This window comes from Gymnodraco acuticeps, unplaced genomic scaffold (assembly GCF_902827175.1).
Source record: "Gymnodraco acuticeps unplaced genomic scaffold, fGymAcu1.1, whole genome shotgun sequence".
Classification (NCBI taxonomy): Eukaryota; Metazoa; Chordata; class Actinopteri; order Perciformes; family Bathydraconidae; genus Gymnodraco; species Gymnodraco acuticeps.
This window is the reverse complement of record NW_022990023.1, coordinates 2479395-2531066: the sequence shown is the minus strand read 5'-3', so window position 1 is coordinate 2531066 and position 51672 is coordinate 2479395. Positions and strand designations below refer to the sequence as shown.

The following is a 51672-nucleotide window of genomic DNA, read 5'->3' as shown; positions in this document are numbered from 1 at the left end:
AAACATTAAAATAGTTACATTTCAGTTTTTTATGCAGCTTTTAACGAACAGCATTTCCCAGAAGCCCTTAATCGTCAGGGCTTGATAAAGGAAGCTAGTCCAGGGGTCTAAATAGTGTCTCTACTTTAAAGAGTCCTCTCCTGCTGATGTTCAGGTGTATATCAGTATGTAGTGTCTCTACTTTAAAGAGTCCTCTCCTGCTTATGTTCAGGTGTATATCAGTATGTATTGTCTCTACTTTAAAGAGTCCTCTCCTGCTGATGTTCAGGTGTAGATCAGTATGTAGTGTCTCTACAATAAAGAGTCCTCTCCTGCTGATGTTCAGGTGTATATCAGTATGTAGTGTCTCTACAATAAAGAGTCCTCTCCTGCTGATGTTCAGGTGTATATCAGTATGTACAAAGTGAGTAAAGAAAAGTGCTTAAAAATGTTATTTTGTTTGCCAGGTTAACCGTTTACCTATCTTTTCAGTATTTATGCTAAGCTATGCTAACTGTCCCTGCGGTTGTAACATCACATTATTAACAGACAGATATTTTATCACTCCTCTAACTCTCAAAAATAAACAAAATGAGTGTAATTCCCAAAATGCCGGCCAACCGTGAAATCAATCTGCAACCCAAGCAGCAGTGAAATTGAAAATGTCCAAAGTTTTACAAACACGGACACTTTGAGTCAAAGTTTACAGTATACTGTCTGGAAGTTGCAGGAGAAACAGAGCACTTGTGACACATCCGCACACACTCACGTCAGCAATTACAGATTCCCATATGCACACACACACACACACACACACACACACACACACACACACACACACACACACACACACACACCACACACACACACACACACACACACACACCACACACACACACACACACACACACACACACACACACACACACACACACACACACACGTACAAGTGACTCACTCAGACACTTGTTCCCTCTGCTCCCATACACGCACAATTGCATACACGCACAACACAGCACTAAACACGCATTGACACCCCCATAAACAGCGTTAAATCTCCACCACATACAGCCCCGATTGTAATCCAGCCAGTTGCTAGGCAACGCTGTAACTTGTAATAGCACTCATGGCCCGCCGCATGTAGGGTGGGGGTAAGGGTAAGGATGGGGGAGCCGGGTGAGGAGGTTGTGAGGTTTTTTTTTTTAATTCAGAGGTATCTACTCGTGGGAGAATGGTGACGGTCGCTGCCACTGATGGAGACTTGATAGCTCCTCCGACCACCAAACCATCTCAGCAGCCATCTTGGGACCCAGGACTCAACACTGAGGCTATTTCTGACATTTCTACAGGAAGGGTTGCCTTGTGAGATGAGGGGCAGAACAGCAGGGACACATGAGCAGACATATCTTGCATTTATTCTTGGAGTATGTTCTGACAGGGGTAGGAGATGGGATGGGTGAATCTGAAAAATATGACATATTTAAACCAATTAGGTCTGCAGACAATAAGCAACTTTTTCATGTGTTTTTTAAAACAATGCACATAAATTCTAACCTGGGCCCAACAAATTATAATAACAATTGATAGCGGCACAGTGCCAACCTCTGTTATTGCTTATTAATTGTTCTTGTCATCTTTAAAAGCTCCATCACCCGGTCTTAAAAATATATCTATCTTTTATTATCTATTCCAATCTTTTTTATTTTCTTAATTATTATTAAATTCCAGAAAACAAGACAAATACCAAATATAATCACTCAGATTCTAAGACAATGTCTTCAAATTTTCATTTTCTTATACGACCAATAGTCCAAAGCCCCAAAATGTTAACCTAAGTTCAGTTTCAGTTTAATATTACAGGTGACAAATAAAACCTCACATTGGAAGTTGGATTTTCATGTAAACAATTGCTTAAACAGCTAAGCATGATCATTGTAGCTGAATTAAAGAGTTTGATAATCATTTTAGCTCTCCTGAAATAAAAAACGTATACTAATTTATAAATCCCATCCTGAGCACTCTGCTACACCTTTGTGAGAAAGGCTGGATGTTTCTAATCAAACACTTTCACACTGATAAATGTATCATGTTGGAGGAATTTGTAAATGTGTGTGGACAGGTATTGTCTAATCCACTGGGGAGTGGATTTGGTTGCAAAGCTGCATCGATCATCCTCTTTTGGGGCAGAAATTGCTGCCAACACATCACACAAATGTGATATACTCTTCTGCTCCATCCCTCATCCCTAAGAGGCAACCTGGGAGCAAGTTTGTCTGGCTTAGTCAGGCTTACTGCACCTTCTGCCTGTCGCCAAGCAGCCCTGACCCAACCACCCAAGTGGAGAAGCTGCGCTGCTCACTGGAGCTCAACTGTGCCAAAGGGGGCAATTTAAAAAACATTATAATCACATGAGAAGAAATGTCCCTGGCTTGATAATTAGTATAGAGGCGAGTGGAAGATATCTTTGATGCTGTTTGGTTTGTCTGCAGTGCATAATGAGCTTCTTCATTATCCCCTTTTTCCAGCTGTCTTCGAAGCACTTTCTGGAAGGTCTTAAGAGTAAAAGTCTTTTATCAAAATTAATCCATAACCACTCATAATAGCACTGCTGTTCTCAAGTGCAGCAAAAACGAATCCGATTCGTGTTTGAATGACACACCAGTTGAAAGAATATGTTTTGTAAAATCTGGTCTTAATGCTAAGATAACTATTTGACAGAAACAAGAGGTTATTAATCTTCTTATGTAGCCTAACTCTTGATTATACAATAAATGTTGTTTAAATGTGTGTTGTGTGCAGCTTATCAATTTGGCTTTTTTGAGATTTTCAGTCAGCATCCAACCATCATTACTAACGCACTCATATGTTTTATTATCCTGTTTTGTTCTCAAACACACATGCTTAAAAGGCAGCAGGTCCCTCAGCTGCAACAATAGTGACAAAGTCTGAACCTGTAGGCTCCACCAGAGTCCTCACATGGACCATTTATTCTTATTTCTCATTGTTTCCTGTGCCTTTCTCCATCCCTGCTTTATGGCCCCTGACAACTCATGTGACAAATAGCCTCCAGACGGCCTCTCTGCTGAAACCTCGGCTCTCCCCAACAATCTTTACGTCCTCTTTTATGATAATCGTCTGATAGCGAAGACTGACCGTGTGCATCAGCCATGGGGAATCACTGTCTGGCATCGGGATCCACCAGCTGCCTGTGTCAATCACCAAGTGTGTTTTCCAGGCCGCTGTAAGTGTGTTGTCGTGAAACCATGCCACCCTGTGGAGGGAAAGGCTCCAATAATGCTTTATTGGAAGTGATTTATCTTTATTTTTCTCCTTTCAGCACTTAGTCAAAGACAGATGCTGTGTTTTATTCAAGGACGTGTTTGCAGGATGGATGCTTTCTGACAGAGACTGCAGCTTGGAGACAATCCTCTGGTGGATCGAGGGACTCTTTATTCTGCCACCGCCACCCTGCTGCACAAACATCAACCCAGAAGTGATAGCTTAAGTGTGTTAAACATGCTAAGATCACTTCTGGTTGTCAAGGGAATAAAAAGCAGATGCCGTCTTTCTGTGTAATCGGAACATCCTGTTCAGCACCTGAGGCTGAGATGTAGTTTTTGGATGTGATCAGTGACTCTCGATTTATAAAACCAATGAATGTCTTTGGTTGTGTCTCTTAGGGTGAGACACTATAGGCAAACCACTCTTTTTAATGCACTGAAAACATCAAAAGTACACATAAACAGTGGTGGAATTTCAAGTAACTAAGTACATTTACTCAAGTACTGTACCTGATATAATTGTACTTTACATCAAATGGAGTATTTCCATTTGATGCTACTTTATACTTCTACTCGGCTGCATTCCAAAGGCATATCATGTACTTATTAGTCCTTTCAAATTTACTTTGTCCCCAAAAAACACATGATATGCTGCTGTGGTATAATGCAGTGCTGCACTACTAATCTACAAAGTATTTCAAGTATCTAAATGTGGTCCACATTGAACAACTACAATACTAAAACGCTCTTAGATTAATAAAAACAGGACCACATTTTAACCATAATGATATAATGCAATGAAAAGATCCATCCTGCATAACGAGTACTTTTACTTTTCATAGTACATTTGGCTGATAATACTAACTTCAGTACTTTATATTATGCACTAATACTTTTTTACTTTCACTTAAGTACACATTTGAAATCAGGGCTTTTAAGACCATATTATGTCATTTTAAGGGATCTGACTACTTCTTCCAACCCAGCACATTGAGGGGAGTAGGACACATCTATTCTTATTGCATTTAGTTTTCATTCTATGACATTTTGTGACAGAAATCCACAGTTTTTAATTGTTAATTGTCATTATTTCAGCATTCATAAAAACATCAAAATCCTATAAAAAAAGAGATGTGTCCTTATTATTCAGTTTAGTGATTTGGAGTCATTTAGTCACATGATATTAAAGCTACTGAAAACAAATATATATATGGCACTAATGTGCAAAATCTGTAATTGTAAGACAAAGTGAACATTAAATGTGTATTTGGTCAATACTCAAATATATTTCGACATGCATGAGAATTGGTTTATAAAAAGTTACTTCTATACATGTGTTCAATCATTATTTTTTTCAGACCCAAAACAATGACAAAGGCGTGTTTCTCGGGGAAATCGTTACATTTGCAGCTTGCTACATAGATTAAAATGAATGAAAATCTATGAGGTGCAGCTGTGTAAACCAGTCAATGTTACTCTGCTGTTACAGAGACGATTGCCATTTGTTTTATGTGTCCATCTTGCCAGCTGGAAAGCAGCCCTTTAAAATAGCTTTGCAGCTGCGCCTTTTTTTAGCCTCGACGTTTTCTGCGGATTCAACCTTTCGACCAGGGTTTGGAAACTAACATACAATAACTCTAGTGAATAAAGCGGTTGTTTGCTACAGGCCTTTCCGAGCTGAGACTGAGTAATATTGCCCACTCACAAGGAGAGGGTGAGCAGTGTGCAGAGCTCCAGGCTGAGCCCCGGTGTCAGGTGCTCTGTGTGACCGCTAGTGATGCCTGATACTGCGGATCGACGCGCTGCAATGGACCGGTGAGACTTCCACTGCTCGGGGGAGGGGTTTCCTGCAGCAGCATGTGAAATATATTAATGAATGACTCTCATATCAAGCCACAGTATTCTTAACGTTCAAGATGAGATGTTTAGGCCTGCCTATATGTTTGAATCTACGGTTATAATATGGCTAGGCCAACGATTTTACGTGATATGCCTGGCATAAGTGTATATCTTTACAAAAAAGGCGTTTATTGCATGCTTCGCTTATAGACAACGCTGCTGCATATCAAGTAAAGACACCGCCAGTTAGAGATGTTAGACGTCACTTTATATGATCATCCCGGCTTTACGACTCGTTATTGTGGGTTGGCTTGGATGAGGTGGCTCTCTGTATTGTAAAAATAATCAAAAAAGTCATAGTAGGCTGTAGCCCATGTAGAACATTGTGAAAAAAAGCAATAGTTTATGTCAAAAGATAGGAAGAGAAGATTATAGTATCAACAACATATCTTGAATATTTCGTTTAAATTTGAGAAAAAACATCATGTATATGAAAAAATGTATAGTATGTCGAAAATAAATCTTATTGAAAATATTAACAAAGTTATAGTAAAGTATGGCAAGAAATATCAGAACAACATACTATACTATTTCCATAAAATAAACTAAATAAAAACATCGTAAAACAAAAAACAGCATAGTATTGTATTTTTCAGAAAAAAATATATAGTATAAAACAAAAAAAGCTCAAATATCCCCTTGAGTTGCTTCGTCATCTTATGTTGTCCTTCGGCTCAGGTTTACATAATGGCAGTCAGTTGTTAACAGAGCGTTAATTGAGTCTCTTGCCCCCTCAGATCTGCTACAGTAGAGCACTATAAGGCAGCCATGCTGCTGAGTGGAGCTGGTGATGCTCTGGGATACAGGAACCAGCTGTGGGAGTACAATGAGTCGGGACCGGCCATTCATCAGGTGGTTGCAGAAAGAACATAGAAAGAAGTGCTGAAGAGAAACTGCCTAACCACTGCTAAAGGTATAATAACTCTCTGTTGTGTTCCTTTCTTACAGGAGCTGAAGGAGCTCGGTGGTCTGAAGAACATCAAGGCCGAGCTCCCTGATTGGCCGGTGAGCGACGACACAGTCCTTCATCTAGCGACGGCCGAAGGACTGGCAACTGGTGAGGCGCAATAACATTATCCCCCCTGTCTGTCCTTTGCTTGTTTTGTTTCCAATGAGAAGTTAAATTGATCGATCTGATAGTCGAAAGTGTTCTGTTGAGGCCTCATTGGAAATCACACCACACCCCCCCCCCCCCCCCCCCCATCATGACTAAAGGCTAAATCTAATTTCCAGTCTCTACTTGATTTGCTGCTCTATTACGACTCTGTGGAAGTGGAAGGAAATGGTAGAAATGTCTACTTGACCTTTTTCTGCAATAGGGCAGCCATGTTAACATCTTTGAAAAGTTTCTGAGGAAAGCATCTGCAGAAGTTAATGCTCGTCTCCCTCTCAGGCAAGGTTGGGGAGGACCTGTTGCATGATGTGGCGACACGATATGTGGAGGGGATGAAGGACATGGAGGGGAGGAAGCCAGGGCCTTCAAGCATCCTGGGTGAGACAATGTCTTCATTTTTAAATCAGATCACATTAGAAGTGGTTGCAGAGATCTGACTTCTTCTCTGCTCTTTCAGGAGTCTCCCAGCTGAAGCCCGGAGAGGAGGGGGGCTTCAGAGTGAACTATAACCCAGAGGGGACGGGCTGTGGAGCCGCCATGAGGTCCATGTGCATCGGCCTCAGGTAAGACACTCATCCTCACAATAAAAACATAATAACTCAGTCTGATTCGTATGCATGGCTGGGTTATTATTGTCTAAATGTCAATTATTCTGCAGTGTTGTTTTCCCGAGCAGAGGGAAAAGTAGAGGAAATCAAATCCATGTTTCAAATTGATTTCCATTTAAGTGCCACTTCATTATTAATTTGGATTTCTTAATGGCATCTGTTCCTGCAAATAAAGGCCCCTGTTTTAGGACTGGGTTTAATTTGTTGTCTGAAATTCATAAATGTTGATTTTGTTATCTCAACTGACCATTTATTTACAAGTAAAATCAATGTGCTTTTCATTCAAATTAATTTGTAAAATCGATTTTCTTCATCTTAATTTCCATTCCAATGTATCTATTTCCTTTGTCCAATAATTGTATGTTAAATAGCTATATATTTTATGTAGCTTTAATGTTTTGTGGTTCATGTAACATGACTATACTTGTGGCTATGATTTTCTAAACCCCCAAATAAAATATGAATGATAAAATGGATGAAACACTTATCCACCCAAAGACATTAAAGAATCCAGACTCACCGCTCAGACGGAGGCCGTTTCTCAATGTCGAGTACACATGCTGCAGAGCACTATTTCAAGTATACTACGTCATAGAGTGGCGCAGAATGCTGGGCATTTAACCAGCATTTAACTTGTTAAGCCCCGAGCCTGTTTTTCAGGTCTCAGGCTCGAAAATGACATTCCCAGAACTAATGACCATATCTTCCCTTCTAAAAGGGTTAAATTAATAATATTTTTTCTAAAAGCAAGGTTACACCTGTGAGTTGGATGTAGAAGTGTCAGAATCAATATAGATGTTTTTATTTTAAAGTAAATTCAGATTGAACACAGTAAAAACATTGAAATGATTGTGTCTGTCCAAATTTTTTTTTACTTATATTGAAAACCACCCTTAAATGATGGGATGGTAGACTAAAAGCTTTAGGAATCCAAACTACAACATATAATAAGTACCCTGTATCAAGATTGATGCAAAACAAGTGAGATTTGAGATTTAGCAGAAAAAAAACACTTCTGGGGTCATTTGGGTGGATTTGACCTATCTCTGGCCCCCCTTGCTCGATTTTGCTGATTGACATCTCTTTCTAACCGTCAGAGCCAATGGAATCGAGGGGAACTCCCACATAGCCTACTCCTTATTTGGTAATGTGTGTGTGTGAGACTGCCGCATAGCCAAGACCGGAAGCTGCGATAACTCTGGTGGCTACCATTAGCAGCTAACTTTTACTCTCCGATTTTTACATAGAAATGGAATTATGGATTATAAATAAAAAAAATATTACACAGAAACATTATCAACCAATGGATTAACCGATTCAGCCGCGTTTTTTCTCGTTTTAATGCCATTGAACAAGTCTTTTGATCAGATTGACAGCTACACCATTTATCTAAATGGTCCACATTACCAATATCACTGCTAGGAAGAATCAATGTCATAAAAATGAATATTCTACCAAGATGTATTTTTCTTTTTCAAATGTTACCATGCTATTTATCCACTGACTATTTTAAATCTCTCAATAGACACATCTCAAAATGTATCTGGTGTAATAAAAAAAGAAGAATCAAGTTAATTACTCTTATGAAACCAGAAACTGGGTGGTCTTGGTCTTCCCAACTTTCAACACTACTTCTGGTCAGCTCAATTAAGAAATGTACTATCTTGGTCTCTGGGAAGAAAGGATTCACTATGGGTTCAGATAGAAGCCAATATCTTTGACCCGTTGCCAGTGCAAACTCTTATATTTGTTAAAGACTTCAATAAGGTGAAAAATATGGCCAAATGTTTTACAGTGGTCAATACACTTTTAGCCTGGAGAGACTGTACAAAAAAAGTTCATGTTAACTCAGGTATTTCAATCTTTTCTCCTATTTTGAACAATCCTGATCTTAGCAAATATTTGTTGTCAATTAATATAAACAAATGGACGAAATCAGGTATAAAGCAATTGAAACATTTGTTCCACAAAGATATAACATTGAAATCATTTAATGATTTAAGAGCAGAATATGACATTTCAAATAAGGATTTCTTCAGATACCTGCAAATTAGGAACGTGATCCCCTCAATTATTAAAAGCAATAAATTGAGATCGGGATTGTTGGAAGAGGAGGAGATATTGATGTCATCGAGCACGATCAAAGGTAAAATTAGAGAATTTAATGCAGTTTTTTCTAAAAGAGCTCAGTCATCCTTTCCAACTTTAAAAAAGATCTGCGGAAAGGACTTAGGGATACAGATAGATGAAACTACTTGGCTGAATATCTGTGAAAGAACACATTTTCCATTCACAAGCAATAAAATCAAAGAAGCAAACTTTAAATTTCTCAACAAATGTTACCTCACACCCATAAAGATGCATACAATTTCCAAAGAAAACTCTTAAAAATGTCCGAGATGTAAAGTAAAAGAAGGAACATTTATGCATCTGTTTTGGGACTGTGATCTCTTGAAACATTTCTGGGATTCGATTCATGTGCTCACAAAAGCCGTTTTAGGCATCGAAATGAGCCAAAATCCATGTTTTTTCCTGTTAAATGACATGCCAAACTTTAAACTGAACCCCAAACATTACAGAATACTAATCACAATAACATATTTTGCCAAGAAATGTATACTTTTACTCTGGAAGAATGAACGTCCGCCAACATTTAAACTTTTCATTGATCAGATAACACATTTTTTACCTCTGGAGAAAATGACATTGGAAAAATATAATCGTGGACATATCTTTCAAGCTCTGTGGTTGCCATTGTTTTCTTATTTGGAAAATATATCTGAGATATGACCAGTGATGGAATGGTGCACTATGTGGCTATTTTCCTGACGGCCGGAAATACTAGTTGTGTTGTCATTGTCTATATTGTCGCTGTATTGTATAATTAATTGTATAATTAATTAGGGATGCACGATATTGGTTTTTTGAAACCGATACCGATACCGATAACTTCCTGCTTCTCAAGACCGATACCGATAACCAAAAAAAATGTACGCCACTAATTATTTTAACGCGATTAACGCATGTGTATTTTTTTTCCTTGGCCGCCCCGTAGTTTCAGAGCGCATCGAGTTTAAAATACCATCTACAAGCTGATGCTGACAGCCCCGCTCCTGCCGCCCGCTTGTGGCAGACCACACTTCCACGCTCACCGGCAGGCACCGACTGGCCATCTGGAGGACCGGGAGGGTGTGTGTATGTGTGGCCCGAGGGAGCGAGAGAGAGACCTTACGTGCATTGTTGTTGTTAGCATCTGGTGCTAGCTAGCTGCGCTAACGGATATAAGGAGCTGTTTAAATGAAAACAGAGGAGCGACATTTCGCCACAACTGCGCCGAGCACTTGACTTTATGCAGGAAGCCAGACAGTGGGACATTGTACGAAAACTCACCACACTCAGCAGGGATAGTGCGCAACATGATTGCAGCGTCCAGGCAGCTCCGGTTCGAGCATATGCCTTGAGTTGCACATAGCTCCAACGCCCATACCACCGACGACAGTTTGTTTACTGTCCTGGCTTCACGAGTTAGGGAGCGCTGGATTTTTGAAGAACTCCCCTCTTCCTAAACCACTAATACCACAGTACTGGCAAAACGGGAGGAGCCGAGTGAAAAACAAGCGCCCCTCATCCCAATCCACCCACACCGCAGTATTTTTTTTCTTTTTTTTTACCCAAAAAATATATTGTATATTATCGGGGCTATTAATACTGGTATCGGGTTTATCGGGATGACGTCATAATTCCTAATATCGGACCGATAATTATCGGACCGATAATTATCGTGCATCCCTAATAATTATTTGTTTGTTTTACTTTGATGTGGGTTTATTTTATTTATTTTTTCGTTTTATGTTTATTTTCATGGCTCTGTTGTTTTTTGCGGGTGGAGGGAGGGTGGAGTGTAGTGAGTGTACTGTGATACTGTGATATTACAATATAAATTAAATGGCATCGATTACTGTACACTATAATGAAATAAAAAGACTTGTAAAAAAAAAAGGAAGAAAAAGATTGACAGCTACAGTGAGACGATCTCCCGTAAAAGCTCCGTAAAGGTACGTCGTGTTGTGATGTCTGTGTTTGCTTCCCCTGTCGCGAGTTCGGATCACTCAGTGATGATATACCTAAATAATCTGTAGAACCTCAGCTTTAATCGGATATATTGTATGTGCAGCTACGATAAGTAATAAGGGTATCTTTTATCTTGAGTTCTGTGCCAAATGCATTAGCATTTTTCGCTCAGGGGTCATTTAGATGCTTCTTATGAGACTTGTGTTTTGTTTTGGTAAAAATGGTTTGTATCGTCAGTTAGCTGAGATTATTCCCGTTAATCTGGTAAAACACATTAATAGGTTCTTAAATATTAAGATCCCCTGAGAGACACAGCGTCGTGAAAAAAAAAGGACCCGCCGAGGGGGACCTTGGGGCTCATGCATTTAAACAGTCCTTTGGCGCCACTCGATGACGTAGTATACTTGAAATAGTTGCTCTGCAGCAGTTTTACTCGCGATTGAGAAACGGCCACAGACAGACAGAAACGACTGTTTTCTGCCAAATGTGGCACAATAATGGTGATTTATTATCAGCTGCAAGAGGGAGGAGAGCATTACCATAGTCCTAGCTGATGACATGAGGGACTTAAAAGACTCAGCTTGATAAAGACTCTTAATATGTGTTTGAAGTGAGAAAGAGTTGCCCTACTGAGGTTACGGCCATGACTTTCAAAGTTAAGGTCAGAGTCCAAAATAACTGAGGTATGTGTGAGTACATGTCCTCACTCTTGATTGTAAAATCTACAACATCCAATAGTATCTCAGGATATAATGAGGAAACTAATGATAAGCTAATAAAAAATCCCCTGTATTAATCTACTGTTGCTAAATCTGTAAACTGTAGAGAAATATATCCATAGATTTTTCATATCCATAGGTTTCCAAGATCCCAGAAAAAGCTAAAATCTTGAGGTTGGGGAAGAGAGAATCAGAGGTTTTGACATTTTCTTCTCAAAAAATCATTAAAGTAAAACAACCAAACAGTTCTGATTCATTGTGTTTCTCAATGAATCTACTTAGCTCTAATCTCATCACGGTTGTAGATACATCTTCATTAGGAATCCATTGGATGTTTTTACAAAACAAGAAAACGAAGAGTTAGTGTTTCTCTGTCTTTGCTTCGGATGAGGCACAATAATAGGAACACATTTAAGTGATGTAGAATTATTGACCGTCACAGCGCCAGTTGGTCTGGTCACCCAAGGACACGAGATAACATGACATTTCACTTTCAAATTGACATTTAAGGCACTCTGCTCTTTTCCTGAAAATAATTTATGATAAATGCAACAGTGGAATAAGTATACATTCTTTGATCACTGAGCAGAAAATGAATAATTTACAGATTTCCAGGTTAAAAAAAACAAGACGTGGAGTCCATTAAAGCATGCAGAGAAGTAATTACTATAAACAGTGTCCACACAGAATATAAATGCAGAAAACACTCTGCTGTGTGATGGACCTCATTAAGTAGAACCCTGCAGCTGCATATCCTGCCTAATAAATGCTGATAATGGCTTAAATACTTTTTCCCCCCGAGGTATCCAAAGCCAGACCAGCTGTTGTCGTTGGTGGCGGTTGCTGTGGAGACGGGCAGGATGACCCACCCTCACCCGACAGGTTTCCTGGGGGCCGTAGCATCGGCTCTTTTTACAGCGTACGCCGTGCAGCGCAGACCAATCACGACCTGGGGTCTGGGCCTGCTCAACGAGGCCTGTCCAATAGCAAAGTGCTTTGTTCAGGGTCGGGGCTTCGCTGTGGAGGAGACGGAGAGGGACTGGGACTTCTTCTGTGACAAGTGGCAGTGGTATGAGCTGCTGAGATTAAGCTGTCATGCTGTATTCAACATCATCAACTCTCCATTAACCTTTTAAAGCCTTAAGGTTAATAGATGATGGCGTGATATTTGTACTGAAATGTTATTGGTCAAGTTCAGATCAGCAGCACTGAGCTCTTTTTATTGTAATGTAGTGCTCCTGAGGACAATATAAAGTACATATATTTATTTTCATCATTTAAAGGGCCCTATCATTCTCATTTGCAGGTCCATTTTGCGCTTTATGCCTCTTTTGATATGCTTTAATGTTCAAAAAGCTCTTTATTTGTCTCATACTGCGGCACCTCTTTTCACCCTCTGTCTGAAACCAGAGCCCAGTCTGCTCTGATTGGTTAGCTGGCCGGCTCTGTTGTGATTGGTCAACCACATAGAGATGTTGGAGCACTAGTCAGTAGAAGCTCAAGTGTTATATAGTGATGTCATTATGGTACAGAGATAAACATAGGCGTCAAATGGAGGCGTTTCAGGCAGGTGTGTGGAAGAGAAGCTCCCTCTGGAGGGAACTTTGATTTTAGGCTAGACCATTTACATGCACAAAAATCTATATAATACACTACTACGGTAAAGGGAAACCCCAAAAAACATAATAGGGCCACTTCAGAAAATCATATGAGCATGTCAGGACTATCTCTTACCTCCGTCCTCAGGTACCTGGACACTAGGGGCATCTCCTGTGGGGTGGGGCCTGTGATCTGGCCCTCCTCCTACGGCCCAGCGGAGAGAGACGAGGACTACAAGAGTTTCAGCCTGTCGGGCCGGGCGGGGCGCAGCGGACACGACGCCCCGATGATCGCGCTGGACGCCCTGCTGGGGGCGGGGGGCGACTGGGAGGAGCTGATGAGCAGAGCCGGCTTCCATGGGGGTCAGAGATATTTTAAATGTGGCCTTTATGATGTTGGAGGCTGAGAGGAGTATTGCAATCACTTCTAATAATCTCACCAAAGCTTTAAACATCTCATTTAAACCCTTAACCTCGACATTTTCAACTTTAAACCTATACTTATTTTTCACCTAAACATAGACTTCTAGCTCAGCCTGATAATCACAGCACCACTTCTCTTTACTTAATAATTTGACATTTTAAAATGTGTCCATACTCTTCTCTTGCATGAAGTGTCAGTATATGGCTGAAAAGATTTAATTGAAATGCAACATTTAGTTTTTATAAGATTGACAAAAGTTATAGCAGTGTGTGTATATATAGTGTATAACAATTTCCAAAAGTCTTGGCATGAATAAATTAGTCATATTATAGTATATCATTTAAAATGTCATATCTGTCATTAAAAGTCATATAGCATGACTAAAAAGAAAATTCAGAGTATCATAAGCCATTAAAAAAAATACCTCATAGTATAAATATTTTTGCCATTGAGTATGAAAGTTAAGATTGTTTTTCGAAAGTATAGTGTAAAGGTAAAAAGTGTATATATGCCATGTCAGTCATAACATTGGCATGTTAAAAATTATTTAGCATAAATTAGAACTTCCTATTATGCTAAATTAAGTAACATTGTCTCTATGGTTTCCTTCCGGCCCAGGCGACAGTGACAGCACTGCAGTGATCGCCGGCTGCTGCTGGGGTCTCCTGTACGGCACCCAGGGGGTCCCCGAGGGCAACTACTGCAACCTGGAGTACCGGGACCGGCTGGAGCGCAGCGGGGAGCAGCTCTACGCCCTGTCCCACTGAGGAGCAGACCCTGCTGCACTGACTGTGTCCTGACGTTCTGCACTGAGGGGAAACAAGGCCACACACACACACTGACACATCGACGGACAGCTGGGTGGCGCTCGGCCGTTCATCGAACCAGAGCGCTGACACCGAGCCACACTGGGGGGGGGGGGGGTGTCATTCTGCCTGAAGGGGAGTGCCTTACCCACCCAAAGAAGAGTCTCATCTGCCCGAACAAGTGTGCCTCATGATGTATAAAGAGGAGTCCCCCTAGTGACCATTTTAAATTAACATGCAGAATTACACCACTGAATGGAACAAATCCCAGCTAAGGAGAAAGTGAAGAGAAGACAAAGAATCCCCTAAGAGGCAATTATGTCATTTTGTCAGCCTGACATAATGGCAGTGAATTATCGAGCTTCAAATTAAATGTGCAATGAAAAATAAATGTCCATCTCATTAGAGTGGCTTCCTGCAGTGCAGAGCAGTAACTGTAACTGCCAAACACAATTCATGTTTCAATAAATTAAACAAACAAGGCTTTGAAGTTGAGTTGAAAACTTTATTTTTTGGTCATTGTTGTTTTAATATTTTTTTTGTCTTGTCCATTTTTAATAATTATATTGTCCTACAGGAGAGGAGAGGCATAGGGGTGGGTTTTAACTACTGGATCGAGTTAAAAAAGGAAAATGATTTGCTAAAAATCCCCTCTTCACATCCGTCCTTTCATGCTGTATTCACAAGAGCTCCGCGACAGTCTGTTTCCCGTGTCATGGTACAAAATCCCACACTGCTGGAAGAGAGAGAGCGTCTGCTGCTGGTCTCCATCCGTGTTCCTTCCTCTCCGACTAGTCCGCCCCAAAAGGTGCCTCATGTCTCTGAAATGGGAGGAAGTTGGGGAGAAGAGCAGGATTGCAGCAGGGGCCTGACGCACCTTCATCATTCAAAATAAAAAGGTCCTCCTCATCTGGGGCTGATGCTGAGGTTTGAACTGATGAAGAACGCTACAGCGGGAGAATAAGGTGCTGTGAGGCTTTGTATCCTCCTCTCTCCTCTGCACTTCCTGTCAGTTTGTCATGTATAAGTCAGTCTGGGCTTCACATCCAGCAGGCAGTGGGGATGTTGGGGCTCATTCCTAAGAAGATTTAAGGAGGTGGGGAGGGGGCAGATGGGGTTTAGTTTCCAGGCTGATGGAAGGGGGCAGGGTGCGTTTGAACCTGCATTGCTGTGGGAGGTAAACAGAAAGCAGCAAAAAAAAAAAAAAACACATAAATGCTACTTCAAGGCACAGATGGAGAATGAATGAATGAATGAATGAATGTATGAATGTATGAATGGATGAATGGATGAATGAATGGATGGATGAATGAATGGATGAATGAATGGATGGATGAATGGATGAATGAATGAATGAATGGATGGATGGATGAATGAATGAATGAATGGATGGATGGATGGACGGATGTAGCTCTGCACTCGTACCTTGTGGATGTCCGATGTAAAAGTGTTGGTGTGCTCCCTGCTGGGGGCCGTGCTGCGGGTGCTGTTGCACGGAGCCGGGGCCCTGCTGAGGGGGGGGCTGCAGCATCACTAACTGGGGCTGGCCGTGGTTCCCCTGGTGGTGGCCCGCCATGGCTCCCTGTACGTGGGCCTGGGGGACAGGAGAGTCATGTTTAGATCAGAATACGTCATTTTACCCGACAAATACTCATTATCAGCAGAGGTTAATTTGTTAAGGAAACTTATTACTGAAAACGCTCGTCAACAACCTTTTTACCCATTATGAACTAAAGGAGGAAAAGACGTTGTCTAAATACTGCATAATGATCTAGTCTCAATAAATGTTTAACAAGACTCAAGTGTAGTTCAAAAATAAGATCAATACTAAAATAACAATTGTTGACAAGAGAAGACGACAAAGATGTTCCTTAATGCAGCATTTTAGAGAGAGGGCATTGTTGAGGAAGACCATGAGTAACTTCCTTTAGCTAAAGTTAACATTAAAAACGATGGAGTTCGAGAAAGAAATCAGTTTTGTGGCTAAAGTAGTCAAATGAACAATATAATCTGATAACCGTTTATCGGCTAGACTAAAATTGTTATGGTTTTCTTTGCTTAAGGTAAGACTAAAACTGCCACACGGGACACTTGGGACAGGGTGAAGTTGACTAAAAAGTATAAAAACGTGGACATTTGAAACAGGATTTACTTAAGAATATCTAACTAAATGAACACTAACTTGCAGTAAAACATGAAAAGGAACAGAGAAAGTCTCAGCACTGAGGATCCTTACCTGTGTTAACTGGCCCAGAGGATAGGACTGTGGGATGCCCTGGTGGCTGTGGATGCTGTAGCCCTGGATGGGGTACGAGCCCTGTGGAGACGTGTGTCCCGGCGGCATGTTGGGGGGGGTCTGTGCTGACAGAGGACCTGAGTGGTACAAGGACTGGGGCTGGGGGCCGGGCTGGGCATTCTGAAAGGAGACCACAACGTCAGAAGAGATGATGAATGAAAATAGCATGTCCCTAAGGCTGAATTCTCTGAAGGGTGAAACCCCTCCCCACATCTCTTAACCTTATCAAGCCTACATTTATGTAAATTGTTGTAGTATTATGATGGAGCCTTTTTTAAATGGGCCTGGTTTGTTCCTGAGTTATTCTGTCATTCATAGAGAAATCCAGACTTGGTGGATGCTCCCTCAGAGTTGGGACACATCAAATGTGTTTCGGTATATTTTGTGTCCTGTACCTGTCCGGGGCTCTGTGCAGCGTGCTGGGGGGGGGGCTGGTTTCCTGTCGGGGTGCTGGAGGGCTGGGGCTGATGAACGGCACCCGCGTGGTGGGCAAAGGACTGTTGAGCTACAGAGGGAAATAACAAAGATGATTAATGTCAGAGAAATACTTTATATTGTCGTTTACTCCCATTAGGCGCTTTCACACCGGAGTACTTTTCCCACAAAGGTTCATGAGAACTTAGTTCATGAGAACTCTTTAGTTCTCATGAACTAAGTTCAGATCGCGTTCACACCGGAATAAGTCCCTGGGGGAGGATTAGGCAAATGAAGCCGCTGACGTCACTTCTTCTTCTTCTGCTGCTTTGGGTTTACTGGCAGGCCGCAAACCACTTCACGGCGTATACTGCCGCCCAAAGCCCCCGGCCCGAAGTCCCCGGAGTTAGGGACTGGTTTCAGTAGAAGCTGCTGGGAGTCCCAGCAGCTTCTACTGAAGCCTTCCGAGTAAATCGCCAGAACGCCGACACCTCCTCATCTCCACCGCTCCCATGTTTTCTTTGTGTTGCCATAAGTTAGTCTCTCTGCGTTTCTGCGCTGGGCTAATGCTAATAATGCTAATGCGAGGATAATAAAATGGCGGCTTCACAAAACGTTTTGGGAGTTTTACGGAGCGTGGTTTGCAATCCGCCCAGCCAATCAAAAATAGGAACCTTTTTCTCCCACGAAAGACCCTGCTCTCTAGCAGGGACGGAAAAAGGGGGTGAAAAGGTTCTCATGAACTAATTTTAGTTCCGGCTCTTTTTGGTGTGAACGCAAGATTTCGGAACTATATCGGAACTAAAGTGGGAAAAGTACTGCGGTGTCCGGAGTACTTTTCCCAGTATAGTTCCGAAAATGTGCGTTCACATGAGAACCTTTCCACCCCCTTTTCAGTCCCTGCTAGAGAGCAGGAAAAGGTTCCCAGGTTTTTTGAGGCTCTTAATGAAAGTATGAAGATTACAAACATATGATAAGCTGTAAGTGTGTTTTGAAAATCTCTAAACTAAAAATGTCCTCATCAGATTGAAAAAAAACAAAGTATAGGAGCAGTACGACTTCAAATAAAAATAAATGAATACTATTGGCTCATTCAGCGTTGGAGCACAGGCCTCTTGCAGAGATATTTAGGAGGTTTGAGCTCTACTCACCGTAAATGCCCTGCTGTTGCCCCTGAGGCCCTTCTCCCTGTGGAGAGAACTGGGGGCCTCCTGGGGGGCCCATGGCTTGTGGGTGTGGACCACCGCCTTGCCCTATCATCCTGGCTCCTCCTTGCAGCATAGAGTACATCGGCTGAAGAGAGGGGGGAACAAATCCACATATTTAAATACTAATCCCATACTGCCAGTCTTTTCCGTTTTTAATACAGTGAGGAAGATGCTACATGTTTTGGTTCAAAGGCTTCATTTTCTGGGTACCAAACTGTGAGGCTTCTTATAACGATGTATTTGTCGCCAGAGAGGGATTGTTGCGTAATATTGCATCCAGTTAACATTTAGTTTGTACAACCTGTGCAGCAGATTAAACTGCATCAGACATAAATATAAGTTTGTAAACACATTGAATGGTTTACTGAATGTCAGAGCAAAGTGGAAATGTGCTAACATATTCAGAGTAGCATAACAAGCTCTCAGAACAAACATTCAGCTGACCATTTAAACATGAATTTAAAAAAAAGGTGTGAGAGGTCAGACTTACAACCTGTCCGGGGTAAGGGGACATGGCCTGGAGGACCTGCTGCTGGCTGTACTGCTGAGGGTTGTACTGCAGGTAGGGCTGAGGGTAGGGGGACGCCACCAGAGGGGCCCCGGCTGCTGAGGATGCAGCCTGCAGCATGGGCGGAGCCGAGTTACCATGGTCCGAGCGCTGAGCCACTGCACAGCGGGGCGGGGGGGAAAGAGTTATTAAGACCACAGAAACATTCAAGGGAAAAAAGTACAGCTTTATTTGTCAAATGTTTAAATGGAGACTATACATTGAAACTACAGATCTGGAGAGAGAAACATGTGCTTACCTTTGGTCCTGGGGTATTTCCCCTGGCTGACTGCAGACATGGTGTACTGGTACATGGGTGGGGGCTGCAAGACAGACATAATCAAGAGGGCAATTGAGAAAAATTCAGTCAAAACTAAATAATTATCATTTTGATACTCAATGAATTGTTTTAAAATGTTTAAAGCAAAATGCCACAATATTTCTAATGTCAGCCTCTGAAACAATTATATTTTCTGGGTATTCTATAATAGCAAAACGTATATTTAAAATGTCCAATATTGTACAGTCGAAACATGCTGTTTAAATATGTGACAATCTGGTAAACTAAATTGCATTTTATTTGTACTTTTATAGACAAAAATGAGAAAGTGACAGAAATAACCGTTAGCTGTAGACCTAAACAAATTTGAAAACAAATAAAGAATATTAATTTATAATTTGCTGAAGTACCTGCACAGGGTGGATCTGTGACACATAGGAGAGGTAGGGGGTGTTGTACAGGGGTCCCTGCCCCCCGGGGTGCTGCAGGAGCACGGGGCTGGGGGGAGTGGGACGAGGCGGGGTGGGCGCTGTGTTGGGCTTCACCTGTAATAACACAACCACAGGGAGATTAAATAAGCATGTCACTTAGCTAATCACAGGCATTTCAATAAATCTTATCATTCAACATTAGAACAATACGTATTTGTACCTAAGAATAGTACTATTTTAATGCCTAGCTTATGACTTCGACTTTATAAAATCCACTCAGTACTCAAGTGCTCTATATCTTACTCTTGTTTTAGTATAGTTCTTATTTTTCTAACATTTCAAGCATTCAGCAGGAACACATTGGCTTACCATGGGCATTGGACTTTTGATAGGGTTGAACTCCTTAGCGTTGGGGTTTAAGGTTGATTTCTTGACTTGTCTGGAAGATATAAAGAAAGAAATGTGTTAACAATTATTAATCACAATAATATAAGCCATTAAAACCAAACTGTTTAACAGTGAAGAGTCGCTCAGAACTCACTCTGGCATGCCCTCCGGACGCTCCGCAGACTCAGGCCTGGAGTCCTCGCTGCCCGGGGTCCTGGCTGGCTGTGGGGTGGCCGGTGAATGCCGGTCTGAAACAGTGCCAGATGTGGAGTCTTTCGCGTCTGCAGCAGGGGAGGGTGAAGGCTGAGGCTGGGAAGGACCCGAAGCTTTGGGCTCTGATGAAGCGTCTGAGGGCTTGGCTCCGCCGGGCTGGGTGACCTCGCCAAGGGAGGGTGGGTTCGCTGTCGCTGGGGAGCTGGGCGAGCTCGAGCTGCCTCCACTCGGCTGGAGCTGAAGACAAGAGCAGGAGATAGGGATTGAGTTTAGATGTTAAGAAGAATCGAGGTGTGGCAAAAAGGGAAACTAAGTGATGAAGATTTAAGAAGCAGATACATGTAATCTTATACTTAAATATTGTTTTCCATAACTTTTCCAGGGCCTGGAATTAGCATTTTGAATTTCCATGACTTTTCCAGGTTTTTAATGACCGTAAGAACCCTGAAAGCTGCCAGATCTATTTAGCACATTTCCATGAAAACAGATTCCTAAAGAAACTTTGTCAAAAATTCAAGGCACAACAAACTTGTCTGAATGTCTTGTGAGACTCACTAACGGTCACAACCAAGTGAATAAGAGAGATTTGAAAAGGAAATCATTGTTCATCAGGGATGTCTCAGGTTGCAGCTTCTTGATTCGTCACAGATGTTCTAATTTCACACTTCACAGAGGCAACTGAACTCTTACCCTGAATTCCTTGCCAAATTTCCGCAGCTCCTCAATCTGAGACCTCTGCTGAACCGAGGGAACTGGTGGAAGAGAGAGAAAAACAAACATGAATGAAAATGGAAAGATTTAGAGAAAGGCAAACTTGGGGCATGTTTTCAAAAACACAAAGAGCACACAACTATGAACATGTGGATTGAATATCCTCAGATGTATGTGTGCATTTCATGTAAAAGACTGATTTCCAGCCTTATACACACACCTTTACTACTCTTGCTGTCCTCTGTGCCGCTCTGGCTCTCAGCGGCACGTTCCTTTGCAGCGTTGCCAAGGATCTCGTTCACTGTAAAGACGAGACAAACGGTAAACTAATTAGTTGGTGCTTCATTAGATTCCACCTTCAATACCAGTCGCTTACTGCCACAAAGTGACGGTCTTATTGATGAAGCTCACGTCATTATGGACAAATGGTTTTGACTTTGATATTTAACTCTTTAACAAAAGCAGGAGGCCAGTAATCAGACCGTACCATCGACAGGGAAGAGAGGGGCGGGGCCAGACATCTTCTGTGGGGGCATGGAGACAGACGATGTGTCCAAATAAGGCGTGTCCTGGGAAGAACCTGATTTAGGAGAGCGAGAAGCTGCAAGGACAGGAGAGGGAATAATACAAGTTAGATCTCAGACAAAATGAATCAATAATATAATAGTGGTTTGGTAAGAGCAGCCGACAGAACGTACTTGAGGACTGAGAGTGTGAAGAACGGACTGTTCTGCTCGACTGCGGAGGTCTTTGGGCTTTTGGAGATGTTCTGCTAGACACTGAAAGGCAGAAAATAAAATATTTTCAATCTGTTTGAAATTCACACTGCCTTTATAAAAATGCTAAGATGCCGTTCAAACACTCACCTCCATTAACAGGCCTGCCAGCGTCAGACAGTGAGTGTGGGAGTGAGTGGGAATGAGGGACTGTGTGTCCGTGTGGTGCGGGGGGGCTGGAGGGGGATGGAGCAGCGGATGCTGGTCCTCCGGCAGAGGCTGGCGTGGGGCCAGGGCTCGGAGCATAGGCCCCGCCACGGCCCGACAGAGGGCTGTTCCTCTCAGAGGGGGAGACGCCAGACTGGGGCCCGGCGGCAGAGGGCAGCGGGGGTCTGGGGGAGGATGAGGATGGAGGGTTGGAGCGGTATCCTCCGCTCAGACGGGCGTGAGGTGGCGGCCCCCCGGGACCTCGCTCAGATCGGTCCCGCTCTCGGTTCATCTCTCTCTGACGCTGAGGTAATGGAATGTACTTGCCATCCCTGTGAGAGGAAGAGAATATGTGTCACAGACGGACAAAACATGTGGTACAACAAATATCACACTGTAAAAACTGACTGGTGCAACGAAACATGATAGGATAGATGGACTTTTATTAATCCCTCGTGGGGAAATTGTCTCTCTGCATTTGACCCATCCTAGTGTTAGGAGCAGTGTGCTGCCATTTTGAACGGCGCACGGGGAGCAGTGTGGGGAACGGTGCCTTGCTCAGGGTCACCTCGGTAGCACTTGGTCTTGCCGGGACTTGAACTGGTGACCTTCCAGTTGCCAAGCCCTAGGTGGTGGCGAGGAGTTCCGGCTCAATCAGCTGTTTGATAGAGTGGATTGTATGCAGGGTATATCAAAGTCAAGTCAAAGTCAGCTTTATTGTCAAGAATTCTACATGTTGTACATCCAGAAATCTCGAAATATCGTTTCTCGAGGTCTTACGGAGCGTCCACACAGCAGCGTGCGTTGACGCTTGGCGTATCTGAAGCTTGGGGATTTTTTGCAACCAACAACCAATCACATGAATCTCCCGCCCCTGACATACAAAGCAATAGCAATTTTAAAACGAAGTAAACTGGATATAAACTCCCCAAACAGGCGAAAACCTACCAGTTTCACCCACTGCCTCTGCCACCTCCCTCCATGCCTCGCTCCTCCGGTTTGTATCCCGGTAGATGAACAGAGACTGATCATACAGCACCGGGTGATTCACTACCGCTAGAATGAATTTTCCCTCCATTTTTTGGAATATGAGGAAATGACCTGCGTAGTCTCTCCCAGCATACACGCGGTTTGATTGGCTAGCACTTGTACTGGCAGATTTGCATAAACGGGATTTCATTGGCTGACGCCTCCATCGAGGCGTCAAAAGTTGAACATTGCTCAACTTTTGAAGCCAGCAACGCTCCACGTCGCTTCCCAAAATGCAGTTCGGCTAAAAGTGACGTCACCCCATTCAAAGTGAATGGGCAGAAGCGTTGGAAGCTTCAACGCACGCCGCTGTGTGGACGGGCCGTTACAGTGTGACGTAGATACATCAAACAACAACAAAAAAACTAAAAGGGCCTATATGCAGGACTCCTGAAGTCAAATTGAATACCTTTTAAAACCTTTTTTAAGACCCTTTCCATACATTTTAAGACCTCATTGCCACTCATCGTAGTTTAAAATTATTCACCACAGCCTTGTTGGAATATAATTTATAATCTAGGATATGACACTATAACTCTACAGGCCCCACAGACCAGCGGCCCCCCTCACCTGGTGCTAGCTCCAGGGCTGTCTCGGCCTCGCTCTCGGGGGCTCTCGCGGCCCCTCTCACGATCGTTGCCGTCTCGCACCACAGCGCTGTATTTGTCCTCCTCGCTTTTGCCTTCATCATTTTCCAGGCCGACGCGATGCCGATACTGCGGGCTCGACTCGATCTCACAGGCCAGGCGAGCAGCGCGGGCCTCCCTCTGCCGAAAGTTGTCTGAGTTTCCCTTCTCCAGCGGCACACTGGAGCAGGAGAAGGAGAAAGGAGCGACAAAGAACAAACAATGAGGGATACAGAAAGCCTTAAAACTGTTCAGTCAGACAACTCACATGTTTCTTAATATGTTTATTAGAAGCAGCATATAGTTTGAGTTTGGCGTCTATGCTCGGGCCTCATCACTCCACAGATTTACAAAGAACATGAGTGATGATTAGATAACTATCCCCCGAGCCTACAAGTGGAAGCTGGGGTGGTGGGGGGGCAGGCGAGCAGCAGGAACATGAACGCAGCAGTAGCAAGTGATCACAGCAGCAGCGAGGCAGAGGCAGGAAGACCTGGCAGCTTAAATAGAGCGGCATGTTTAGGAGAATGTGTTTGGTTGGTTGTAAGAGGTGCGTCGAGTTGACTGCCTGAACTAGCTCGTAGGCTTCGCCCCATTTCTTGAATTCAAACTGAGCCCAAAGTATTGTTCATGTAAAACGTATGAATTGAAATGGCTACTTACGTATACATGGAAAGGCTGGAATCGTATGTTGACGTGACTCCATATTTCACTTCATTGTAGCGGAACATCTCGTTGGCATCCCAGCCATTGGACTGAAAAGACAAATATAAAATAAATCAGAGAAATTGTTAAGTGCATTAAGCAGAAGTTTCTTGTAGTTTAATAATAATAATAATAATAATAATATTAAAACATTTCCGAGTATGGGTATTTATATCATCTTTGTTTTTTGTAGTGTTGAAAAGACAGAGCGACTCACTGGATCTTTCTCCAGATCGAAGCCCTCTCCATTGCTCTCTCCGCCCTCCCATCTCTGCAGAACCTTCTCCTTGTGTTCTCCGTTGACACGAGTGGAGCTGATGGCCGTGTCTGTGAAGGTGTCTAAAACCATAGGAATAAAAGTAGATTAGACCTTTCTCAAAGTGTTTCATTTGGCACACTTTATCTACAGCCTGCAAACTGAGTCTAATCAATGAGTCTCAAAATAGAACATTAAAGAATGCTGACTTTTGACCATATAGCCGAAAATCTATTATTCTCTCTTCCTTTTCTCAGATCAAATCCAATCTAGTCATGGCTAACATATCTATTTACTATAAATCAAGGACACTCTCAGCATGAACTAAGTCTAACTTTCACCACAAAAAACTGTTTTCCAGGAGGATAAATATGTCTATCCTTCAAATGCATTGCAGGTGTGTCAAGATGTTTGTACCTCTTGTGGCAAAGTTGAGGTCGACGTCTTTGCAGATCATGGTCACCAGGTCGGAGGGGCTGAAGATCATGGTGTCAGTGATGTCCTCCCTCCGTGGCAGAATTGATGTCGGTTCCTCCTCCTCACCGCGTTTGTGTACAGCGTCCACAGCCAACTCACACTATGGCCCAACATTAGAGATTTTAAGTCAGTGTTAACTTGCAGACAGGGACATAAAACTACTAAAGAAAGGCCATATTATTCATTGAGAAAAGTTAACAGTTATGCTGGCAGGATTACATGCAGAGCTTTATTTCGTTGAAGTAGGTTCAACAAGAGATTCTTACCCGAGAGCTGAGAGTCTTAAATACGCCTTCAAATACACTGCCGTTCTTCACTCTTATGTCACAGGTCGAACCCTAAGAGAGAAGGAGAAAGACTTTGTTTTAAAAACATATAAAAGCAGAAAAATAAGACACAAACAAAATGTATTTAGAAATCTGATACTTCTAACTCTAACAGCTTTTTGGGATTGAGTATACATATTTTGAAAACTGTATTCTGTATACTGTCCATGTTGTCAATAGTAACTATTTAATGCATCTGCTTTTATGAGATTTGGGTTGTCGTGTCAGAAAAAGTGCACGTCTAGTAATAATAAGGAGAAACACGACAGTCAACTTGCAGCACAGTCGATCTTGAAAGAGAAGGACCATTAGAGAAGGTAAGTTACATCTTCCCTCCGACTAATATGGTACAGGTCAAAGTAGGTAATGCAAGTCATTCATTTGTCTTGAATAATCCATTCTGGTCTAATGACATTAATAACAAGTCTAATGACTTACCACAACAGCTGTGAGGAAATGAAGCATCCTAGCATTGTTGTACACACCCTCGAACACCTGCAGATGGGAAAACATGTTTTAGGTATTCATCAAGCAAAGTATTACAAATACATGACATTAAAAGATCAAATGATGATATTTAAAAAAGAAAAAGGACCAACATTTGAAATCTTAACCAGTAAAAAATATGTAGGTTGTCCATTGAAAGGGAAGGTGCTACATCAATACTCTCCTTTTATACAGGAAAACCACTTATGACGCACTCTAAGGAATGGAGGTTTAAGCCACAGTTACCCTTTTTAACCAACTGTCGTCACCGGTATATTCCTGGTAGTCAGATACATTTGGATTGTAGTCCAATGCACACGACATATTCTTTTTATATAAAAACCTCTCATCAGTGCTCTCTTGAAGAGGAACATTCAAAGGCAGATTTTCCATATGTAGTTTAAAATCTTCGATCATGTATAAGATCACACGATAAGCATGATGGTGCGGAAATGGGACTTAAAGATAAGGATTGGTTTCAATATGGCCCTTTAGTTTTTAACATTGTGTACAATCTTATGCATGAAACTTTTCTGAATCAGGATACTCACTGGAGATGACTGGAACGTTGGCTTTGCAGAAGCTCGGTTCCTGGGAAAAACAAAACAGTTAAAACATGTTTGTCTGCTCAGACAGTAGTATAACCTAAAAGCCGGCCAAGGCAGTGTCACATTCCACATATACAACATGTAGTTGAAAAGCTCACTTACAGGTCTGACGAGTCCCCAAATCAACATTCCTACTGCACTGAACACTTACAACGCAAACTTGGTAACTACAGTCACCTATTGGGAATTTATACTTTCTTCAAACTTTATTTATTGATGTATTCAACCTTTCTTGAGTTAGGTGTCATCCTGCCACCAATTTCACTTTTGGAAATTGCATTTTTCAATTATGTAATGTGTAGTATAATCTTAAAGAAAACTTCAATATTTGGTAATGTTTCATATGTAGCAGTTCAACTGATCCCTTTAAATGGATCACACCCAGAAGCTCTCCTGAATTAAGTAAGGAAAATCGAAACTATATTCTTTAAATCACGTCAACATTTTAGAAAAAACGTTTGAGCAACCTGTGTTTTCATACAGTAATAACATGATTAGATCAATCAGGATAGTAAATACGTCCACCATGAACAATACACATAAGAAATGTCTTCACTGCTCGTCACATACACGCTTGCAAAACAAAGGCTGGAAAGAAGCTTGCAAGAGTTTCGTAAAAAAACACATCTCAGAGATTTTAGGACAGATATAACATGGTGATGGCCTCAATATAACATAAATATTAAGTACAATGTTTCTACAAGATACTTTATTGGCTAAAAATGCATGTGTGTTGTCAATGCTATATTGCACATAATCCACGTCTCTTTGCTGGCACTGACAGGCCATATACACTTTGAATAGCTTTTTTGCTGCTCACTGCTTTCACAAAACCTGGATCCACCTCAGCATTTAATCTGGACATTCCAATTGGTTAACAGTCACTGTCAATCTAACATGAGCTAATCTGATTGGCCTGGAAAGAAACGCTATTTCCGAGACACACCCACTCGGCACACACCGCCTTAACCGGTAGGCCTCCAACTCACGGGACAATCCTCGGACTGGCCTGACAGAAAGCCCCCCACAACCCGCTTACCTCCCGGCCTGAGTCCTGCTGCCGCTGTTGATTCCGCTGACTGGAGCAGACATACCGGCGGGGCCCGAGGTTCCGTTGGACGCCTTTCTCCCGCCTGAGCCGGGTTGCTGCTGTGGTTTCAGCATTGCGAAGCACAAGGCTTAAGACACCAATAAGTGTACGCTCACTTATAAACACTGATACCTTTGTTGGTGAAGTTTTTAAGGCGAACTATCTTTAGCAGTATCACCTGTCCCGAGCGGAGCCGGTGTTTAACCTCAGGGATACCGGCTAGCTACTCTTGCTAAGTGAAGTCGCTTGTGGCCTAAAATGTAAAAGCGAATTTAAATTAAATTAAACATATAACTTAACAAACTACCCCGACTATCTTATCTGTTACCACGGTGGTTATGTCAAAGCAAGCGACTAGTGAAAAGACACGAGTTTTCGTGTGATTACTTAGCACTAGCTCGCTAACTTAGCACTAGCTTGCTAACTTAGCATTAGCTTTGATCCTAAAGCTCACTTCGGGCGCTTTCCTCCGGGATCTACGTTCTTCTCTCGGTCGCGTCGCCTTGACTCCGGCACCGCTGACCCCTTCCGTTAAAATTTAAGCAGTTGGTGTTACTGTCAGTTGCCCTATTAAGTTAGATTATTACAGGTTTCTTACTGAAAACCTGCTGCGGGTCGGTCAACACCACCTCTCGGTAGGTTCACTAGACTCAATCCGCGCGCGGCTGACCGGCTGGAAAGGGGGAGGGGGCGTTGACGTGCGCGTGCGCTTTTTGACCTAGTAGTGAGCGCTCGTACGTGGAGTCATGTGTGCAACTGTGCATTGAACTCATTAATTATGATAATTATGATTTATCTCTCAGATATAAACAGAGGTGGAAGAAGTACTCAGATCTTGTACTTAAGTAAAGGAAGAAGTAAAAGTGTATGAATACTATGTTACAAGTACAAAAGTGTTGGTATACAAATATAATAAAACTCCTGAAAGCAAAAGTACTCATTATGCCAATTTCAGAATAATAAATATAATATTACATGTTTTATAATTATGTATGCATGAATGTGTTTTCAAACCAGGTAAAGGTGCAGCTACTTACGTTGTGTACTGCAGGGTAGCTGTTGAATTTACTCCAGGTGTAACTAAAGTCTTATTTAAGTGTTGATTAAATATTTCACATCATTATTCCAAATCTGTAAAGTAATTAAATGTATCTTCTTAGTTACTTTATACCACTGGATATAAACACGAATGGATCATGTACACGTGGCAGTCACAAACAACATGTCTTTTTTTGATAGACAATTATTATTGCAATCTTTTAAAGTGCATGTTGCTGTTTCCGCTTAATGTTTCTAAATCATTCATACATCATGTATCAATGACTGATATGACATAATATGATAAGGGCAGAAAACACATGCACCGCTCTCCCTGGTTCAGCCTCTTTCTCCGTGCGTCCTTACACTCGTTATTACGACTGTAAGCGGCAGGCAACATGGCAGCCTCCATAGAGAGCGTTTGTGTAACATAGCCGGAGTTTGGTACATTTTCAAAGGATTTTGATCTTATTTTCTTCTGATATCATTCCGGAAATCAAACAAAAGACCTTCGTCTACTGCCAAATACATCGTAAGTGTAATACAACACGTGATTTGGCCTTTTCAACGGACCTAAACATCACTAAATAAGTGTTAGTTATAGCTAACATAGGAATTGATGTGCCAATGTTCTTTAGATTAATGTCAGATATATCTGTGTTACACACTGTACATGCTGTCATATTTAGAGTTGTGACTTATCAGAATAAGAGTATATTCTGTCCTTGAGCTGTTGGGTTTAAACGTTTTTTTTTTAGCAAATGTGAAAATACATTTAGCAGCCGTATATTTACAAGGCAAGGTATCATAAATAGTTGTAACCTGTCAGACCTAATGCAACATAAACACTTCTAAATGAACAATCTCAGCATATGCTAAAACAATCTTAACATGGATGTCTATGCACTTTTTATAACAACCAAGTACATTATTGAATGCATGACTTTAAAGTTTTACATATAAAAATGATTTTCACTATTGAGTAACTTAAATTCAGTTTTTTCCCTGAATCCTTAAGTCATCATGATTCATGTCTGCATTTTTGACCACCTAACACTCTCTCTACAGGTCCCACATGTTGACAAAGAAGCTCCCCCCCCTGCAGAGGTTCCTGTCACTGGTTTCCAGACGTGCGAGTCATGCCGCCCGACAGCAGTATGATGTCATTGTTGTGGGTGGGGGTCACGCAGGGACCGAGGCGGCGGCGGCAGCAGCCCGAGTGGGAGCTGAGACCCTGCTGGTCTCACAGAAAATACAAACCATTGGTGAGAAAAAGACAGTGTTCTCTTAACAAAAGAGCGTATTTTTATTTGATTGCAAACTTTTTTCCACCAAAATATGTCCCATGTCTTCCTCCCAGGTGCCCTGTCCTGTAACCCCTCTCTGGGTGGAGTGGGGAAGGGTCAGCTGGTGAGGGAGGTGGACGCTCTGGACGGGCTGTGTGGTCGAGCAGGAGACTGGGCTGGGATCCACTTCTCCATCCTGAATCGTAGTAAAGGCCCCGCTGTGTGGGGCCCGAGGGCCCAGCTGGACCGGCAGCGTTACCGCACATTTATTCAGGTATCAGATGAGGTTTACATTTTCTCTTTGGAAGAATGAATATTTGTCTGTGATGCCTCTAACTTTGTGTCTGCTGTTTGTCCTTCAGTCGGAGCTGCTGTCCACCCCCAGGCTGACGGTGTTGGAGGGCTCAGTGGAGGAGCTGCTGTTATCAGAAACAAACCCAGAGGAGCCCGGAACACACCGAGTCACAGGGATACGTTTGGGTGAGGAGCAGATATTTACCATATATTTGTATCCCACACTTGACCCCCTAATAAGGACTGTAATCACAGGTGTATTCCTGTTTTTCATTTCACCCTAAATGTGTCATCATGGTTTCGTTTTTAACTTTGTGCTCATTATGTTGCGTTGGTTTTTTTTTATGACCAACTTTCCCGAATAGAGATACTTAAAGAAGATGACTGGAATGGTCATGGTTTTGCAGAAGTTTGATTTCTGCAACAAACAAAAAAAGAAGCAGTTTAATCACAGGCTATTCTACCAAACACTGAGACAGACACACCATCGTCTTCCATTCATTCTTTTTTTTTACATTTTTTACATTTACAACTTGTAAATGTCATCCTCAATCGGGTTCTCTTTCTCTATGCAATAATTGTATATGTAGAAATTCTGAATGGCATTTTTTTTATAGAGAATCTGGAGTTTGTTTGACATTTATTATCAAACAAATGTATCATCCTATTAAAAACACTTTTTGGATATATTTGAATAAGTTAATGATCGTGCACTTCCTTCTACATCTTCACAGCAAACGAAGGCACACCAATCTCAGCCAGCTCTGTGATTCTTACTACTGGAACCTTCTTGTCTGGCTCGCTCTTCGTGGGCCAGAGCGAGTCCCCCGGGGGTCGGATAGGCGACGCTCCATCGAGCGCTGGGCTGTCCCACACACTGAGGGAGAGGCTGGGGCTGAGGGTCGGCAGACTGAGGACCGGGACCCCTCCCAGGATTCTGAAGGATTCTGTCGACCTCTCCCTGGCTCACCTTCATCCCCCGGACAGTCACCCCACTCCGTTCAGCTTCCTGAATACACACACACGCTGCAAGGTAACGCTTGGATTATTTCTGGTGACTACCTGCACTGGATATGGTCCACTATGGAGCTTTGCGAATTATTTCTAATCTTTCTTGCCACTGTTCTCTTGATGATGGGTTTGGATGGTCTGCCTTGTCCACCTGCAGACTCAAACCATTGGCTAATTTTTATTTAAGGCTTATCTTGGCCTGCTTCTTTATTACCTTTGGAAGGATATTTTCCTTAAGTCTGTACTGAACAGGGAAACATTTTAATTTAAGTTTCAGAACCACCTGAATCTTCTGGAGTTAGTGTCAGTGGAGGAATGATTCTTAACTAATTGGAAGCACACCCATCCAGGCAGATGTTTCAAATGTCTTCCGAAACCTTAAAATGAGTTCTGTAACTTAATTTCAATGTTTTATATTCGTTTTTATGTCTGCAGCCGTGTTATTTTTGTCACTGCCAATGTCTTGGCCATGACACTCAGTCAGTCCTTTATTCCGGGATAAATGTAGTTCAGGAATTGATTACTGTTTTTAGCAATAGCAGTCTACAAGAGGAATTCTTACATATCCTTATAATTGCAGGAAAACAAAATTATTAATTTTGTTTTCCTTTTGAAACATAACACTTCTTCAGCCTGAGGAACAGCTGCCTTGCTACCTGACCCATACTACTCCTGGTGTAGAGAGAGTGGTGAAGGAGAGTCTTCATCTCAACTGTCACATTCAGCAAGACGCCAAGGGTCCCAGGTACACACACACACACACACAACATTGTACACAGTGTGTTCTGAAACCAAGTGTACCAACCTGAGTCCCCCCCCTCTCGCAGATACTGCCCCTCCATCGAGTCGCGAGTGGTTCGCTTCCCAGGCAGACAGCACCAGGTGTGGCTGGAGCCTGAAGGGTTGACCTCTGACCTTTTGTACCCTCAGGGTCTGTCTATGACCATGCCCCCCGACATTCAGCTTCGCCTCATCAGAGAAATCCCTCCCCTGCACAGAGCTGAGATTCACACGCCTGGTACACTGCCTGAATCCTGTTTGATCTGCATAGCAACCATAGATTTACAGCACATTTAAAAGTTATTGTGTTCCCTGAATGTTTCTTATATTTGTGTCTTTTCCAGGTTATGGTGTGCAGTATGACTTTGTGTGTCCCACTCAGCTGAGCCCCGCCCTGCAAGTGAAAAGCACCCAGGGGCTGTTCCTGGCCGGACAGATTAACGGAACAACGGGGTACGAGGAAGCCGCCGCACAGGTAGCTGCTTTTGTTTTTGATCAATATGTTCAGAAATTAAAGCTGAGGTAGGCAGTCATTTTTGGGGCGAATTCAAATAAACGTTAGACTCCTAAAACTAGACTCCTGCACCTCTGCTTTTAGGCTTTAGAAAATATATCCTGTTACGAAAGCCTTTGGCCAATCACAGGTTATTTCAGAGAAAATAGGCTTCCTATGGTCTGCTCTACTTATACAGAGGAGCATGCACGTCTCATCGTTAAAAACCTGATACAACGGCGAAATATCCTGCAGGAAAAGTTGCTATTACAGCGTTTGCAACAACTGTATAAACTGCAGAGCAATGACCTAAAAGAAGACGCATCCAAAAAACAGTCTGATAAAATCGGCAAAGCATTTCTGATATCAAGAGAAAAACGCTTATTTTAGTGGTTGTATTCGTTAAAGCGTGCTGCACCATAAACCCTCTTTTAATTACCCTTAAACAGATTTCCACACTTTTTGAAACCTTGTTCCTGTCTGTGCAGGGCCTGTGGGCGGGGGTGAACGCTGCCCGCTCTGCACTCTCCATGCCTACAGTGGCATTGTCTCGGACAGAGAGTTATATTGGAGTTCTCATTGATGATCTGGTGAGTCGAGGCGTTACAGAGCCGTACCGCATGTTCACCAGCAGGGCTGAGTATCGAACCTCTCTGAGGCCGGACAACGCTGACCTCCGCCTCACTCTGAAAGGTACGCATAGTTTGTAAGACTTTATTTGTTTTACAGACACAGAACAGAATGACTTGTACCTTCTGTCTTTTAGTTTTTAACACCTCTTATTAACGTTTTCCTGTTTCAGGGTTTGAGGAGGTGGGATGTGTGTCTCCTTTGCGCTACCAGGAGGCTGTGAGAGTGAGGGACAGTCTGCAGGAGGCTCAGGCAGCTCTGCAGACCCTCAGTATGTCCAACCCCAAGTGGAGGAAAGCGCTGCCCGACATGCGTATGAGTGAAACCAAGAGCACCCTACTGACGTGAGTAACAAATATGTGGAATCCACATTGAAATGGACAAAATCTAACGTTTAGGATACAGTGAAGTAGTTTGATCCTTACTCTGGGGCTTATTTTTCAGCGGTATGGACGTGCTGCAGTACAAATACGTGACCTTTGAAATGATGTCATCTGCCTTCCCAGAAAGCCTTTCACGTCATATGGAATTTGCCCAAAGGCTCAAGATTGAAGGTAAAAACTAACTTTGACATCAGGAAAACTTCTGCCTTGATGGATCAGTTCTCCATTATCATTGCCTCAAAACGTTGCTGTTCTTTCGAGCTACCATCATACATGTCATTAGTTCTCACTAAAACATCTCCTCTGTTGTTCAGCTGTGTACAAGCCTCACTGTGACCTCCAGAAGAAAGAGATTGAGCGGATTCAGAAGGAGGAGAACATGTCTCTCCCTCAGGACATAGACTATTTAACTGTGCCAGTGTCTATGTCTCAGGAAGTCAGAGAGGTTTTGGACAGAGTTCGACCCAGCACTGTGAGTACAGTGCATTTGTTGCTTGACATTTTTATAATTTGAAAGACCAGAAAAAAAACGTTTGGGGTTATATTTAATATGAATTAATACTCTGTTTTCTTTTTGTCCAGTTGGGTGCTGCAACACGTTTAGAAGGTATGACTCCGGCTGCGATCGTCCATCTCTTGAACTACGTCCGCAACGCAGCACAGAGGGAGAGAAGAACCCAAAGACACCAAAAGGAAGAGAGAGAGCGGGAGATGTGTGCAAAAGAGGCGTCTTAACCTCAGTGAAATAATGACTCAGGAAATGTTTTGTAAAAATGTATTTCTGAAAATGTACAAAATAAATTAATCTTTTTCTTTTTCTTTAGATAGACATTTCTTTATATTGTTAAAAAAATAAAACAGTGTAACAAGAAAATAACACACTCTTTCATATACAATTTTGCTAAGGAGCCTTCAAAACCTCGAAAGCTACCTAGTTAGGAAATCTAATCTTGTTAGTAACATTACTGTGAACAGCGTTAAACTCCAAGTGACCTACTCAGCATCACTGCCATTAATAACAATATTCCCGTCCAGCTCAGAAGTGCCTCGAGTGAAGAAACCGAATGGAAACTTCCAGTTAGGCTGTGGCAAGCCCCTGGGGGGTTCTGGGTAAAGTGTAGTGTCGACAAACGTCACCTCAGTGGTTAGAATGATAGAGGGCGACAAAGGACACTGAAAAAAAGATGAGGAGGGTTTTTAGACATTGTCATAGAGCTGAAACATGCTGGGTTGAGTGTTTGTCCCTACTTTGAAACGTTGACACTGGAAGAGGTATTTAGCCCCCAGGATGTATTTCTGGGGAAGGTCTAGGAGACCCTGGCGCGCCCACAGCACTTGGATGGCGAGAGAGTTGGGGAGGACGCAGCCGGATTCACACGTTTCCTGACACAGAGAATACAAATAATGACTGAGGTTTCAGATAACCCAATAACATCACACTCAAAGTTGCAAGACTCTCTAGAATACTTTAAATTCCTGAAACAGCTGTACCTCTAGGCTGACGGGACACTCCTGGGCGATTACTCTCGTCCAGTCGGGCTGGGAGCCAAAATTCATGGCGATCACATCAGGAGCTGCAGGTCCCTGCAAGAGCCCGTAAATCTGGGAACGCAGCTCTGAGCAGTTACTAGACGCCGGGGAACTAAACAAAGGGAGTGAAATGATCAAGGAAAGATTAAAGAAAAACCCATTATTGCGTCTTTATAATCTTTAATGCCAGGACTTATTTCCAGCAACTGCAACTATTCTAAAATATAAAGCAATATTGTGTGCTCACCTGAACGTGCAGCCAGTGATGGAGTTGTGTGTGAAGAGGACAGGGGCTCGGCTGTCAGGGTCGGAGGAACACGACCCACTCTGTGACGCCCACAATGTGGTCAGCTAAATCACCGTCAAGGAAATATATTGTATATTGACTCAAATCTAACAGGATAAACTAAGTCAACTTGGAAAGAGGGGAACAGTCGACAAGGCATGAAACTTAAAATGTTAATGAAAGTGAAAAATAATTTGTGGATATGCCCAGTGGGTTCTTCCTTAGCCCATGCTGAACCCTTGCACTAAGTTTAATACAAATTGAGTCAGTTTTTGGGATATTATTGCTGACAAACTAACACATCACTTTCATGGCAGAGGCAGTCATTTTAAGAGAGGTTCAAGATTTTGTTAGTAAGGATACAGGCTTCACTTCTCCATCAAAGCGACCAATGACAGGAGATCCCACTCTGAGTCCGACTGCAGAGGTCGGATCTCCCTGAGTGGGGCTGGGCGAAGCGAGCTGGAAGAGAGAAATGGCTTTAGTGAAAGAGTTGGAATCCTTAGTTCCTTAAGAGATGAAACCTGTGGCTTTGAAGGCTACCTTGAACTGCACCGAGTGCGTCTGCAGCAGCGACTGATTTGGATCCGCATCAGCTAAGACTACGTTCACTGTCGCATACGTCACTTCCCCTCTGCCTGTGTATCCTATGACAATCTCCACCTAGTCAGAACAAAGGACGATTGATTGGTTTAGTCAATTGTTGTGGAGGGGGCTGAAAAGAATCACAATTTGGACTATACTCACATTTTTTACCACATTGACACAGGAGCTGTTTTGTTCACTTGGTGCAGGCCATTCAGACAGTGGAGTCACTGGGATCTGAAACAAGAATGAGTGCAGCACCGAACTTTAAATTCTGTTTACTCTTGGTGTAAAATATTTTTATTTTAATCGCACACTGTACTCTACATGATGATAACTTTCAAAAATCAACACAAGAGGTCATACTCGATAGTTAAGGATACCTAGAAATGTACTATAGATTAAAGATGTTAGTATACTAGAATAAAGAAATACTGTTTCATTCTAAAGGCCCTGACACACCAAGCAGTCACCAGAGAACTCGCCGATTCAACATGTTGAATCGGCCGTGCGTCGGCCATGAAAGGCCAAATAAGGCTTGTCACGGCCGACGGTGCGGGACACACCAAATTGAGTTTGGGCGACAGGGCACGCTTCGTCGTCCGACTAACGAAAACGGCCGATTTCGGCCTGGTGTGTCAGGGCCTTAAGACTACTGTATAATGAAATGCAGGAATAATCCCCAAATGCTAGCGTTGGCAGTTGATTTTGTAAGCTGTATGTTAATTCACTTCATGTGTTTGAAGTGCAAAAGAAAAGTGTGCCTGCTAATATCACGTATGGATCGGTGCTGTATGTAAAATCAGTCACTTACCAGAAAGTCTGAAACTTGTTCTGTCTCGACAATTGGGGTCTGTAATAAAAAAGTATTTACGTTATCTGCTGCAAAATTCTCACAAATAATTGTCTACACAAAAGCATGTTGTGCACGCAGTGTGACCTTGATCAGATTAAGGTCGGAGAAGTAAGAGCGGGCGTTGAGAGTTGCGTCTGTGGTGCAGGACTGAGGAGTCAACATGCGAGTGCAAGACAGCGACACAGACCTCATGAACTCTGCAAGAAGAGGAAAACAGAAGAAGAAAGAAATGGTGCTCAATATTGTTTGGATGTAAAGGCACACTTTACCACACATCAAATGTTGGGAATAGTGAATGTTATCAAAATCATAAACATATTAGGATCCCTATTAGCACTAGCATGAGCATTGGCATTAGCATGAGATTGTTGTGAACTTACTTGCAGGATTGCGGCTGATACAGAATGCAGACGCTGCCCCTGGAGAGGGCTGACGAAGGAAACCCCGCGCGGGCGAGTTAGATAAATATGTCTGGATAACATCATCCACCTACAAATGTGGGGTGAAGAGTTTTATTAAAGATACACTCCTTAATTAAGTTCTATTCATGTATACACGTTTGTTACTTTGAATACTTTAGATACAATATTGTGAGCAGAAAAACGTCATATCTGTAGTGTTTACCCTGTAGAATCCTCTGCTGTAGCTGATGGTTAAAGGTGCTGGTGGGGAGAAGTGGTACGAGTCCCCTAAAGGAGGAAGCTGCTGTGGAGCTGGGAGGGACTGGGGGGATTTATCTGTTGGTTCGATGTAGATTTTTAACAGCATCAGAGGACGGTACATACAAGTTGCTTATAGATAGTCTTACAAAATAGGCTGCAACATAATTAGTTATTCTCCTGGTGACAGCAGTGTTTATGGTTACTCTAAATCCTTTAACATTAATATACTGTTATACCATCTACGTACCTTCAGGCCGGACACAAAACAAGGAGTCCGTCACAGTGACAAGAGACGTATTCACGTTAGCCCTGAACATCAGCCATTTCTCAATGCAAACTCCTGATCTGTAAAATAAAATAAAAACTCTTTAAATGCTATAAATAAGTGCTTTATGTGCTATGGCTTTAGTGCATGTGCAAAAGACTTACATGGCTTTCTGAGGACATCCGGTGAAGACGGTACTCAAGTTCGCAATCCCACAGTCAACTGTATCACAACAGCAGCCGATGTCACAGAAATCAGGGGTTAAATCACAGAGACAACCTGGATAAGAACAAAGACTTGTGTTATTCAGGACAACTGCAGTTGAGTATACAATTACAGAGACACAGGTTTAAAAAGAGTACACCAAAAGACAGTATAACCCTTCAGTCCACAGAGTTTATTGTATGAGCACTTTAGTTGTAAAAAATAGGGAATTAAACAAGGATTGTGGCAATTAATCCTATTGGAATAATATAAGATCTAATTACACTTACACTTAAATGAATACTACACTGAACAAAAATATAAATGCAACACTTTTGTTTTTGCTCCCATTTTTCATGAGACGAACTCAAAGATCTAAAACATTTTCTTTATACACAAAATAACCATTTCTCTCAAATATTGTTCACAAATGTGATAGTGAGCACTTCTCCTTTGACGAGATAATCCATCCCACCTCATAGGTGTGGCATATCAAGATGCTGATTAGACAGCATGATTATTGCACAGGTGTGCCTTAGGCTGGCCACAATAAAAGGCCACTCTGAAGCGTGCATTTTTGCTTTATTGGGGGGGTCTGGGGGGGTCCGAAAACCAGGCAGTATCTGGTGTGACCACCATTTGCCTCACGCAGTGCAACACATCTCCTTCGCATAGAGTTGATCAGGTTGTTGATTGTGGCCTGTGGAATGTTGGTCCACTCCTCTTCAATGGCTGTGCCAAGTTGCTGGATATTGGCAGGAACTGGAACACGCTGTCGTATACGCCGATTCAGAGCATCCCAATCATGCTCAATGGGTGACATGTCCGGTGAGTATGCTGGCCATGCAAGAACTGGGATGTTTTCAGCCTCCAGGAATTGTGTACAGATCCTTGCAACATGGGGCCGTGCATTATCATGCTGCAACATGAGGTGATGGTCGTGGATGAATGGCACCACAATGGGCCTCAGGATCTCGTCACGGTATCTCTGTGCATTCACAATGCCATCAATAAAATGCACCTGTGTTCGTCGTCCATAACATACGCCTGCCCATACCATAACCCCACCACCACGGGCCACTCGATTCACAACATTGACATCAGAAAACCGCTCACCCACATGACGCCACACACGCTGCAGTGCATGACATTAAGCTAATTTACAGATGGCCCTGAGCCCAATAGAGATTGCCCTGAAAAAACACACACTTCAGGTTAGAATATCACACGTAGCTATTTTAATTACCTCTCAAACTACCTAAACTAGTTATAGATATGTTTAGTTTTACTGTCGGGTCACTCATTACTGGATCCGCGAGCTGCATGATACTGGCATAATAGATTGCCCGATCGGGCAACCAGCAGGTGAGGCTTCATTGCCCGAGCTAAATACTAGATGGCCCCGGGCCATCGGGCAGTCCTTAATGTCGAGCCCTGCGCTGTCTGCCATCTGCCCCGAACAGTGAAAACCGGGATTCATCCGTGAAGAGAACACCTCTCCAACGTGCCAGACGCCATCGAATGTGAGCATTTGCCCACTCAAGTCGGTTACGACGACGAACCGGAGTCAGGTCGAGACCCCGATGAGGACGACGAGCATGCAGATGAGCTTCCCTGAGACGGTTTTCTGACAGTTTGTGCAGGAATTCGTTGGTTATGCAAACCGATTGTTGCAGCAGCTGTCAGAGTGGCTGGTCTCAGACGATCTTGGAGGTGAACATGCTGGATGTGGAGGTCCTGGGCTGGTGTGGTTACACGTGGTCTGCGGTTGTGAGGCCGGTTGGATGTACTGCCAAATTCTCTGAAACGCCTTTGGAGACGGCTTATGGTAGAGAAATGAACATTCAATTCACGGGCAACAGCTCTGGTGGACATTCCTGCTGTCAACATGCCAATTGCACGCTTCCTCAAAACGTGCGACATCTGTGGCATTGTGCTGTGTGATAAAACTGAACATTTTAGAGTGGCCTTTTATTGTGGCCAGCCTAAGGCACACCTGTGCAATAATCATGCTGTCTAATCAGCATCTTGATATGCCACACCTGTGAGGTGGGATGGATTATCTCGGCAGAGGAGAAGTGCTCACTATCACAGATTTTTTCAGATTTGTGAACAATATTTGAGATAAATGGTTATTTTGTGTATATAGAATTTTTTTTAGATCTTTGAGTTCATCTCATGAAAAATGGGAGCAAAAATAAAAGTGTTGCATTTATATTTTTGTTCAGTGTAATATATGTACAACAAGCTTAATAATGAATCGTCTATTAAGATCTGAGACATTGTTAGTGAATAGTTTCACACAGCAAGTATTACAGTACAGTAGGCAACTGAAAAAATACAAGATTTATAAGTAACAGTCGGTGTTCAAAATCTTACTCAAGTACAAAAGTAACAGCATCAAAATGCACCAAAAGTACTGTTTATGCAAAATGACCAATTTCAAAATAGTATGTAGTATATTACTGGACTATGTTAAGGGATGCATTATTGTGAATATCACTTTAATGTTGATTCAGGGAATGTGGAGCTATAATTACTTTGTATTCTGATGGGGAGATTAGCCTAGAATAATGTATGAGATACTTTTGTACTTGTGTAGTAGTAACATTTGAATTGCAGAACTTTTACTTTTAACAGAGTATTCCTACTCTCTGGTACTTCTACTTTTACTTAAGTTCACTTCTCCCACCTCTGAACAAATATATTGGAGTTAAAAAAAGTACAAAACTCCCTCAGGATGTAGTGGAGTAGAAGTATGAAGAAACTAAATTGTAATTAGTTACAGGACCTGATAATATAATATGAAGAATACAAGAGGTAGGTGTGAGTTACCCTCTGAAGAGAGCAGGGGCTGGACGGTGGTTACAGGAGGACCTCCAGTGACCACAGCGGGGCTCTCAGTGACCACAGCGGGGCTTTCAGTGACCATAGAGGGGTTTTCAGTGTCCCCAGCCGGGCTTTCAGTCGGAGTCATGGGGTCCGGGGTGACCGCCTCGGTGGTGGAGACCCCTGTGAAGTCATCCGGCGCTTTACGACCCGGAGCAGGGGTCTCTGAACTGAACGACCCCCCACCTGTAGGGCTGGGGGTAACGGTTGAAGTGACCCCCGGGTCTGTGGCCGCGTGAGCCGAACGTCCACACAACACTACCGAAAATATCAGAACTAACGGACACCACCGGCGGGGATTCATTTCTACTCAAAGAGACACAGGAAATCTGATATAATGTTTACTTTACAGTTAGCTGGAGGTATTTCTCCTACATCGCTCGTTACAACTTCACATCCATGAAGTCTTACAGTAAATTATAATAACTTTGAAATAAATAAACTATTCAGGAAACCTGGATGCATTTAGCTTAACATTGCTACACAAGCTTCTTGTTACCAAGGAAGTAGTCACGGCAACTTCCGGTTCTGAAAACGCTACCGTAAATAATGTAAGAGAAGACATGTATTTGTCCAAGTTCTTTATTTTCATAAGCACACAACAATACTATTAAATATGCTTTTTAATCACCCAAGTTAAACCAAATAGAGAATATATGACATTAAATAGGGTAGGCCTTAGTTAAGATAGGCCAAAACGCATACAGAAATTAATTTCTGGCACATAACATTGCACATCAGTGAATGTAAACATGATATTAAATGTAGGCTATATAGATCATGGTAGACATTTTGGATTTAATGTACACGGTAATGTAGGTAATGTATGAGAAATATATACACAGAGTTGTAAAATGTATTGGAAATCAGTAATTACAATATAAAAAGGGGAAATGATAGTAGGGTGACAGCATGAAACATGTAATCATCAAAAATGTTGATGACAAAAAAAGTAGCCCTGTGTACAACCAAATAAATATATTTTGAACCTTTTCGATGGAAATTAATTTACCCAAATTTGTGTCTTAAAACTTAATCTTCTAAAGAAAATGGTTACCCTGACAGTTTAACATCAACATACCAACAACCAATGTCTAATCAGATTACCTGGTCATTGTTGTTTTGGTGTAAATCCTGATCCTTATCGTGGGTAACGGTTGCCTTCAAATGCCAAATACAACCTAGTGAGATACTTTTTCTTTGAGTTAATGAATCTGGCCCGGCCTGAGCACTGGGCTACATGCCTAAGTACATGTGAGGGAAGTTTAAGGAGATTAAACCACATTCCGGACATTTGACCTTCAAATTAAACAGATTAAGACTATTTCTACAAAGCTTCCAAAATTATTGTTGGGTAATTTTTGTGATCTATGACACTGTGAATAATTAAGTTGATATCTTGACATCACTGTTATTCCTCACAAGTAACTTAGTATATCTCAGTGCTCTTCAAGGGGATAATCATCACCCTGCTAGGCTTGGAGACCGCAGTGAATGCCAATGCGAAGTGAAAAAAGTGTTCCTCGAGAAAACCATTATATTTGTTATCTTTGGATTTGTTTTTAGACATCCCATTTTAGATAAATACACATATAAACTTATTGAGAATTGAAAATATGAACGTGACATTTTTAATCTAAGTGAAATAATAGAATAAATACTATATTAGCTCACAAAGTTAGAAGATAAATCAATCTCCAGATATTATAAAAAATGCTCTTAAATGTATTGTAGAGGCTAAAGCAACGCTTTAAGCCTCTGAGGATCCGCTTGGTGGGTGTAATTGACGCACACCTTGTTTGCTGCCGAATAAAAGTCAGAACCAACGTTTCCAGTTCGAAATAGTCCATTTATTTCCCTTTTTTACTGGTTTCTTTGTTTCATTCACCACACGATATTTATGGTTTACACAATACCTTTTGCTTTGTTTTTAATCCTGTGTTTGTGTGCGTGTTCTCCGTGTGTGCTCTCCGTGTGTGTTCTCTGTGTGTGTTCTCCGTGTGTGGTCAACAACTGTATGGGCCTTCCAGCGGAACCTCTCACCAACACACATAGGTTCCTAGCTTTATACCCACATTTAATTGGCTCCTACACACCAGCCCCTAATTGATAGTACAGGTATCAATTGAAAACAATGAAGGAGCCAAATGTAAAAATCATATTTCAATACATAGAAATGCACATCCTACACTTCCTGTACTAAACATAGTTTAGTAATAGGTCGCACAATAATGTTGGTCTTGGTCTGTAACTTGACAGAGCGCACCAGTCCTCCTTTGTCAGGAAAAACCTCCAATACTTTGCCAAGAGGCCAGGAACCGCAGGGAGCTGAGGAATCCATGATGACTACAATATCACCAGCAACTATATTCCTTTTCCTTTGGATCCACTTTTGCCTCTCTTGTAGCAACGGCAGGTATTCTCGCACCCAATGCTTCCAAAATAGATCAGAAATGTACTGAACTTGTCTCCAGCGACGTTTCACATACATGTCAGATGGTTCAAACAATCCAGGTGGCAGAGCTGGTTTCCCTTTCAAAAGAAGATGATGATTTGGTGTTAGAGGCTCCAAATCATTTGGATCGTCAGACAGCTTGGTGATTGGCCGATCGTTAAGAATGGCTTCAATTTCACACATGACTGTATGGAGTCCATCATCATTCAACATCTGTTGCTGCACAACTGAATTGAGGACGCGCTTTACCATGCGTATCAAGCGCTCCCAAACATCACCATGATGAGATCCTGCTGGTGGATTAAAACTCCATTCAACTCCAGCTGAAATTAGAGCTCCTTGAATCTTCTCATTATTCAATGCAGCGAGGGCCTCTCTTAGTTCTCTTTCTGCTCCAATGAAGTTGGTTCCATTGTCTGACCTCATATGAACAACTTGACCTCTTCTACTGATGAAACGTCTTATAGCATTTATGCATGCGTCAGTGTCAAGAGAGGGTGCAACCTCCAAGTGAACTGCTCTACTTGTTAAGCAGGTAAATATCACTCCATAACGCTTGCAAGTAGATCTGCCCCTTCTGATTTCCACAGGTCCAAAATAATCCACTCCAACATTGGTGAATGGAGGTAGATCTGGAATAATTATCTCCTTTGGAAGATCTGCCATTTTTTGCTCCATAGCTCTTCCATTGTAACGTCTGCAAAAGTGGCATGTGGCTAGCATGCCACGTCTGGTTAGAGCCTGCTGTTTCACTTCCATCTTGAATTTAAAGGAATCTGACTCGACGCACCAGAGTAGTCCCAAAGCTCTCTCAAGAGGAAGATTGTCTCTATCCAGATCCAGGTCCTTTAGCTCTTTAGCCTTCTGCGCTTCCGAGATTGTCTGCACAACTGCCCGACTATTGCTGATCCATTTTTCCAGCACAAAACCTCCTCTTTTACAGAGAGCATTAAGACCTTCAACCATTTGTATTGCTGCCTTCTCTGAGCCCAAACCCATCAAACAGTCATCCACATAGACATTTTGCTTAACTGCTTCAACAGTCTCAGCAGAAAAGTCAGACTTGTTGTCGTCAGCAGTTTTCCTTAGCGCATAGCTAGCGCAACTGGGAGAAGAGACAGCTCCAAACAGATGCACCGTTATTCTGTATTCCTGGATCTCTCTGGTGAAGTCTCCCTCTGGCCACCAGAGAAAACGAAGGAAATCTCGGTCTTCTTCTGTGACTTTGACCTGGTGAAACATAGCCTGTATGTCGCCCATGAATGCCACAGGTTCCTGCCTGAACCGAGTGAGAACTCCAAGCAGTGAACTGGTGAGATTGGGACCTTGATAAAGTACATTGTTTAATGATGTTCCTTTAAATGTGGCACCACAATCAAACACCACTCGGCGAGAACCTTTTCGTGGATGGTAAACACTGTGGTGTGGGATGTACCATAATTTTCCACTGCCACAGTGCTGCTGTGTTGGTACCTGTTCAAGGCAAGGCAAGTTTATTTATATAGCACTTTTCAACACAAGGCAATTCAAAGTGCTTTACAAAAAATGAAAGAGATTAAGAAAATGGCATTTAAAATCAGTCATTAAAAAGAAAAGCTAATAAAATAAACATTAAAAGAAAAAATACATGGATAAAAGTTACAGTGCAGTCAATTAAACATTAAAAGAAAAAAGTACATGGATAAAAGTTACAGTGCAGTCTAAGATATGAATAGTTCAATTAAAAGCAGCGACAAAAAGAAAAGTCTTCAGCCTGGATTTAAAAGTAGTCAGAGTTGTAGCGGACCTGCAGGTTTCTGGGAATTTGTTCCAGATATTTGGAGCATAATAACTGAACGCTGCTTCTCCATGTTTAGTTCTGACTCTGGGGACAGAAAGCTGACCAGTCCCTGAAGACCTGAGAGATCTGGATGGTTCATAATTTAGCAGGAGGTCAGAAATGTATTTTGGGCCTAAACCATTCAGTGCTTTATAAACCAGCAGCAGTATTTTGAAATCTATTCTTTGACACACAGGAAGCCAGTGTAAAGACTTCAGAACTGGAGTGATGTGATCCACTTTCTTAGTGTTAGTGAGGACTCGAGCAGCAGCGTTCTGAATTAGCTGCAGCTTTCTAATAGATTTTTTAGTGAGACCTGTGAAGACACCATTGCAGTAGTCGAGTCTACTGAAGATAAAAGCATGGACAAGTTTTTCCAAATCCTGCTGTGACATTAGTCTTTTAATCCTAGATATATTCTTTAGGTGATAGTAGGCTGATTTAGTAACAGTTTTAATGTGACTGTTGAAACTCAGGTCAGAGTCCATGACTACACCTAGATTTCTGGCTTTATCTGTTGTTTTGAACATTGCACACTGAAGCTCAGCGCTAACTTTTATACGTTCTGACTTTGCTCCAAAAACCATTACCTCAGTTTTATCTTTGTTTAATTGGAGAAGGTTCTGACACATCCAGTCATTGATTTGTTCAATGCACTTACTCAGTGTTTGAATTGGAGCATAGTCTCCTGGTGAAATTGTTACGTAAATGTGTGTGTCATCTGCATAGCTATGGTAACTTATTTTGTTGTTCTTCATTATCTGAGCCAGTGGTAGCATGTAGATGTTAAAGAGAAGAGGCCCCAAGATGGAGCCTTGAGGAACCCCACATGTCATATTTGTCAACTCAGATGTGTATTTACCTATAGAAACAAAGTTGTTTCTGTCCTTTAAGTAGGATTCAAACCAATTCAGAACTGTTTCCGAAAGTCCCACCCAGTTTTCCAGTCGGTCTAGTAATATGCTGTGGTCAACAGTGTCAAACGCAGCACTGAGATCTAATAATACTAACACTGAAGTTCTGCCACTGTCTGTGTTTAAGTGGATGTCATTAAAGACCTTTACAAGAGCAGTCTCAGTGCTGTGGTTTGGACAACGCCTGACTGGAACACATCAAAACAGTTATTTAAATGCAAGAAATTACTCAACTGTTGAAAAAAAACTTTTTAAATGATTTTACCTAGAAATGGGAGGTTTGATATGGGCCTGTAATTGTTCATTACTGAAGCATCTAGATTATTCTTTTTTAAGAGCGGTTTAATGACTGCAGTTTTCAGGGCCTGTGGAAAAATACCTGAGTGAAGAGATTTGTTTACTATATGAAGTAGATCTGAGGCCATGCAAGGCAAAACATCTTTGAAAAATCCTGTTGGAATAATATCAAGGCAGCAAGAGGAGGATTTCAGAAGTTGAATAATGTCCTCTAGGTTTTTATTATTAATCCGATGGAATTGTGTCATGATGTCTGAATTGATGTTAAGTGGAGATAGGGACAACACATTTGCTGTTCCTGATGCAGAGGCACTGACTGCTTGTCTGATTTTCTGAATTTTGTCAGTGAAAAAGGAGGCAAAATCATTGCACGCCCTGGTGGATAGAAATTCAGAGGCTACTGACACTGGGGGGTTAGTTAGTCTGTCGACGGTAGCAAACAAGGCACGTGCGTTGTTTTTGTTTTTGGTAATGATGTCAGAGAAGAACGATTGTCGTGCGTTTTTCAATTCCAAATGCCAAGTCTCTCTTTATAGATTTAAAAGTGAACCTGGAGATTTGTTTTTCGCCACCTGCGTTCAGCTTTTCGACATTCTCTTTTTTCTGTTTTCACGGTCATGGCCTTTCTCCATGGAGATATTTTCTTGCCAGACACTTCCTTTACCTTAGTTGGAGCAATGGCATCTATAACATTTTTAATTTTTGAATTAAAATGATCTACTGGCTCATTTACTGAGATGTTGGCAGGGGCAAGTGTGGAAGAGAAATTCTGAGTAAACATTTCCCTAGTATTTTCAGTTAAATATCGCTTTGTGGTTACCTCTTTTTGAACATTTTTGTGAACAGAAATAGAGCTCTCAAAGAAAACACAGGAATGGTCAGAGAGTGCAACATCAGTCACCACAACCTTAGAGATATTCACACCCTTTGAGATAATTAAGTCCAGAGTGTGCCCCTTATTGTGCGTGGGCTCCGTCACATGCTGAGTCAGTCCATAGCTATCAAGAACACAAAACAGTTCTTTAGCCCCTCTGTCCTGGGGGTTGTCAACATGGATGTTAAAATCACCAACAATGACTAGACGGTCAAAGTCAATACACACTATAGACAGCAGTTCAGTAAAGTCATCAAAAAAGCTTGCATAGTATTTGGGTGGTCTATAGATATTTAGGAACAGAGCTCGAGAGGAGCATTTCAGCCGAAGGGCCACATATTCAAAAGAATCAAAGTTTCCATACGATGTCTTCCTGCATTGAAGGGAATCATTGAACAGAATAGCAACTCCACCCCCTTTCTTATGCATTCTTTCCTGACTCATAAAACTAAAGTTGGGAGGGGTTGATTCGATAAGAACAGCTGCACTGTTATTTTGTTCAATCCAAGTTTCCGTTAAAAACATAAAATCGAGATTGTGCTCAGTGATAAAATCATTGATTAAAAATGTTTTTCCTGCCAAAGACCTGACATTTAATAAAGCTAGTTTAAGTTTGTTAAACACACTATCAGTCATGTTTTTTGTAACAAGCTGTGGCTGACATGGAATCACTGCTAAATTAGATACACTCACACAAACGTTTGAGCGCTTCCTGTTTCTATGATTCACCGCTCTTAATCTATTACCTATCAACAGAGATATCGGCAAAGCTACTGGCAGGCAGGGCCCCGACATGTCCTGGAAAGAGTTGAGTGCCATACGCCCTTGAGCCTGGACCCATCACATATCAGTAAGAGTTTGTTGTGTTTTGTACACACACATCCTTATCAGGCTTCGGAGACTGCAGATGCCCCCTCGAAGGGAGGGGAGGTGGTCGACGTAGGCACGGTGATGGAGACGGGCGAGATGGTGCGGGGGTAGAGGACATGCTGCCAGGGGGGGGAGGTGGTTGACGTAGGCGCGGTGATGAGGACGGGGGAGATGGTGCGCGTCTCCGCGGTGATTTTGGTGGGCGTCGTTGAGGAGCGGGGGTAAAGGACATGGTGCCAGCCCTGCGTATCGCCTTCGTTTGGTCTTTGAACTCCAGGAAGGAATCGGTGCCAACCCTCTGTATCTCCTTTGTGTGTTCATCGATCTCCAGGAGGGTGGGCGAGGGTGAAAGGGTGAACGGAGTATCCTCAAAGGCGTTGACAGGGGGGGGGTGACGGGCAGTGGAGACTCCTCCATTTGTCTCATAGGTCTCCCATAATCAGAACATTCCTCAGGCGGGTGCAGTGATAATTCTTCAGGGTTTTCTGTGTGATGTGTTGTGTCCTTCTCCTGTTTTGATTCCTCTTGCCGCTTGTCCTTGGCAGAGGGAACAGATTGATGACGCAGGCAGTTGAATATGTTAGAGATAAACAATTTCACTCCTGACTTGTTCAGGCAAACTCCATTTGCCTTGAAAAGATGTCTGCGATCCCAGAAAAAGTTAAAATTGTCAATAAAATGAACAGAATGGTCAGTACAGGCCGTTGAAAGCCAGGTGTTCAGTGCAAACAATCTGCTGAATCTCTCGACTCCTCTTCTGACTGGCGGTAGAGGGCCACTGATGAACACCTCTGCATTTAGAGAGCTGGCAGTTTCCAACAAACATTTAAAGTCTTCTTTCAGCACTTCTGACTGTTGTTTCACAACGTCATTTGTTCCAATGTGCAGTACCACATTCTTCACAGTCGGATGTTCAGCCCCAATATGCAGGATCTTCTCAGCCAAGTCAGAGACCACATCCTTGGGAAAACAGAGTACTTTGGTGTTGTTCTTATTACACAGACCTTTTACATCTCTTACAGCAGAGTCACCCACAATCAGTTCAGCATAACCCTTTTTAATCACTCCATTCAGAAAGCTGGCATATTCCTTATGCAACATTGGGTTACTCACAAATCTTTTCCTCAATCTAAGTAGCCTCTGCAAAGTTGTTTGGAAGAAGGACGTCAGGTGTCTTAAGGGGCAACTTCAGGCTGTACCTGTTGTCCTGTAGTGTTGCAGACGTATTCATGATTTCCATACATTTTTGGTCTTCCCTTGACATCTCTTTTTCCTCTGAGGGCTTTTCATTAAAGTCATGATTATACTGACTGCTAAGCATGAGCTCCAATTTGGAAATAGAAATCCTATTCACCACAACAGAAGAAAGCTCCATGTCAACATCGCTGCCATTGCTGCTTCCATGTAAAGGACCATTGATGGCCCATCCCAACACTGTTCTTATAGCGTATGGGCCATTTCCACAACTGTTGACAATTTCCCAAGGTTCCAATATCTTGGGAGCGTTGGTTCCAATCAACATCTCAACATTGGCATTTATGCTGGGGATATGAACTTTTGACAAATGATTCCACCTCTTCACATCTGCGGCTGTAGCAATGTGTTCTTTGGTTACTGGCATTTGCTTCTGTGTGAGGACTTCTGGAAGAGGATAAAAGTTATTTTGCTCAAGACCAGATACCTCCATCCCAAATAAGGAGTAAGCTGGAACGACCTTTTTCTGTCCCATAGTCTTCAAAAGAAAATTAGTTATTTTTCCTGTGATGTTTAATCTGTGCATGAGATCTTCTGAGCAGAATGTGGCTGTGCTTCCAGGATCTAAAAATGCATAGGTCTGTATAATCTCACTTCCCTTTGTGGACTTGACCTGCACTGGAATAATTGAAAGAATGCAGCCATCATTTCCGGCCCCTGTACGTCCACATGTCTGAGGGGGGGTTTGTGATTTAGCGGTTTGTCCCAATTCCACATTAGATGTATTTATGTGGAGCGCAGTAGGATGTTGCTTTTCACAAACCTCACAGATCAAGCGTTGTTTACAGTCCCGGCTTATGTGTCCAATACACAAGCATCCAAAGCAAATTCCTTTCTCCTTTAGAAATTGAATTTTGTCTCTGTGCTTCCTTTTGCTGAACTGCTTACATCTGTCCAAAATGTGAGGGTTGTGATCACAACAATGACACACCAAGCTCTCCTGTGGGTTTGAGTTATTTGTCGTTTTAATTCCGACCTCAGTCATTGGGAATACTGTAGCGGCAAAACTACTTCCTTTCATTCTGTTCTTTGATTGTGGCTGAAACATGTTGGAAGATTTTATAGCAACTTATTTATGTCCTGAATCCTCGATGTCTCCAAAGATCGGATCAGAAAGGACTTGTACATGTCTCTCAATGAATTTAACCAAGTCAATGAAATGAGCTCTGTTGTTTGAGGCTTCCATGATGTTATGAGCTTTGTTTCTCCATTGTTCCCTTAGTTTGTATGGCAACTTGAAGACAACCATTTTCATATTGGAGGGCATATCCAACTCCTGCATGTACTGAAGTTCTTCCATTACATTAGCACATCCACGCAGAAATAAAGCATAGGCTTGTTGTAGTGCTTTAATGTCTTCTGACTTTGTTATTGTTGGCCAAGCTAGAGCCTTTCCTATGTAAGCAGCAGCAATCTTGTACTCATTCCCAAAATGTTCTTGCAAAAGACTCTTTGCCACAACGTAGCCACGTTCTGGAGCCATGTGCTGGCAGCTACAAACCAGTTCCTGTCCTTTTGTGAACTGTTCTAAATAGTACAAGCAGTCGGCTTTGTTTTCCACTCCTTGTTCAAATGCTTTAATGAAAGCCTTGTACTGAAACAGGTCTCCATCAAAGATAGGAATGTCTCTTGCTGGTAGAGACAGTAAACGTTGCTGGTGAACCAGTGCAGCTGTTATTTCATTTTTCTTTTGCATTATGGTGAATAAACCTTCAGGTGGAATTCGATTGATTTGTTGATGGTGATTTTCCTGTTGACTTTCCCATGCAGTTGATTCACCAGTTATCAACCCATGTGATGTTCCCAGATAATGTTGATTTTGTACATAAGCATCTTCCTTAAATGCAAACTGCCTTTCAGCTTGCTTTGGTTCCATGTCCATCTTTGTTGGTTTGCTGGAGGATATTTTCCATGATGTGGAATCATACTCCTTTGCCAGGGGGTTAAGTATGTTTAAAGATGCAAGTATCCTTTTTTCCTTTTCCAGGTATGAGTTCATTCCATTTGTTGGTGCAAGAGAGGAACGTCGTGAATGTGAACCCTGTAAAACTGCTAGCCTAGCAGTAGATACAGCTAGCTCAGTTTCCAAATCAAGCTGTTCCTTTCTCCGCTTTAATTGTAGCTCTTGTTCCTCCAGTGCATGCCTCTCAGTTAAACCTGCCATGCGAGCAACAATTGCAGCCTTTTCTGTTGCTGCTATAATTTGTGCAGATGAAGTTGTACTGCTGTCACTTTTGTTTGAAGATTTACCAACATTAGAAACACTGTCATCAGGATTGATTTCATCATTATCACCAGTACCTTCAGTTTCACAAACCCACACCTTGATTTGGACAATAAATTCACCATTGAACATCATTTTGGCTTTAAACCATGTTTCATGTATTTCCCTTTCATCATGTGGCAATAAACCCATTAAAGTGTCATGCATAGACCTGGCTTCAACACACAATTCAATATAGCCATCAAGAGCATTTTGAACCTT

The 51672-nt window shown here is 42.2% G+C and overlaps 4 protein-coding genes across 5 annotated transcripts; 2 read left to right on the top strand and 2 right to left on the bottom strand.

Moving 5' to 3' along the window:
• The first annotated feature begins 4732 nt into the window (after positions 1-4732).
• On the top strand, positions 4733-14982 carry adprh (ADP-ribosylarginine hydrolase). The gene is made up of 8 exons (XM_034214653.1): positions 4733-5075; positions 5897-6011; positions 6108-6216; positions 6553-6651; positions 6731-6836; positions 12474-12740; positions 13418-13632; positions 14312-14982. Exons 1-8 carry the CDS (start codon positions 5038-5040, stop codon positions 14458-14460), a joined length of 1098 nt encoding a protein of 365 aa, XP_034070544.1. The 5' UTR covers positions 4733-5037; the 3' UTR covers positions 14461-14982.
• A 1-nt stretch (position 14983) lies between these two features.
• LOC117544982 (ataxin-2-like protein) lies at positions 14984-28183 on the bottom strand. 2 transcript variants are annotated; one of them, XM_034214591.1, is made up of 23 exons: positions 27462-28183; positions 26366-26405; positions 25767-25823; positions 25269-25340; positions 24943-25102; positions 24487-24608; positions 24228-24319; positions 23509-23745; positions 21853-22241; positions 21685-21765; positions 21474-21587; positions 21207-21287; positions 20966-21027; positions 20217-20512; positions 20045-20114; positions 19655-19789; positions 19224-19287; positions 18908-19083; positions 18361-18502; positions 17191-17300; positions 16736-16915; positions 15925-16093; positions 14984-15667 (listed from the first exon to the last, which is right to left on the bottom strand). In XM_034214591.1, exons 1-23 carry the CDS (start codon positions 27584-27586, stop codon positions 15618-15620), a joined length of 3024 nt encoding a protein of 1007 aa, XP_034070482.1. In that variant the 5' UTR covers positions 27587-28183; the 3' UTR covers positions 14984-15617. The 2 variants fall into 2 exon arrangements, with proteins under 2 accessions (XP_034070482.1, XP_034070483.1); XM_034214592.1 differs by having other exon boundaries at positions 14984-15577.
• Positions 28184-28908: 725 nt separating this feature from the next.
• Positions 28909-34248, top strand: mto1 (mitochondrial tRNA translation optimization 1). The gene is made up of 13 exons (XM_034214616.1): positions 28909-29082; positions 29619-29815; positions 29911-30110; positions 30199-30316; positions 30865-31163; positions 31774-31886; positions 31969-32159; positions 32266-32396; positions 32903-33107; positions 33217-33388; positions 33489-33598; positions 33742-33899; positions 34010-34248. The coding sequence occupies exons 2-13, from the start codon at positions 29626-29628 to the stop codon at positions 34160-34162; spliced, it is 2040 nt and encodes a 679-aa protein (XP_034070507.1). The 5' UTR covers positions 28909-29082; positions 29619-29625; the 3' UTR covers positions 34163-34248.
• LOC117544996 (tectonic-3-like) lies at positions 34247-41193 on the bottom strand. The gene is made up of 14 exons (XM_034214628.1): positions 40651-41193; positions 37776-37890; positions 37594-37691; positions 37309-37421; positions 37065-37173; positions 36769-36881; positions 36643-36681; positions 35991-36065; positions 35787-35906; positions 35607-35705; positions 35205-35308; positions 34919-35069; positions 34676-34810; positions 34247-34600 (listed from the first exon to the last, which is right to left on the bottom strand). Exons 1-14 carry the CDS (start codon positions 41006-41008, stop codon positions 34421-34423), a joined length of 1809 nt encoding a protein of 602 aa, XP_034070519.1. The 5' UTR covers positions 41009-41193; the 3' UTR covers positions 34247-34420.
• Between the last annotated feature and the right edge of the window lie 10479 nt (positions 41194-51672).

What these genes read in the sequence shown, in the direction of transcription:
- adprh (XM_034214653.1), top strand. Translation starts at nt 5,038, where the DNA reads ATGCCTGATACTGCGGATCGACGCGCTGCAATGGACCG. An exon ending in GGCCGAAGGACTGGCAACTG is followed by an intron (nt 6,217 to 6,552) that starts GTGAGGCGCAAT and finishes TCTCCCTCTCAG; the next exon opens with GCAAGGTTGGGGAGGACCTG. An exon ending in CAGAGCCGGCTTCCATGGGG is followed by an intron (nt 13,633 to 14,311) that starts GTCAGAGATATT and finishes CTTCCGGCCCAG; the next exon opens with GCGACAGTGACAGCACTGCA.
- LOC117544982 (XM_034214591.1), bottom strand. Translation starts at nt 27,586, where the DNA reads ATGCTGAAACCACAGCAGCAACCCGGCTCAGGCGGGAGAAAGGCGTCC. An exon ending in AGCCCTGGAGCTAGCACCAG is followed by an intron (nt 22,242 to 23,508) that starts GTGAGGGGGGCC and finishes TTCCTCTCACAG; the next exon opens with GGATGGCAAGTACATTCCAT. An exon ending in CTCTGGGCCAGTTAACACAG is followed by an intron (nt 16,094 to 16,735) that starts GTAAGGATCCTC and finishes CCTGTCCCCCAG; the next exon opens with GCCCACGTACAGGGAGCCAT.
- mto1 (XM_034214616.1), top strand. Translation starts at nt 29,626, where the DNA reads ATGTTGACAAAGAAGCTCCCCCCCCTGCAGAGGTTCCTGTCACTGGTT. An exon ending in GTTACCGCACATTTATTCAG is followed by an intron (nt 30,111 to 30,198) that starts GTATCAGATGAG and finishes TTTGTCCTTCAG; the next exon opens with TCGGAGCTGCTGTCCACCCC. An exon ending in ACCAAGAGCACCCTACTGAC is followed by an intron (nt 33,389 to 33,488) that starts GTGAGTAACAAA and finishes CTTATTTTTCAG; the next exon opens with CGGTATGGACGTGCTGCAGT.
- LOC117544996 (XM_034214628.1), bottom strand. Translation starts at nt 41,008, where the DNA reads ATGAATCCCCGCCGGTGGTGTCCGTTAGTTCTGATATTTTCGGTAGTG. An exon ending in GGATGTCCTCAGAAAGCCAT is followed by an intron (nt 37,692 to 37,775) that starts GTAAGTCTTTTG and finishes TTTATTTTACAG; the next exon opens with ATCAGGAGTTTGCATTGAGA. An exon ending in TCCAGTGTCAACGTTTCAAA is followed by an intron (nt 34,601 to 34,675) that starts GTAGGGACAAAC and finishes TCTTTTTTTCAG; the next exon opens with TGTCCTTTGTCGCCCTCTAT.